At 38.0% G+C, this 72,089-nt stretch overlaps 5 pseudogenes; 3 read left to right on the top strand and 2 right to left on the bottom strand.

Annotated features, from left to right (window-relative positions):
• Positions 1-1,499, top strand: part of LOC118352778 (olfactory receptor 9K2-like) — a 1,939-nt pseudogene extending 440 nt beyond the window's left edge.
• A 10,511-nt stretch (positions 1,500-12,010) lies between these two features.
• LOC112674901 (olfactory receptor 6C4-like) lies at positions 12,011-13,034 on the top strand (annotated as a pseudogene).
• Positions 13,035-18,855: 5,821 nt separating this feature from the next.
• LOC112640659 (olfactory receptor 6C76-like) lies at positions 18,856-19,788 on the bottom strand (annotated as a pseudogene).
• A 20,746-nt stretch (positions 19,789-40,534) lies between these two features.
• Positions 40,535-51,737, top strand: LOC112679151 (olfactory receptor 6C74-like; annotated as a pseudogene).
• Positions 51,738-57,763: 6,026 nt separating this feature from the next.
• Positions 57,764-58,672, bottom strand: LOC112674894 (olfactory receptor 6C6-like; annotated as a pseudogene).
• Between the last annotated feature and the right edge of the window lie 13,417 nt (positions 58,673-72,089).

The raw sequence follows: 72,089 nt of genomic DNA, 5'->3' as shown, positions 1-72,089 counted from the left end.
TTACAACTGCTTCATTGCCATCTGCAACTCACTCCTCTACTCCATCCAGATGTCAATGTGCCTCTGCATTCAGTTGGTGGCTGGTTCTTATTTTTTTTATTTATTTTTATTTTTTATAATAAATTTATTTTTTATTGGTGTTCAATTTACCAACATACAGAATAACACCCAGTGCTCATCCCGTCAAGTGCCCCCCTCAGTGCCCGACACCCATTCACCCCCACCCCATGCCCTCCTATTTTAGTGGCTACATCAGCTCGGTTCTTCAGACGAGTATGACATTTACTTTGTCCTTTTGTGCTTCCCGAGCCATCGACCACTTTTACTGTGATGACCGTCCACTTCAAAGGATTACTTGCTCTGATCTCTACTTTCATAGGATAGTTTCCTTTCCCTTATGCAGCATTATTATTTTGCCTACCATCATTGTCATTCTCATGTCCTATATGTATATTGTGTCCACAGTTCTAAAGATAAGATCCACTGAGGGATGTAAGAAAGCCTTCTCCACTTGCAGCTCTCACCTAGGAGTCGTGAGCATCCTGTACGGTGCCATCATTTTTATGTATTTCATCCCTGACAGATTCCCTGAACTAAGTAAAGTGGCTCCTTATGTTATACGTTAGTCAATCTCATGTTGAATCCTTTCATTTACTCCCTGAGAAACAAAGATGTCAAAGAGGCTCTGAGAAAGATCCTGGGGAAAAATATTTTTATTTAATTCTATATTAACAGTGATATAACCGAAAGATCTGGATATTATGACAATTTGGGATGGCAGCAATGCAAAGAATGCATCCAATGATTTTGAAATACTTAATTTCAAAAAGTTTATTTATTGAATCCCATAGCCTTACAGCTGAAGAATACATTTGGATGATATTCGCCTGCTTGTTGATTTTGAAGTGGAATGGCTTTCTCTGTACTTCATCTTTATTGAGTAATGATCATGGTTTCTGTGTATTTCAAGTTTAGGGAAAATATATTCCAGCTTTGTTGCTGGTACTCTGAGGATGATGTTTGGTTTGTATTGTTTATCTTGAGCCAGTGACCAGTGTTATACAATATGTATATAATTGGTAGAAGTAACAAGTCTGATATGATAAGAAGAAAGAATAAAATATCAGATTTACTGAAATAATCTCTGAGTGCTGTGTGAGAGAATCAGATACTTGGCAGTGCTCACAGTCCTAAGGTGACAGTTGAGTCACTCTTAATTGTCTAGAGACTCAATGAATGACACGCATATTTCACAGTTTTCCATGGCTTAAATAATTCTTGAAAATTCTTTTTGAAAAGAAAACTGTAATGAAAATGAAACAAAAATAAGGATAATTCATTTCTATTGTTTATGTCTTAAAATTAATTCATCCAAAAAATTAATTCATCAAATTGATATTTATTGAATTTTGATGTACATTTTGCTTTATGAAGATCCCTAGGTATAATTAATTCCTGTAGTTAAACTCAAAATCAGATAAGGAGACAGTAGCTGGCTAGAGAACTAAAAATGCTATGGGAAACCCAGTAAAAAGAGACATTAATAAAATATATAAAAAGAGTGCAGTCTTTGGAGGTGAATAGTCTTTTCTTTTTCTTTTCTTTTTTTTTGATTTATTTTTTATTGGTGTTCAATTTACTAACATACAGAATAACCCCCAGTGCCCGTCACCCATTCACTCCCACCCCCCGCCCTCCTCCCCTTCCAACACCCCTAGTTCGTTTCCCAGAGTTAGCAGTCTTTACGTTCTGTCTCCCTTTCTGATACTTCCCACACATTTCTTCCCCCTTTCCTTATATTCCCTTTCACTATTATTTATATTCCCCAAATGAATGAGAACATACAATGTTTGTTATGTTTATTTGATGTTTATTCTTCTTTTACTGGATTACCTGAGGGGAGATACCACTTATTTATTATTTATTTTTGTAATGTATTATTCATCATGCTTTTTAGAATATTATTCAGTTAATTTTCTGAGTATATCTTGACAGAGTACTGCCAAATTTTAATTCTTTTCAAAGAATCGCTGTTGGCTCCACTAATATGCTCCTCTGTGCATTTCATTAATCTCTGATGTATTCTTTGTAGGTTATTTCCTTCCGTTTTCATTTGGTTTAATTTGCTAGTTTTCTTTTTAATTCTAGGGATGAATAGTTAATTCATTATTTTTTGATGTTATTAAAAATAATTCTCAATTGCACTTTAATTAGAAATTTTATGAATTACGGATTACTTTTTGACAAATCAATAGTCAGGAAGAATAATGGCTCCCCAAAGATGTCCATACTCTAATACTCAAAATCTGTGAATATGTTACCTTATATGGAAAAAAGTCACCTTGTAGGCATAAAAACGCTAGAGACTTTAAGATGGAGAGATTATTCTGAGAATCTGAGTTAGCTCAATCTAATCATGTAAATCCTTAGAAATGACTCTTGGAATTCTACTCTTGCTACTCATGATCTCAAATTCATGAGTTCAAATCCCAGGTTGGGAGGAGTTTACTTAAAAAAATAAGACATGTATGTCAACTATACTCAAATTTTTAAAAAAAGTAAAAGCTATATCCCTCACTTTAAAGCACATCAATAGTATTTTACACACCTTTGGTGTTTACATAATTTTCACATTTACACAGCACTTTCAGATGAGTTTAATTTGTGTTTGTCATCCTCTAAGAGCTTGATATTCTCTGAATTAAGTCATACATTAAAATCTGAAATTGAAATCTTTTTTAAAAGGATTTATTTAGGGATCCCTGGATGGCTCAGCGGTTTAGCGCCTGCTTTTGGCCCAGGGCACGATCCTGGAGTCCTGGGATCAAGTCCCACATGGGGCTCCCGGCATGGAGCCTGCTTCTCCCTCCTCCTGTGTCTCTGCCTCTTTCTCTCTCTCTCTATGTCTATCATAAATAAATAAATAAATCTTTAAAAAATAAATAAAAGGATTTATTTATTTATTTATTCATGAGCAACACACACAGAGAGAGGCAGAGACACAGGCAGAGGGAGAAGCAGGCTCCTTGCAGGGAGCCCCACATGGGACTTGATCCCGGGACTCCAGGATCATGCCCTGGGCTGAAGGCAGATGGTCAACTGCTCAGCCACCCATGCGTCCCTGAAATTGAAATCTATGTATCAAATCCTAGACAAAAGTAAGGTCATATTTTAACTTTATTCAAGAGGTACTAGACACTCTTTCTTGCTCACATATCTTCATTCTTCACACTTTCAAAATTAATTTCATCAAATGAGAATTACTGTGTAATCTTTTTGAAATGGGAATCTGTGTCTAACTTTCAAACTGCTACTTAGCACAGAGCCTGCTGTTTCACAGGTGAGCAAAAAAAATATATGGGAAAAAATCATTGATTTGTTTTCAGGCAAATCCAAAAATCATTGATTTGTTTTCAGGCAAGTTACTGGAAAAATTTTGGTTAAAATAGTATGATGAACTATCCACAAGATGGCAGTAATACATACTCAGGGAATGCATTGTACAATGTGACTTTAGAAATTGGTAAGAAGTTAAACTATAGTAAAATGGCATTTGGACACATACAATGAGCTTACATAGTTTATTTTACCTGAATTTTGTTTGTGTTGAGACAGTGTTACTCATTTAGGAACAGATAATTTAGAAATAATTCCATTGAAATTCACCATATGGTTGGACAAACTGATTTTCAGTTATCTAATTGAGATCTTATAAAATATATATTTTTTAATTAATTAATTTATTTATTTATTTATTTTTAAAGAGGGGCTCCTGGGCGGCTCAGTGGGTTAAGCATCCAATTCTTGACTTTGGCTCAGGTCATGATCTTAGGGTCATGCTCAGCATGGTGCCCCTCCCTTTTTCTCTCCCTCTCTGTCTCTCAAAGAAATAAATAAATCATTAACATATAATAAGATGTGGTCTCTTTATACAATGGAATATTTTTTTTTTTTTTTTTTTATATACAATGGAATATTATTCACCCATCAGAATGAATACCTACCATTTACATTGACGTGGATGGAACTGGAGGGTATTATGCTGAGTGAAGTAAGTCAATTAAAGAAAGACAACTATCATATATGGTTTCACTCATATGTGGAATATAAGAAATAGTGAAAGGGATGATAAAAGAAGCGGGGAAACTAAGTGGGAAAAATTAGAGAGGAAGACAAACCATGAGAGACTCCTAACTCTGGGAAACAAAGGGTTGCAGAAGGGGAGATAGGTGGGAGGATAGGGTAACTGAGTGGTGGGCATTAAGGAGGGCATGTGAGGGGATCCCTGGGTGGCGCAGCGGTTTGGCGCCTGCCTTTGGCCCAGGGCGCGATCCTGGAGACCCGGGATCGAATCCCACATCAGGCTCCCGGTGCATGGAGCCTGCTTCTCCCTCTGCCTATGTCTCTGCCTCTCTCTCTCTGTGACTATCATAAATAAATAAAAAATTTAAAAAAAACAAAGGTTTAAAAAAAAAAAAGAAAGTTTGCACATTAATAAAAAAAAAAAAGGAGGCCATGTGATGAGATGAGCACTGGGTGTTATACTATATTTGGCAAATTGAATTTAAATAATATTAAATTTAAAACTAAATAAGTAAATAACATTTAAAAAAAAACAAAAGCTTGATGCATGAATTTAGCAATGCACCATTTTCCACCAATTACCTTAACCAACTTATAGCTATCTCCTTTATGTGATGCATAGTTATTTATTTGGTACAGGTATGAATTAAGATAGATCAAATACAAGACAAATATCATATGATTTCAGTCATATGTGGAATTTAGGAAACAAAAAAAAATGAACATAGGGGAAGTGAAAGAACAATAAAATAAGACAAAATCAGAGAGGGAGAGAGACCAGTGTGCCCAATAGACCCACCACAAATTTTCTATTATTGAGAAATACATATTGAATTGCAGTCATTATAACGTAAAGAAAATATAAACAGTTCCATGAAAATTCTGTATTCTCCCCTATGAGATAAAAGGATTGTTTAATTAACAGAAGTTCCTTCTAATGTCCCTGGGATCATTTCCCCAAGGCCAGTCACACTTTAAATATTACCATTAAAATATATCAACCATTTAGTGCCAATGCAAAGTAGGTTAGTCTGTCTAAGGTATTTGCTTAATTCTTTTTTTTAAAGATTTTACTTATTTACTTGAGAGAGAGAGAAAGAGAAAGAGAGAGAGAAGCAGATTCCCTTTGGAACAGAGAGCCCTACATGGGGCTTCACTACAGGAAATTTGGAAGGACTTGAAACACGTGGGGGTTAAGGACCATCTTGCTTAAAGATGAAAGGGTCATCCAGGAAATTAAGGAAGAATTAAAAAGATTCATGGAAACTAATGACAATGAAGATACAACCGTTCAAAATCTTTGGGATTCAGCAAAAGCAGTCCTGAGGGGGAAATACATCGCAATACAAGCATCCATCCAAAAACTGGAAAGAACTCAAAAGCTAACCTTACACCTAAAGAAGCTAGAGAAAAAAGAGCAAATAGATCCTACACCCAGCAGAAGAAGAGACTTAATAAACATTCGAGCAGAACTCAATGAAATCGAGACCAGAAGAACTGTGGAACAGATCAACAAAACCAGGAGTTGGTTCTTTGAAAGAATTAATAAGATACATAAACCATTAGCCAGCCTTATTAACAAGAAGAGAGAGAAGACTCAAATTAATAAAATCATGAATGAGAAAGAAGAGATCACTACCAACCCACGGAAATACAAAAGATTTAAAAATATCAGAAAGGGAGACAGAACGTAAAGACTGCTAACTCTGGGAAACGAACTAGGGGTGGTAGAAGGGGAGGAGGGCGGGGGGTGGGAGTGAATGGGTGACGGGCACTGGGGGTTATTCTGTATGTTAGTAAATTGAACACCAATAAAAAATTTAAAAAAACATATTATGAACAGCTATACGCCAATAAATTAGGCAATCTAGAAGAAATGGATGCATTTCTGGAAAGCCACAAATTACCAACTGGAACAGGAAGAAATAGAACACCTGAACAGGCCAATAACCAGGGAGGAAATTGAAGCAGTCATCAAAAACCTCCCAAGACACAAAAGTCCAGGGCCAGATGGCTTCCCAGGGGAATTCTATCAAAAGTTTAAAGAAGAAACAATACCTATTCTTCTAGAGCTGTTTGGAAAGATAGAAAGAGATGCAGTACTTCCACATTCGTTCTATGAGGCCAGCATCACCTTAATTCCAAAACCAGACAAAGACCCCACCAAAAAGGAGAATTACAGACCTATATCCCTCAGGAACTTGGATGCAAACATTCTCAACAAGATACTAGCCAATAGGATCCAACAGTACATTAAGAAACTTATTCACCATGACCAAGTAGGATTTATTACAAGGACACAGGATGGTTCAACACTCATAAAACAATCAATATGATTCATCATATCAGCAAGAGAAAAACCAAGAACCATATGATCCTCTCAAAGATGGAGAGAAAGCATTTGAAAAAATACAGCATCCATTCCTGATCAAAACTCTTCAGAGTGTAGGGATAGAGGGAACATTCCTCAACATCTTAAAAGCCATCTACAAAAAGCCCACAGCAAATATCATTCTCAATGGGGAAGCACTGGGAGCCTTTCCCCTAAGATCAGGAACAAGACATGGATGCCCACTCTCACCACTGCTATTCAATATAGTACTAGAAGTCCTAGCCTCAGCAATCAGAAAACAAAAAGACATTAAAGGCATTCAAATTGGCAAAGAAAAAGTCAAACTCTCCCTCTTCGCCAATGACATGATACTCTACATAGAAAACCCAAAAGCCTCCACCCCAAGAACACTAGAACTCATACAGCAATTTGGCAGTGTGGCAGGATACAAAATCAATGCCGAGAAGTCAGTGGCATTTCTATACACTAAAAATGAGACTGAAGAAAGAGAAATTAAGGAGTCAATCCCATTTACAATTGCACCCAAAAGAATAAGATACCTAGGAATAAACCTAACCAAGGAGGTAAAGGATCTATACCCTAAAAACTATAGAACAATTTTGAAAGAAATTGAGGAAGACACAAAGAGAAGGAAAAATATTCAAGGCTCATGGATTGGCATAATTAATATTGTGAAAATGTCAATATTACCCAGGGCAATGTACACGTTTAATGCAATCCCTATCAAAATACCATGGACTTTCTTCAGAGAGTTAGAACAAATTATTTTAAGATTTGTGTGGAATCCTTTCAATTAGGGAGCCGAAGAGCTGTAAGTCGAAGTCATGTTGGGGGGCCTGAAAAGCTCCTTAAAGATAGATTATTCTTAAAGCTTTAAAAAAAAAAAAAGATTTGTGTGGAATCAGAAAAGACCCCGAATAGCCAGGGGAATTTTAAAAAAGAAAACCATATCTGGGGGCATCACAATACCAGATTTCAGGTTGTACTACAAAGCTGTGGTCATCAAGACAGTGTGGTACTGGCACAAAAACAGACACATAGATAAATAGAACAGAATAGGCAATCCAGTAGTAGACCCTCAACATTATTGAACTAATATTCAATCAAGAAGAAAGACTATCCATTGGAAGAACGACAGTCTCTTCAATAAATGGTGCTGGGAAAATTGGACATCCACATGCAGAGGAATGAAAATAGACCACTCTCTTGCACCAGACACAAAAATAAACTCAAAATGGATGAAAGATCTTAATGTGAGATAAGATTCCATCAAAATCCTAGAGGAGAACACAGGCAAAACCCCTTTTGAACTCGGCCAGAGTAACTTCTTGCAAGATACATCCACGAAGGCAAAAGAAACAAAAGAAAAATGCACTATTGGGAGTGCATCATCATTCTATTAATCAATGAATAGAATATTTTCTATTCATCAAGATAAGAAACTTTTGCACAGCAAAGGATACAGTCAACAAAACTCAAAGACAACCTACAGAATGGAAGAAGATATTTGCTAATGACATATCAGATAAAGGGCTAGTTTCCAAGATCTATAAAGAACCTTTTCAACTCAACACCAAAGGAACAAACAATCCAATCATGAAATGGGCAAAAGACATGAACAGAAATCTCACAGAGGAAAACATAGACATGGCCAACAAGCACATGAGAAAATGCTCTGCATCACTTGCCATCAGGGAAATACAAATCAAAACAACAGTGAGATCCCACCTCACACTGGTGAGAATGGGGAAAATTAACAAGGCATAAATCCACAAATGTTGGAGAGCATGCAGAGAAATTGGAACCCTCTTACACTGTTGGTGGGTATGTGAACTGGTGCTGCCACTCTGGAAATCTGTGTGGAGGTTCCTCAAAGAGTTAAAAATAGACCTGCCCAACCACCCAGCAATTGCACTGCTGGGTTTTTACACCAACGATACAGATGCAGTGAAATGTCAGGACACCTGCACCCCGATGTTTAGAGCAGCAATGTCCACAATAGCCAAACTGTTGAAGGAGCCTGGGTGTCCATCAAAGACGAATGGATAAAGAAGATTTGGTTTATGTATACAATGGAATATTACTCAGCCATTAGAAATGACAAATACCCACCATTTGCTTCAACGTGGATGGAACTGGAGGGTATTATGCTAAGTGAAATAAGTCAATCGGAGATGCACAAACAGTATATGGTCTCATTCATTTGGGGAATATAAATAATAGTGATGGGAATAGAAGGGAAGGGAGAAGAAATGCGTAGGAAACATAGAAAGGGAGACAGAACATGAAGACTCCTAACTCTGGGAAATGAACTAGGGGTGGTGGAAGGGTAAGAGGGTGGGGGGTGGGGTGAACTGGTGATGGGCACTGAGGGGTCACTTGATGGGATGAGCACTGGGTGTTCTTTTGTATGTTGGCAATTGAACACCAATAAAAAACAAATTTATTATTAAAAAAGAATATATTATGTTTAGCTATTACTAACATTACATAGTGTAATATGGAAATATGTCAGTTGTTCAAATGAAAAGAATTTTATGTTTTTTTTGAGTAGAGTAAAGCAAGATAAAGAGATATCCTTAATATCTCTGTGTCTGATGATGAAAAATATTAAAAAAAAATTAAGGGGCTTATGCAGACTCTTAGTTGGAAATTTTATTTGCATAAAAACCACAGTATTTAATAAAATAGGGGTATGAATCTAAAAAATGTCAAAAAAATATTTCACATTAAATTTTTACCAAATCTGTACAATTTTCTGGCCTCTCTATAAAAGTTATAGAGAAATAAGACCTTATTCTTTTTTTTAATTTTTATTTATTTGTGATAGTCACACAGAGAGAGAGAGAATGAGGCAGAGACACAGGCAGAGGGAGAAGCAGGCTCCATGCACCGGGAGCCCGACGTGGGATTCGATCCTGGGTCTCCAGGATCGCGCCCTGGGCCAAAGGCAGGCGCCAAACCGCTGCGCCACTCAGGGATCCCCAATAAGAGCTTATTCTAAGGGGTAACTCATTTATGTTAAAATTGGACAGATAAAATGTACATACTTGATATAACTGGAAAACAATTTGACTTTATTACCAAGTGTTATGCTGTGGTCAAGTTTAATAAAGAAGAGGAGACAAAATTATTGGTGATTGTGATTATTAGATAAAATTTATGAAAAACTGAGCTTGAGCTGACATTCAAGGAACTATAATTTGCTGATGGGACCGCATTCAGTCAGAAAGTACCATCAGTTATATTTTGAATTTTGCCAAGTACTGACCAATCCACCCATGTATCTATATTAAATGGCGATAGTGTTTATTGAGCCCCTGCCATGAGCCAGGAAAGGTAAGTAGTATGATTCCTAACATTTTATTAACTATTTCAGGGCTGAAGGGCAGGGGCTGGGGGGCTCTAGTGAACACCACAGCCTACAACACAGCCCACAACCACAGTTCACCACAGTGTAGTGAACACCACAGCCCTCCCCAGCCGGGAGGTCTGGCCACAGGTGCAGGCTCCAGCCCCACGGCCCAGGCACAGGCGCAGCCCCCAGCCTGAGGCACAGGCACAGGCACAGCCCCCAGCCCGAGGCCCGGCCACAGGTGCAGTCTGCAGCCCGCACCACCTCCTCCACGACCATGCTGCTATTTTTCAACCTCATCCTCTGGGAGCAGCTGGTATTTATGCTGTGTGGGCGCCTATGTCCTTGTCACTTGAGATGCCTGTGACCATTTCCTTGAGGACGTGCCTGCCGTCTGCACACTGAGCGCAGCTGTGAGGAGGCTGCTTTCGCCCTCGGCCTGGCTGGTGCTGCCCCCTGTCTCGGAAAGCCGCCTGCATCTGCACTCCTGCTGCCCACCCCTCCACCCCCCGGGGTGTCCGTACAGCAGCTGCAGTGGCTTTGGGACCGGCTCTCGAGCTGGACTGGGGGGTGGGGTAGCCGTGCAGCCGCTCTCAAGTGAACAGATGGCAGCACCTGCCCCCCCTCCCCGCGGAGGGCTGTAGGGATGGGGGCCGAGGGGCCGGGTCCTTCCAGCCTCGGGGTGGAGAACTTGGCCCAAAGGCTCTTGCAGGAGGAGGAAAGGAGCTACAGTTGAAGTGGACATCAGATGGTGCCCTCCTCAGTCCTTTTAGAAACTGTAGTCCAATAAGATAGCAACTGTATAGATTTGCTAAAGTAGATTTTAGGATCCTAAAAACAAGAATTAGGGAAAAATTGATCCAAATGTAGAGCTTTAGTAAGTGCACAGAATTATAATTCAAAATGAGAAAATTGAAATAAAAAATACAAAACAGCAAAAAGAAGAAAATAACCAAGTTCAGTTTTTTTTTTTTTTTTGGAAGTTCAGTTTTATTCCTGTAGTTCATACCTTGATTTTTTACTCCATTGGCCAGAAACTGAGAGTTAAGAGGTTGATTTAAGAAATCTATTTAATCATATGAAACCTGCTCTCTAAAGTTGTTTTAGGTTTGTCTACATACATATGACAGCATCCAATGACTTTTTTTGAAGGATTTTATTTACTCATGAGAGACACAGAGAGAGAGAGGTAGAGATACAGGCAGAGGGGGAAGCAGGCTCCACGTGGGGAGCCTGATGGGGGACTCGGGGTCACGCCCTGGGCCCAAGGCAGACGCTCAACCGCTGAGCCACCCAGGCGGCCTGACAACATCCAATGACTTAAAGAAAAATCAAAATACAAAGATTAAGAAGGAAAACATAAACGAATGAAAAAAATGGTGAGAATAATTTAAAATGTTCTCTTTTTTTAAATTTTTATTTATTTATGATAGTCACAGAGAGAGAGAGAGAGAGAGAGAGGCAGAGACACAGGCAGAGGGAGAAGCAGGCCCCATGCAGGGAGCCCGACGTGGGACTCAATCCCGGGTCTCCAGGACCGCGCCCTGGGCCAAAGGCAGGGGCCAAACCGCTGCGTCACCCAGGGATCCCCTAAAAATGTTCTCTTTTTAAAGATTATTTATTTATTTATTGATAGACACACACACACACACAGAGGCAGAGACACAGGCAGAGCGAGAAGCAGGCACCATGCAGAGAGCCTGACGTGGGACTAGATCCAGGGCCTCCAGGATCACGCCTTAGGCTGCAAGGCGCCACTAAACTGCTGCACCACCGGGGCTGCCCAATTGAAAATGTTCTTGAGAAGCAAGACCTCTGATAATTATAAAGTAAAATAATAAAATGCAGATGGATCTAGAGGGTATTATGCTGAACAAAATAAGTCAATCAGAGAAAGACACCATATGATATCTCTTATATGTGGAATATAAGAAATATAATATAAATATAAATATAATATAAATATAAATATAAGAAATCACAGAGGACCATAGAGTAAGGGAGGGAAAACTGAATGGGAAGTCATCAAAGAGGGAGGAAAACCATGAGACTCTTAACTATAGGAAACAAACAGCATTGCTGGAGGGAAGAAGGGTGGGGGGAATAGGGTAACTGGATGACGGGCATTAAGGAGGACACATGATGGGATGAGCACTGGGTGTCATACACAACTGATGAATTATTGAATACTACATCAGAAACGGAGTATGTACTATATGTTGGCTAATTGAATTTAGAAAAATAAGAAAATATGTTGATCACTTCATGTTATTATTATTTTCTGTCTTATTTGTCTGAAGTTAATGATGGGAAACCAGACATCAGTGATAGAATTCATTCTTCTTGGACTGACGAATGACACTGAGCTTCAAGCTGTGCTTTTCCTTTTTCTGCTGCTAACTTATGTCTTAAGCATCATGGGAAACTTGACCATCATCATTCTGGCCCTTTTGGATTATCGCCTTCAGACTCCTATGTATTTCTTTTTCCGGAATTTTTCTGTTTTGGAAGTATCTTTTACTTCTGTCTTTGTTCCCAAAATGCTAGTCAATATTGCAACTGGAGACAAGACTATCTCCTTCGCTGGTTGTTTCACTCAGAATTTTTTTGCCATCCTTCTGGGGCAACTGAATTTTATCTTTTAGCTGCCATGTCCTATGATTGCTATGTTGCCATTTGTAAACCCTTGCATTATACAACTGTAATGAGCAGGAAACTGCATTCAGCTTGTTCTGTGTTCCTGGTTCTCTGGTTTTTTGGTTGTCATTGTGCCACATACAATGACTCTCCAACTGCCTTTCTGTGTCTCCAATGTCATCAATCATTGATGCTGTGACTATCCCATACTGCTGCATCTGTCCTGTTCAGACACACAGTTCATAGAAGTGATGGAATTTATCTTTGCTGCAGTTACCCTCATCTTCACCTTGGTGCTAGTGATTCTTTCCTACACGTACATAATCAGGACAATTCTGAGAATCCCTTCTGTTCAACAAAGAAAAAAAAGCCTTTTCTACATGCTCCAGTCACATGATTGTGGTCTCACTTTCATATGGAAGTTGTATCTTTATGTACATAAATCCTTCTGTTAAGGATGCAGAAACTTTTAATAAGAGAGTGGCTGTTTTAAATACCTCAGTTGCCCCTCTGTTGAACACTTTCATCTATACCCTAAGGGAAAAGCAAGTGAAAATAGCCTTCAAAGACATGGTCAGCAAGATAATGATGTTTTCAGGAAAATGAAAGTGAGGTTCATAATAATAAAAAATAACAAATAAATGTTTGGAAAATTATAGATGTACATTATTATTACATTGAAGTGTTTGCTATTATCCATCATCAATATTCCTAACAGGACACAAAAACAGTAAAACTACTTATTTAATGAAGCTTATTTTGCCATCACTTTATTTCTTAAAATTTTACAGGCCTGTGTGTATATCTGTGTGTATCCTCAAACATTTTCATGTATCTGTACCTCACTTTTAAGGAAAGGATTTGGGAGAAAGGCAGATTGGAAATATGACTTCCAATAGTTTACTTTTTGCTACTGAGTTTTGCTTATCTTACTCACTGCCATATGGTGTTCAAATGCTGCAGTTGATAACTGAATAGTCAAATATATACCCAGAAAAAACTACTTTGGTTTGTTAATAATAGCTGAAATAATATATTAGTGAATTAATAGAAAGTTGGTTATTTTCAAATTATATTATTCAGATTTAAATTTAGTGTTTCACTTACTGAGAACTTAGTCTACTAAATATTTGAGATAAAGACAGTTCTGACAAAGGGAAAATCAATACATGTTTGTTTCCAAAATGACAGGAAATTCGTTAATAATGATTTATACACACATTAAACTCTGAGTGAATCCAGAAAAGAGGTAAAGGGATGATTTAAATTTAGGTTAATTAGCGACATATCATTATGGCAAATTCTTACAATTTAGTGATGTGCCTAATCATTGTTCTGGTTCTCTTTAACAAGCATATGAAACAAAACTATATGAACAGTATCTATGATGTTAATAATCTTGTAAGCTTAAATCATATTCTTTCTAAATTTTATACTAAACTTTACATTTTTGTAATCTGATCTCCTCAGGCAGAATGTCCATCACAAGCTGATATTTTCTGAACATTGCTTGTTCATATTAACTTCTCAGAAAGCATTGGCCCAACTCATACTATGATTTTTAAATTTTTAGATTTAAAGACGCCAAAAAATGAATTAAAGAAGCTATAAATGTTTCTACTTTAATCTTTTCAATGTACAGATGAAGAAAATTGAATCCTAAAGATATTAACAAACTTTTATTAAAGCATATAGTTAAATTTGTACTCTTGAATTCTTTACTCACCCATCATTAGATGCAGATTCTATTAAGTAGCAGAAATACTAAAACAGTGCCCTGGGAAGCCATGGGGAAAGACGATTGAAAATGTACACCTGCCATAATTTCATCAGAAAAAAACACCTAAGTACCTGAAACATGGCTGATGTTAACAGGTGAGTAAGTTAGATATTGTGTTAGTTATTTAGATTGACAGATAACTGACTCATTAGTTCACTGGATTATTTGTTTTCTCCATCATCAGTGTATGTCAATCGTAGTTATCCAAAACATTATGTCACATTATGGTGGCTGTTCAATTTCAGAAGACAGATCACATAATTATATGTAGCTGAACACTATTGACAGAGGTGACTGCTTTTCAAACAGACAAAATTCTGTTAATCACTGATTGGATTAAAACACAAAAGTAAATCAACCAACCAACCAACCAATCAAAAATCCAGGAACATTATGTTGAAGTAGTTGAAAATCTGCAGAAGATAGGAGGAAAAAAGTCAGAATGGAGGAACCTTCGGACATCCAGGAGAATAATAAGAGGGAATAATAACTGAGTCTCTTAATTCTTTTTTTTTTGTTTTTTTATAATAAATTTATTTTTTATTGTTTATTCAATTAGAATCTGAGTTAAGTTCAGGCTGAGTTGCGGGTTTTGTTGCTGTTCTATTTTCCCTTGTTTGTTTAGTTATTTTTACAATTTTGTGGAGTTAACAATTTATGCAAAATAAAGTGGATCCAATAAAGTTTAGAACTTGAGATTTGATACCTGTATATACCTGTGAAACCATTACCAAAATCAAGATAATGAACTTCAAAAGTTTCCTTAGGCACTCTGGCAATATATCCCTGGAGGCGTTGTAATGTTTCAATTGGCTAGGCTGAACTATTTCTCTAGGATGTCCCTTCCCTCTTTGTTTCCTGTTATGGTGAACCACCAGAGAGATTATTTGGGATATTTGGAGAATAGAATAAAGCAGAAGCCATTTGGTAGCTCACACAGGTTGTGTTTATCTGCTGGTTTACCTTGTTGGTAGGAGACGGGTGGGTTTATTTTGTCAGTAATTGTTCCATTTTCACCTGGATTTTTTTTCATCTTCTCCAACTCCAAATCTGGTTATCAATGTTTAGCTCTGTGGCAAAATGTCCAAGCTTTTATAGGACACCAGTAAACCTGAGCTCAGAGGCGACAACAGCTAACACATGTTTCAATTCTTCCTCATGCTATGTTAGACACTGGCTTTACATTCATCACATACATGAACTCAAAATTGAGAGTGGACCTATATGTACACAGCAAAACTTTAAAACTCCGAAAGTAACAGAGAACATCTAGATGACTTTCGGTTTAGTAATGATCTTTTAGATACAACACCATAATCCACGAAAGAAATATGGATAAGCTGGACTTCATTAAAATTAAAAACCTCTGCTCTGCAAAAGATAATGTCAAGAAAACGAGAAGACAAGGCACATACAGGGAGACAAGATTTGAGAAAACACATCTAAAAAGGATTGTCAACTCAAATACACAAAAACTTAGAATTCAACAATCTGAAAAAGAACAACAATATTAAAAAATGGGCCAAAGATCTTGACAGACACCTCACCCAAGATACTACAGAGATGGCAAATAAGCAAACAAAAAGATGATCCACATCATGTGTAATCAGGAAAATGTAAATTAAAACAATAAGGAGATACCACCACTACACACAATCCTGGAATATGATAACACCCAACGCTGATGAGGATGTGGAGAAAAATGAACTCTCATCTGTTGCTGGTAGAATGTGAGACGGTCTAGCAACTTTGGAAGACAGTTTGGCAGTTTCTTGCAAAATTAAACACATTCTTACCATAGGATCCAGCAATCACTCATCTTGGTATTTACCCAAATGAGATGAAAACATGTCCACACAAAAACCTGCACACGGATCTTTATAGCAGCTTTATTCATAATTGCCCAAACTTAGAAGCAGCTAAGATACCTGTTAGTAGGTAAATGGATAATCTATGATACTTCTAGAAAATAGAATATTATTCAGTGCTAAAAATAAATGAGCTATCAAGTCATGAAAATACACAGAGGAAACTTAAGTGCATGTCACTAAGTGAAAAAAACAATCTGAAATTTTATGATTCCAACTACATGGCATTCTGGAAAAGGAAAAACAATGAAGACAGTAAAATCAATGGTTTTCAGTGGCTGAGTGATAGGGAGTGATGAGTAGGCAGGCCACAGAGGATTTATGTCTATATATCATCAATATCTGTATTATTATAAACAACCTATATCATCTACCTAGCTATATCTTTGTATGTCTATCAATCATTATACAATTTTCCCAAATCTATAGAATGAACACTCACTGAGAGTGAACCATAATGCAAAATATGGATTTTGGGTAATTATAATGTATCAATATAGGTTCATCAGTTGTAACAAACATACCTCTTTGCTGAAGGAGGTTGTAAATAGGGAAGGCTGTGTGTGTATGAGGTCCATGGGTATATAGGAAATCTCTGTACCTTCCTTTCAATTTTGTTGTATACCTAAAAGTGCTCTAAAATTAGCACCTTAAATATTGTCCCTTTCTGAGACAGATTTCTAGGACTATCTGGCCTGATGGTATTTGCATAAACATTAAGTAAAATGTAGTAGACAAAAAAAATAGGGAGTCAAAGTTTTCTTAGTTTTCATTTTCTCTTGCTTTCTACCTGAGGACAAAGCCACCAAGGGCCAAGGGGTACACCCCTACCCACCAAGGGCCAAGGGGTAAAGAGAACATTTAGTAGATAGGACAATTAGATAGATTCACCTTAGTTATGAGTCCCACCTGAAATTCCAAGGGATGAGCTTTCATTATTATTGGTTATGGAGAATCAAATTAAGTTATTGGCATTCATATTCTTTCAGTTTATTTCTTGGCTCTACTTTTCTTTACCCAAGTTTCATAGTGAGGTAAACATGCTCTATTTAATGAACTCCTGAAAGTTCTGGGTTTATTTTTATAGCTGTAATTATAACAGAAAAGAATATTCTAACATTTACAAAATGTTTATCACATCGAGTTTTACTGAACTGACTTTAGTTTCATGCCCAACACTAATTGAGTTCTTATTTGTAGAGAGAATATGATCATTTTTAAAGCCTAGAGTAGAAGTGTAGTCTTGAACTAATCATGGAGTCCAGCCTTGATTAGCTAACAATGGTTTATAGATCCGCATATGACTTACAGAAGTCATTCTACCAAAAGAAGATAATGAAAAAAAAAGAAAAAAAGAAAAGAGAAGAAATGGAAGAAAAAAGAAAAATTTATTGAAATAGTGAAAGGTGTGTATGTGTGTATGTGAGAGAGGGAGAAAGAAAAAGTCAGAAGAGACAGCGAGAGAGAGGGAAATTATTTAGGATATACAAAAGCAATTATCTACTTCAAAACAATTTGACTCTATACCAGACCATATGGTAAAACTGTAGGAAGCATCCTCTAAGTACATAACTGCTACATTATGAAGTTTTCCAGATTTTTAAGTACCATATCACATATATAAAATGACAAAGCACTACAATAAATTACATTAGCAGGCAATGGAATCAGCATGAGAATCTCTAATTGCATCTCTACATTCAACCCCAAAACTGAATCCATCATCATTTCAGAATACACGTAGATGAGTATTTGCTACAAACTGATTGGGGATTGCTGGTACTGGATAGACATAGCCTCTGGAATCAAGCAGAAATGAATTTGAATTCTGTTTCTCTGACTAGCTATGTGATGAGAGTAACTTATCGTACCTCTCCAAAGTGCATTTTTTTACAAGATAAAATCAGAATAATTTATTCTACAAGTTTTCATTTTATTTTGTTTTTTAATCTGGAGAATACTGATTTTATACTTTCAAATTAGCCTTAAAATATCGCAAAAAAAAAACTTGTTGTTGCTATGTTATAGATGTAGAATTTAAGGAACACAGTTAGTTCCAAGATGAATAAGGAATAGCTGATAAAGCATCAAATGTGATCTCTTTCTCCAGTATGCATTTTATTCTTAATCAAAGTTACTTGATTTAGTATACATACATGAGTCAGTATTTATTTACTTATTTACTTATATGGCATAAAATGTAAAATAAAAATAGTATACCATATAATAATTTATTACACTAGCATAGTGGTTTTTTTTCAATTCTCAAGACAAAGGATGATATTGATATTTTAATCTCAACTTCCCACTTTTAAATATATTTATTTAAAACAAAAGAGAATGTGTATAAGGACATAAAAGCCAAGGAAAGGTAAAATCCCAAGGAAGATATATAATTGTTTTGAACTTATCAAGGTTTTGCAGAAAATCAAATATAAGAACAAAATATACTGCATAGATATAAAAATAATTAAGTCTCCATGAACTAATATATAAAGTTGACTAAAATAATCTTTCAAGTATTTGCTACATTTAAATTGAAGAAGCAGAGAAGAAATGAGTCAAATTTGAGAATGTTGGGATGCCTGGGTGTGTCAGTGGTTGGGCGTCTGCTTTCAGCTCAGGGCATGATCCCGGGGTCCTGGGATCTAGTTTCGAATCAGACTGCCAAAGAGGAGCCTGTTTCTCTCTCTTCCTGTGTCTCTGCCCCTCTCTCTATGTCTCTCATGAATAAATAAGAAAAATATTTTTAAAAAGTGTTTTTAAAAATTGAGAATGCTTACAATGGAACAGAAAAATAAAATGCTTGCTTCACCTGCTGTTTCCTTAGAGTATAAATAAAGGGATTCAAAAGTGGAGCAACAGAAGTATTGAGAACTGCCACTCCCTTCTTCAAGGATATCCTCTGTTTGACTGAGGGTTTAAGGTACATAAAGATGCAGCTGCCATATGAGAGGGAGATGACAATCATGTGAGAAGAACAGGTGGAGAAAGCTTTTTTCTCTGGTTGGCAGAAGGAAATTTTAAAATTGTCAGGGCAATATATGTGTATGATAGAATTACTAATGCCAAAGTGACCAGCAGAGTCACCAAAGCTAAGATGAAACTCATCATTTCCAACACATGTCTGTCCATGCAGGAGATCTGCAGGAGGGGAGCAGTGTCACAGTAGAAATGATCAATGACATTGGAATCACAGAAGTCCAGGCTTAAGCCTAAAATGAGTCCTGGGAAAGATGATGAGGAAACCAGTGATCCAAGAGCTAAGGACTAGCTGGATACAGATTTTGCTGCTCATAATGGTTGTGTAATGCAGGGGCTTGCAGATGGTGACATAATGATCGTAGGACATGACAGCCAGGAGGTAACATTCAGATGCTCCAAGAAGGAAGGCAAAGCAACTGAGTTGCACAACAGTTATAGGAAATGGTTTTGTCATCAGTTGCCATGCTTACAAGCAATTTGGGGATGCAGACTGTCGTATAAGAAATTTCTAAGAAAGAAAAATTTCAAAGAAAGAAATACATAGGGGTCTTGAGATGTGAGTCCAGCAAAGTGAAGGTAATAATAACTAAGTTGCCTGAGATTCTTAGCAAGCAGGTGAGGAGCAGGAAGACAAATAGCACAATCTTCAGTTTTGGGTCCTCCATCAATCCTGCTAAGATAAATACTGTCACAGTTGTACGGTTTTCCGTCTTGACCTCTTGATACGCTTCTGCTCTGGTAAAAATATTGAGAAAACAATACGCACAGGAACCAATAGTAAATTATGTAGATAATTATGTCAGAATATTAGTAGTTGCTATTGATTATACATACTAATAGGGCACATTTTTTAAATGATTAATGTAAGATAAACTCTAACAAAAACTAGTACTTATATTTTTTATTATTTGTATTACTTTATTTTTGAAGAAAGACAAATATTTTCTACAAATCTGATGAATAAAAAACTATCTTATAAATCATCTTTGTAGTCTGGCTTAGGTTTATGGTAATGAGGTAAAGAAATGAACAAGCATGTGAAAAAATTATTTCTACTTTTCTCAGTATAGAAGCGCTAAGATGTCACAGTACTACTCAGCCTGATGACTGTATAAATATCATTGCCTCAAGGAACTGACCATGAGTGCAACAGAGAAACAAGGTGATATATAAATACTTATGATGGTTGAAAATAGAAATGAAGCTTAGATTTAAGTTTAATTCTGGAAGTAATTCCGGGTAACAATGGTAGCTCTTCCCTGGTTTGGCCTGTGCTGCCTCTACTTAGATAATGAACACTCTTTCTTGGTCCTGATTTTTTTTATTCCTATAAATCAGTGTTTTGTCCCTATTCCATCTCTTCATTTCTTCACTTTTACAGCCTCCTATGCCAATATTAAACTTATCTGATTGCATAGTAAAACGGACTTGAATAGAATTAAACAAATTCAGTGTTTCTTCTGGTTATAGTTCTGAAAACAGGAAGAGAATAAGAATAATGAAGAGAAATGCAAAATAAAGTGAATAAGTGTTCAAAGAGAAGGGAAATAGAGAAGAAAATGTAAAAAAGAGAAGGAAGACAAAAGAAGTAGAAAAGAGGTAAGACAGTAAGGGAAGACCATAAAGAGAAAAACTTACCATTAAGATTGGATTTTTCTTCAGATGTGACAGTGACTGGTATTTAGCTCTGGGCCTCTTACCCGATAGATAGAAATGAGTTACAGCAAAGCTGTAATTTACCTCCACCAAGGGGAATACAGAGAAGAATCTCTGGCAAATTTTACTCAGATAAAGTGTTTTTAGACACTTGCAAGTAATGCTGACTGCCCCCAAATAATGTGGTATGTCCACAGATAAGCCCCTGACAATGGAGTTGACTATGTGGTTGAATATTACATGAGCTCTCATTAAGCTAAATGTCATGAAAACTCCTAGGTATAAACTTCATCCCTTGAGGCCAACTTTCTTGTTTGATGACTTCATTATCAGTTACACTTCTCTAAGGAGTTCATCATCAATATGAATCACTTATTAAACAATTTTTTTTAGTTTCACTGGTAGAATTTAGTGTATTCATGTGTTGCATACAGTACCTGATGCTCATTAACATCAAGTGCCCTCCTTAGTGCCCGTCCTGCACCCATCTTCCCTCCTGAAATCCTCAGTTTGCTCCCTGTAGTTAAAAGTTTCTTATGGTTTGCATCTCTTTAAGTTTTTATCTTATTTTATTTTTCCCTCTACTCCCCTATGTTCATTTGATTTGTTCCTTAAATTCTACATGAGTGAAATCATATGATAATTGTCTTTCTCTGACAGACTTATTTCATTTAGCATAATGCCCTCTAGTTCCATCCACATCATTGCAAATGGCAAGATGTCATTATTACTGTTATTTTTAAAATAAATTTATTTTTTATTGGTCTTCGATTTTCCAACATACAGAATAACACCCAGGGCTTATCCCGTCAAGTGCCCCTGTCAGTTCCCGACACCCATTCAACCCCACCCCCTGACCTCCTCCCCTTCGACCACCTGTAGTTCATTTCCCAGAGTTAGGAGTCTTTATGTTCTGTCTCCTTTTCTGATATTTCCTACCCATTTCTTCTCCCTTCCCTTCTATTCCCTTTCACTATTATTTATATTCCCCCAATGAATAAAAACATATAATGTTTGTCCTTCTCTGATTGACCTATTTCACTCAGCATAATACCCTCCAGTTCCATACACGTTGAAGCAAATGGTGGGTATTTGTTGTTTCTAATGGCTGAGTAATATTCCATTGTATACATAAACCACATCTTCTTTATCCATTCATCTTTCAATAGACACCAGGGTCCTTCCACAGTTTGGCTATTGTGGACATTGCTGCTAGAAACATTGGGGTGCAGGTGTCCTGGCGTTTCATTGCATCTGTATCTTTGGGGTAAATCCTTAGAAGTGCAATTGCTGGGTCATAGAGTAGATCTATTTTTAACTCTTTGAGGAACATCCACACAGTTTTCCAGAGTGGCTTCACCAGTTCACATTCCCACCAACAGTGCAAGAGGGTTCCCCTTTCTCCACATCCTCTTCAACATTTGTGGATTCCTGCTTTGTTAATTTTCCTGATTCTCACTGGTGTGAGGTGGTATCTCATTGTGGTTTTGAATTGTATTTTCTGATGGCAAGTGATGCAGAGCATTTTCTCATGTGAATGTTGGCCATGTCTCTGTCTTCCTCTGTGAGATTTCTGTTCATGTCTTTTGCCCATTTCATGATTGGATTGTTTGTTTCTTTGGTGTTGAGTTTAATAACCTCTTTATAGATCTTGGAAACTAGCCCTTTATCTGATACGTCATTCACAAATATCTTCTCCCAATCTGTAGGTTGTCTTTCAGTTTTGTTGACAGTATCCTTTGCTGTGCAAAAGCTTCTAATCTTGATGAAATCCAAATAGTTCATTTTTGCTTTTGTTTCTTTTGCCTTCATGGATGTTATCTTGTAAGAAGTTACTGTGGTCGGGTTCAAAAAGGGCTTTGCCTGTGTTCTTCTCTAGGATTTTGATGGAATCTTGTCTCACATTTAGATCTTTCATCCATTTTGAGTTTATCTTTGTGTATGGTGCAAGAGAGTGGTCTAATTTCATTCTTCTGCATGTGGATGTACAATTTTCCCAGCAACATTTGCTGAAGAGTCTGCCTTTCTTCCAGTGGATAGTCTTTCCTCCTTTGTCGAATGTTAGTTGACCATAATGTTGAGGGTCCACTTCTGGATTCTCTATTCTGTTCCATTGATCTATGTGTCTGTTTTTGTGCCAGTACCACACTGTCTTGATGACCACAGCTTTGTAGTACAACCTGAAATCTGGCGTTGTGATGCCCCCAGCTATGTTGTTCTTTTTTAAAATTCCCCTGGCTACTCGGGGTTTTTTCTGATTCCACACAAATCTTAAAATAATTTGTTCCAACTCCCTGAAGAAAATCCATGGTGTTTTGATAGGTATTGCATTAAATGTGTAAATTGCCCTGGGTAACACTGACATTTTCACAATATTTCTGCCAATCCATGAGCATGGAATATTTTTCCATCTCTTCGTGTCTTCCTCAATTTCCTTCAGAAGTGTTCTATGGTTTTTAGGGTATAGATCCTTTCCTTCTTTGGTTAGGTTTATTCCTAGGTACTTTATGCTTTTGGGTGCAATTGAAAATGGGATTGACTCATTAATTTCTCTTTATTCAGTCTCATTTTTAGTGTATAGAAATGCCACTGATTTGTGGGCATTGATTTTGTATCCTGCCATGCTACCGAATTGCTGTATGAGTTCTAGCAATCTTGGGGTGGAGACTTTTGGGTTTTCTATGTAGAGTATCATGTCATCAAAGAAGAGGGGGAATTTGACTTCTTCTTTGCAAATTTGAGTGCCCTTAATGTCTTCATGGTTTTTAGGGTATAGATCCTTTCCTTCTTTGGTTAGGTTGATTCCTAGGTATCTTATGCTTTTGGGTGCAATTGAAAATGGGATTGACTCATTAATTTCTCTTTATTCAATCTCATTTTTAGTGTATAGAAATTTGAGTCTTCTCTCTCTTCTTGTTAATAAGGCTGGCTAATGGTTATCTATCATTTAAATTCTTTCAAAGAACCAACTCCTGGTTTTGTTGATCTGTTCCACAGTTCTTCTGGTTTCGATTTTGTTGAGTTCTGCTCGAATCTTAATTAACTCTCTTCTTCTGCTGGGTGTAGGATCTATCTGCTGTTTTTTCTCTCGCTCCTTTATGTGTAAGGTTAGCTTTTGTATTTGAGTTCTTTCCAGTTTTTGAATGGATGCTTGTATTGCGATGTATTTCCCCCTCAGGACTGCTTTTGCTGAATCCCAAAGATTTTGAACGGTTGTATCTTCATTGTCATTAGTTTCCATGAATCTTTTTAATTCTTCATTAATTTCCTGGTTGACCCTTTCGTCTTTTAGCAGAATGGTCCTTAACCTCCACGTGTTTGAGGTCCTTCCAAACTTCTTGTTGTGATTTAGTTCTAATTTCAAGGCATTAAGGTCTGAGAATATGCAGGGGACAATCCCAATCTTTTGGTATTGGTTCAGACCTGAGTTGTATTGGGAAAAGGAGAAAAAGAGAGAGAAATCAGGAAAGAAAAGAGAAAAAGAAAAAAGCAAAAAGGAAGAAAAAAGAATAAAGAGAAGAAAAAGAGAAAGAAAAAGAAATAAAGGAAAAAAAGGGTGGGGGAAGCAAACAGAGATCAAAAAGCAAAAAAAAAAATACACGGGGGAGTATCTTCTGATTCTGTATACTTAAATTCCCTTGATTCCCCTGGAACTTTCTGTCTAGCTGGTCTTCTGGGTGAGGGGCATGTTGTGCTGATTTTCAGGTGTTAGCACTTGGGGGAGCTGCTCTGCCCCCTGCCTGGTGCAGGGCTCAGTGGGGGTTGTTTACCCCATGAGGCCCCTGGAGGAATAACCCCAGCGGCGCAGCCACCTCTGGAGCCCTGGATTCAGCCCCCGCAGTAACTACGGTGCTCTCTGTCCGCAGAGGCCTGGAGGCTCCGGTGTGGGGCCGCTGATCTGCTCAGCTCGGGGCAGGAGCGTCCTTGCTGTCCTGGGCCCTCCTGGCCTCTGCCTGTACCAGGGGGAGGCCGGATCCTGGGCTGTGTCCTGGCGCCCTGTGCCCCGGGGCCTGCACTGTTGGCTCGCACTCCCGGCCGCGCAGCCCCCTCCGTGGTGCCACTGCCCGAGCCCCTCCGAGCTGCTCCCGGAGCCGCGCAGACCCCTCTGCACGGGACCTCTTCCTCTCCCGGAGCCGCCTCCGAGGTGCTCCCGGGGCCGCGCAGCCCCCTCCGTGCAGAGCCATGCCGGAGCCCCTCTGAGCTCCTCCGGTTCCAGCCGTGCGCGCTGCAGCCCTTAGGGAGCTCGGTGCACTCTCTTGGGCGCACAGGTGTCTGTTAGTGTCCCAGGGAGACTGAAGGCATCCCCGCCCTCCTGGGGTCCTGCTCTAACTCCCTGCGGGTGCCTTTCCGTCCGGGAAGGTCGGTGCAGCTCCTGCTTCTCCGGGACGGAGCTCTCCTGTCCTGGGGGCACTCGCCCAGCCCTTAGCCCAGCTCCTCACGGGGCCCCTCCCTCCTTGGAGGCCTTTTGTTTCTTTATTTCTTTTTCCCCCGACTTCCTACCTTGATAGAAGCACTAACTCCTCTCACTGTAGCATTCCAGCGGTTCTCTCTTTAAATCTCAGGCCAAATTCATAGATTTTCAGGATGATTTGAGGGTTATCTAGGTAATTTGGTGGGGACAGGTGATTTGGGGACCCTACTCTTCAGCCATCTTGCTCCTCCTCTGGTTTCTTCTTTAAACATTTGATACAATTCCCCTGGGAAGCCATTCCTCCCTGGAATTTTGAGTCTTGGGAGGTTTTTGATGACTCCTTCAATTTCCTCGCTGGTTAACGGCCTGTTCAGGGTTTGTATTTCTTCCTGTTCCAGTTTTGGTAGCTTATGGCTTTCCAGGAATGCGACCATTTCTTCTAGTTTGCCTAATTTATTGGCGTATAGCTGTTCATAATATGTTTTTAAAATCGTTTGCATTTCCATGGTGTTGGTAATGATCTCTCCTTTCTCATTCATGATTTTATTAATTTGAGTCTTCTCTCTCTTCTTTTTAATAAGGCTGGCTAATGGTTTATCTATCTTATTAATTCTTCCAAAGAACCAACTCCTGGTTCTGTTGATCCGTTCCACAGTTCTTCTGGTCGCTATTTCTTTGAGTTCTGCTCTAATCTTAATTAACTCTCTTCTTCTGTTGGGTGTAGGATCTATTTGCTGTTTTTTCTCTAGCTCCTTTAGGCGTAAGGTAAGCTTTTGTGTTTCAGTTCTTTCCAGTTTTTGAATGGATGCTTGTATTGCGATGTATTTCCCCCTCACGACTGCTTTTGCTGCATCCCAAAGATTTTGAACTGTTGTATATTCATTCTCATTAGTTTCCATGAATCTTTTAAATTCTTCTCTAATTTCCTGTTTGACCATTTCATCTTTTAGCAGGATGGTCCTTGACCTCCACGTCTTTGAAGTCCTTCCAAACTTCTTGTTATGATTCAGTTCTAATTTCAAGGGATTATAGTCTGAGTATATGCAGGGGATGATCCCAATCTTTTGGTATCATTTCAGACCCGATTTGTGACCCACGATGTGGTCTATTCTGGAGAAAGTTCTATGTGCACTTGAGAAGAATGTGTATTCCATTGAGTTTGGATGTAAAGTTCTGTAGATATCTGAGAAATCCATCTGGTCCAGTGTATCATTTAAAGCTCTAGTTTCTTTGGTGACGTTGTGTTTAGAAGACCTATCGAGTGTAGAAAGTGCCAGATTGAAGTCACCAAGTATAAGTGTATTATTATCTATGTATGTCTTAACTTTGGTTATTAAATGATTGATATATTTTGCAGCTCTCACATTCCGGGTATATACATTGAGGATTGTTAATTCCCCTTGTTGGATAGATCCCTTAAGTATGATATAGTGTCTGTCTTCATCTCTCACTACAGTCTTCAGGGTAAATTTTACTTGATCTGATATAAGTATGGCTACCCTTGCTTTGTTTTCAGGACCCTTTGAATGGTAAATGGTTCTCCAACCTTTTATTTTCAGGCTGTAGGTGTCCTTCTGTCTAAAATGTGTCTCTTGTAGACAGCAAATAGATGGGTCCTGCTTTTTTATCCAGTCTGACACCCTGTGCCTTTTGATGGGGTCATTAAGCCCCTTCACGCTCAGAGTTACTATTGAAAGTTATGAGTTTAGTGTCATCATAATATCTATTCAGTCCTTGTTTTTGTGGATTATTCCACTGGACTTCTTCTTAAAGGAGAATTTTAAGAGTCCCCCTTAAAATTTCTTGCAGAGCTGGTTTGGAGGTCACATATTCTTTCAGTTCCTGCCTGTCTTGGAAGCTCTTTATCTCTCCTTCCATTTTGAATGAGAGCCTTGCTGGATAAAGTATTCTTGGTTGCATGTTTTTATCATTGAGGACCCTGAATATATCCTGCCAGCCCTTTCTGGCCTGCCAGGTCTCTGTGGAGAGGTCTGCTGTTACCCTAATACTCCTCCCCTTAAAAGTCAGGGATTTCTTGTCTCTTGCTGCTTTAAGGATCTTCTCTTTATCTTTCAAATTTTCATGCTTAACTTTAAATGTGGAGGTGTTGAACGTTTTTTTATTCATTTTAGGGTGGGATCTCTCTATTTCCTGGATCTGAATGCCTGTTTCCCTTCCCAGACCAGGAAAGTTTTCAGCTATGATTTGCTCAAATACATATTCTGGACTTCTGTCTCTTTTGGTTCCCCCAGGAACCCCAATTAAATGTAGGTTTTTCTTCTTCAGGCTGTCACTTATTTCCCTTAATCTATCCTCATGGTCTTTTAATTGTTTGTCTCTTTTTTCCTCAGTTTCCCTCTTTGCCATCAACTTGTCTTCTATGTCACTCACTCATTCTTCCACCTCGTTAACCCTCATCGTTAGGACTTCTAGTTTGTTTTTTGTTTTTTTGTTTTTTTTAATTTTTTAAAATTTTTATTTATTTATGATAGTCCCAGAGAGAGAAAGAGAGAGAGGCAGAGACATAGGCAGAGGGAGAAGCAGGCTCCATGCACCGGGAGCCCGATGTGGGATTCGTTCCCGAGTCTCCAGGATCGCGCCCTGGGCCAAAGGCAGGCGCCAAACCGCTGTACCACCCAGGGATCCCAGGACTTCTAGTTTGGATTGCATCTCATTCAATTGATTTTTAATTTCTGCCTGATTAGCTCTAAATTCTGCAGTCATGAAGTCTCTTGAGTCCTTTATACTTTTTTCTAGAGCCACCAGTAGCTTTATACTAGTGCTTCTGAATTGGCTTTCTGACATTGAATTGTAATCCAAATTTTGTAACTCTATTAGAGAGAGGACTGTTTCTGATTCTTTCTTTTGAGGTGAGGTTTTCCTTCTTCATTTTGCTCAGTGCAGAGTGGCGAAAAGTAAGTTGTATTGGGAAAAAGAGAAAAAGAGAGGAGAGAAAGAAGGAAAGAAAAGAGAAAAAGAAAAAAGAAAAAAGGAAGAGAAAAGAAAAAAAGAAAAAAGAGAAAAGAAAGAGAAAGAAAAAGAAAAAGAAAGAAACAAAAAAGGGTGGGGGAAGCAAACAGCAATCGAAACGGAAACAGCAACAACAACAACACGGGGGAGTATCTTCTGATTTTGTATACTTTAAGTCTCTTGACTTCTGTCTAGCTGGTCTTCTGAGGGAGGGGCCTGTTGTGCTGATTTTCAGGTGTTAGCACTTGAGGGAGCTCCTCTGCCCCCTGCCTGGTGCAGGACTCAGTGGGGGTTGTTTATCCTGTGAGGCCCCAGGTGGAACAACCACGGTGGTGGCGGCCAGACCTGGAGCCCTGGATTCAGCTCCTGCAGTAACTACAGAGCTCTCCGTCAGCAGGGGCCTGGATGCTCCGGGGGTGGGGCCGCTGATCTGCTCAGCTCGGGGAGGAGTGTCCTTGCTCTCCTGGGCCCTCCTGGCCTCTACCTGCCTCGGGCGGCGGGGGAGGTCGGATCCAGGGCTGTGTCCCCGGCGCCCTGTGCTCCCTGGCCTGCTCTTTTGGATTCGGGCTCCCGGCCGGGCAGCCCCCGCTCCTCAGAGCCTCCGCTGGAGCCCATCCGAGCTGCTCCCGGATCAAGCTGAGCTGCTCCCAGGTCAAGCAGTGTGCGTGCTGCAGCCCTTAGGGAGCTCTGCACACTCTCCTGGGCACTCAGGTGTCTGTTAGTGTCCCAGGGAGCCTGAGGGCATCCCCACCCTCCTGGGGTCTTGCTCCAACTCCCTGTGAGCAACTTTCTGTCCAGAAAGATTGGTGAAGCTCCTGCTTCCCTGGGAGGGGGCTTTCCTGTCCTGGTGGCACTTGCCCCAGCATTAGCCCGGCTCCTCGCTTGGCCCCTGCCCCTTGTATGCCTTTTGTTTCTTTATTTCTGCCTCCCCCCCCCCGCCCCGCCCCGTCTTCCAACCTTGATAGAAGCGTGAACTCTTCTCACTGTAGCATTCCAGGTGTTCTCTCTTTAAATCTCAGGCCAAATTCATAGATTTTCAGGATGATTTGAAGGTTATCTAGGTAATTTGGTGGGGGCAGGTGACTTGGGGACCCCACTCTTCCACCTTCTTGCCCCAAGATTTCATTATTTTTGATGGCTAGGTAATATTCCATTGTATATACATACCACATATGTTTATCCTCTCATCCCTCAATGGACATCTGGGCTCTACAGTTTGGCTATTATGGATATTGCTGCTATAAACATATAAACATGGGGGGCAAGTTTTTTCTTCCTTTGGATAAATACCTAGTAGTGCAATTGCTGGGTCATAGAGTAGTTCTATTCTTAACTTTTTGAGACACCTCCATGCTGTTTTCCAAAAAGGCTATACCAGTTTGCATTCCCAGTTGTTTTATAGGTCCATGGAGAACGCATTGTTATACTCCAAGGAGTCAAGGAAGTATATGTCAATATCCCTGCCTATTGTGGCTTACCAATGTATTGAGGTGACAAAATCTGTGCTTGTATACAGCAATGTACAATGTGCATAAACTGAATGGTAAATGAGATTCACTCTTACTATGGGGCTTATAGATGGAAGGAGATTAATAAGAACAAATGTTTTTGTTTTTGTTTTTGTTTTTTTAAAAAAAGATGGATCCAAAGCTAAGCATTGAAAATAGCTTAGGAAGCAGAGTAAGGCATTTTAGGTAGGGTACACTGTGAAAAGGTGTTTAAGAATTAAAATTCATAAATTAACAAAAATTTATCAGAGAGAATATAATAACAGTTTTCTCCAGGGAATATTGAAGGCTCTAGAGATCCTGGTTATTAGTGCCAAAGTATAATAGCATCTTCCTCATAATAACACACATTCTCCCAAACCTAAGGAACAATTCCTGAGGTAACTAATTGTATTACAATGGCTACAGTCAATTTGAGTCAAAAACAGATCCATCACTCCCACAAGAAATAATTTTATCAAACCAGACCTAGTTTTACTCCTGCTCCCCAGTTCCCTAGATATACTGGAACGGTGTGCTATAATTTTTAGCAAGCCTATTACTTTTATTTATGTTTACATTAAAAACTGAAAGAAAATTTTCCCTAACTATAAAATCATGAACACTTTTAGTCAAAAATTGTGTCATTTAACAAATCAATTTCAGATCCTCTACAATTAAAATGAATTAGAATAAAAAATTATTAATATAAATTAAGTACTCAGAGTTTTAGATTTGTTTTCAGTATGTGAATTATAAATCAGTCTACAAAACACTAAAACGTACAAACTGTTATTCTTAAAGCCATAGAAACAGAATTATTCAGGCAAAGGTTTTCGTTTGGTGATGTTCATACTTTTTATATTCCCATCGCAGGATAAGGCACTTAGGTTTACTTTTTTTCCTTCTTCCCAGACATCACACTGAAATGTGTAATTCTTAAAATAAGTTTTAACACTTACAGACATTTCATGATTACCTATTAAGCTAATACAATACGGTACTAAAATTAAACAACTATTTATCCTATCAAATGATTATGGTTTATTCCCAGGGAATGCTGTAAACTGTGTGCATATTTCTCCAAGGAATTCAGATTCAGAAGCAATATTTCCCTGAGAATCTTTGGCTTGTTTACTACACAAGAGATGCCAAAATATACAGACTCCTTCCTATCTCCTTCAACTATGTTTTCAGGAGATGCTGTACAAAATATACTATAGTAAAGCACCATGTACCCCCTTTACCTTCATTAATTTATTAATCCATTTATTCCTTCCTAAAATACCTATTCATTTTGTGTTTGAAATGTAACAAGCACTTCTGTATATCTAGGGCATATGTCCTGAGAGCTCCCCTACCCCTTCTTCCCTGTGAGAACCTGGCAACAAGTCTATGAAATCTATGAAGGGAGCTCTTACAGATACCTCATCTTTCAGCATGATAAAATGCCTATACACATCATCATCAAACTGATAAACATCAAAGAAATGAGAAAATCTTAAGTGTACCTAGAGAAAGAGGCTACATTACATGCCATGAATATTAGAGAACAATGGCTCAAACAATTTCTAACTTCTTTTCAGAAGCTATGGAGGCCAGAAAACAAGGGAATCTTTAGAGTGCTGAAAAAAAGCTAATTTAGAATTCTATACAGTGAAACTATACTTCAAACATGAAATGGAAATAATATGGTCTCATTCACTTGAGGAATATAAATAATAGTGAAAGGGAATAGAAGGGAAGGGAGAAGAAACGGGTAGGAAATATCAGAAAGGGAGACAGAACATGAGGACTCCTAACTCTGGGAAACAAACTAGGGTGGTGGAAGGGGAAGAGGGCGGGGAGTAGGGGTGAATGGGTGACGGACACTGAGGGGCACACTTGACGGGATGAGCACTGGGTGTTATTCTGTATGTTGGCAAATTGAACACCAATAAAAAGTAAATTTATTATTAAAAAATAAATAAAAAATAAAAACAAAAAAATAATACATTGAAGGGTCTGGGGGAAAGAAAGGAAAATAGGTAAGTAAAGAATGAAATAAAGGGAGAAAGAGAGGGGAAATCTTGGTTGTATTGTAATTACTTATAACCACTGGAGATATCTGTATATTTTTAGCAGCTGAACTGGACTATATGAAATGTTATGTTTACAATGCAATGTAAGATATGACATGATATTCTTCTTAAGGAAAATACGGTCATGATATCATCACACATTAGAAAAAATTGGTGATAGACATTTAAGCTGATAAACATGAGGATGTAGGCATGGTATGGAAAAAGATGGAAAATAAGAAAAAAATGAAAAAGTTAACACAATTCTGAATTTTAAGAGGCTAAGCAAAACACAAGAGAATAAGAGAAAAGAGGGAGGAAAGGACTAAGAGGGAAGAGGCCACCATGGCAACAGAGCAGCACAATGACATGGAAACAGATTACCAGGTACGAGTAGATAACATTTTTTAAATGTCTCGTTTTCTAGAACTCTCCTGCAAAAACTAAATAAAGCATGCTATATAATATAGTCATCACGCATGAGGATATACTTCCTATCTGCTTGGGTCCATAGCAGTGAAAAGAGAACAACACGTGAGTGAGACAAAAGTAAACGCCAAGTCTTCAGGAAAAAGGGAAAAGCAGACCTACAGGTGGTCATGAGGATTTCAATCTTGAAGAGTTTTCAGAAGTTTGGTGAAAGCACTGAATCCCTGCTTGTATGGGTGTCAGATGTTTAGGTCAAGTTCATGTTTTTTAAAAGGCCAAGAGTCCTCAGCTGAAATCTGACTTGCAGAATACTATCGTAAGGAGCAATAAACAGAAAGGAGATGCATTTAACAAAAGAATGAGTCACTTGATTGTGTAAGATAATTTAATGTAAACTAACTAGACTGTAAAAAATTGCAACTATAGAAGATGTAAGTCAAAATATTATGACAATTTTTCTATTTCTTTGTTTCTATTTTTTTTAAAGATTTTATTTATTTATTCACAAGAACACAGAGAGAGAGGCAGAGACACAGGCAGAGGGAGAAGCAGGCTCCATGCAGAGTATCTTTAAATAAAGGGATAGCCCTGCTCAGTACCTCTGTTGCCCCCGTGTTGAATCCCTTCATATATACACTGAGAAACAAACAAATGAAAGACACTTTTATGCACATGACCAAAAAGATGGAGATTTTCTCAGTGAAGTGAACCATTTTAGTGATATTACTGAGATCATGAGTAAAATAAAGCAAGAAATGTGGGGGGATCCCTGGGTGGCGCAGCGGTTTGGCGCCTGCCTTTGGCCCAGGGCGCGATCCTGGAGACCCGGGATCGAATCCCATTTCGGGCTCCCGGTGCATGGAGCCTGCTTCTCCCTCTGCCTGTGTCTCTGCCTCTCTCTCTCTCTGTGACTATCATGAATAAATAAATAAAATCTTTAAAAAAAAAAAAGAAATGTGGGGTGCTTCAATGCTTGTATTCAAAATAATATTGACTATTTTTCCTGACATAATTTTCATGTGGCCTGACTAATCTCCAAAGCCTCTTTCTCTCCCCTATCTGTCCCTTATTTGGGCCAAAATCATTTGTGTCTTTATTTGGTGTTTTATCTATTTCCTCTTAAAATTCTCTCAGAGGAAGACAAAGTTAGACTTTAATTTTTCCATGTTCCTTTCCACTGTTGTGGAATTCAGAGATTCAATTTTACACATATTCTATATAGAGTTAATGCACCACCTAGATTTTTAAAACTTAGCTGAAAACTCATATTTCTAGGAACCCACAAACTGTCACTGACTCAAGGCAAAATAAAAAATGGGAATAGACCTATAACTATGAGGGAAATTGAATCACTATGTCCTTAAATAATACGGAATTTTTTTTGTTTCTGTAAATAGAGATCATGGCAATCATTTCAAACAATCAGTTTCTAAATTTCTTTACCTTGTTATTATTATTCTTTATCACACATTCTACCAGTAAAAAAACAAAACTCAAACAAAACACTTCAATTTCATACTATATGTATATTTGTTCATAAATTATATATTTACTATAGTATAGAATATTTAAACATGTTAATAGAAAATGAGCAAGGAGATTAGGCAAAAGAATCAATATATTTTATAGTATAACTGTGATATAAATTAATTTTAATGTTAATGGTACAACTATTAGATTCAATTTGTTAAAACATATATTATTATATTTGCAAATATCAGCTTAATTTTGTGATAAATTATGTGAAAGTCTTATTCTAAGCCTATTTGATCTTTATACTTGGAAGGGCCTTCATAGATCAAAATGGACACTTCACAATGCATGCCAGTCACATCAGAAGAAGTGAAAATGACAATAATTTTTCTTCTGTCCTATTTGAATTTTTGCTATTAAATTACTACATTTCTGTCTTCTCTAATGTAAATCTGCTGCCTAAATTTTTATTTCTATATAAATATTTTTAAAGTGGATAGAAAGTCTTTATTTGGAATATTTTAATAGAGATTAAAATATTTCCAGGTTTTCCAAATGGGTGGATGAGGATTTTCATACTCAATGAACTTATGTAATCTTCATCTAACAATAACCATGGCAATAATTTCAAGCAAACAATTTCTAAATTTCTTCAGCTTAACACATTTCTTTTTGAAAACTTGCTACTTTTTTTATATACTATTAAAATTCCATGCATTTTGGGACAGAGTGGGGGGAAATGTCTTGATGAAAGCATACTATTGATGAGTTTTGTTATCATAGAAAAGAGAAATTTGGAATCTGTCTACTTGTAATGTATATTTAATATGTATTTAAAAATGTGTATTAAAAAATACTTTGTGTGAGAAATTCTGATTCTCTGATATGTTTTTTGAAACTATACCATTAAATGCTTCCTCCATTGCCCTATCATTCCTACTTCCTCTTCTGACCCTTTGAATCTAAAAACCATCCCTAGAGATAAGGCTGTACAAAAACAGCCTGTGGGCTTGTCCTGAAGGTTGTGGTTTGCTTGTCAATGGCCTAAATTATATCAAAAGTCCAGAGATGACCCTAAAGCCAGGATGAAGGTCTGCTATCTTGTCTACTTTACTATATTAAGGTGATGCAATCTACCTGTTATGTTCTAGTAGTCCATAAAAATAGGTTCAGAATTCAGTAACTTAGTATTTAGTCCAAGACTGTTTTGGATTTAAACTAACAAATGGGCCATAATTTAAAACACAGTTGCAATTGGTGTTACCAACTAATTCGGTATATGAATCTACTGTTATGCTTTAAGATTCATCTGGGGTAGGGCAGGTAAATATTTTAATTAAATGGCTATGTGGAATGGATCAGCATTCCTACATCATTTTTAAAAGTATTTGATGGTAGTACCAAATACTGCAGTTTTGCCGAGGAAAGATGCTTTGATGTATTATTTGTTAATGAGGGTGAACTCCATAGTTTTCTACTTGGCTCTGAGCATATCTGTGTTAATATATTTAGGATGACTTTTCAGATGCAGTAGAATCACTATAAATATCCCACTTTCATTTCAGACCAGCAATTACGATTCCTTTCAATGTTGTTCATACCTCCTTGTGAATCAATACCCTGTACAAATAATTTTCTTCTGGATCTTCAACAGTTACACAGTTAAGGGATATATAAGTGGATTGCATATTATAAAACTGTTCCAAGTTTTGTCATTTTACATCTTTGGATTTATTTTTCTAATATTTCAAATTTAATCAGGATAAATCATTCACAAATCCAAGTTGCTATGTAATTGAACAAAAAATTATAGCCATCATCAGAAGTTTGAATTCCATTAAATCCACAACCTCTACTCAGGCCTCACTCTGACCTGTGATGTGCTGGTAAGCTAGCTATCTGAAAGTAACAGCCTAGTTTAAAAAAAAAAGAAGAAGAAAAAGAAAGAAGAAAGAAAGAAGGAAAGGAAGAAAGAAAGAAAAGAAAGAAAGAAAGAAAGAAGAAAAGAAAAGAAAGAAAAGAAAAGAAAATCACAATCATTGACAATAACAGTGTATGTTCTCATTCATTTGGGGAATATAAATAATAGTGAAAGGGAATATAAGGGAAGGGAGAAGAAATGTGTGGGAAATATCAGAAAGGGAGACAGAACATAAAGACTCCTAACTCTGGGAAACGAACTAGGGGTGGTGGAAGGGGAGGAGGGCGGGGGGTGGGGGTGAATGGGTGACGGGCACTGAGGGGGGCACTTGACAGGATGAGCACTGGGTGTTATTCTGTATGTCGGTAAATTGAACACCAATAAAAATAAATTTATTAAAAAAATCATTGAAAATATATCAATAAGTTCACCCTTATGTAGAATTATATTTACTTTCCCCTGGTATGTCACCCTTAGAATCTACTCTCACATATATTTTCCCAGACTTTTGTCAATTTTAGTTGATAAATTATTGCTATGTTCTTAATATGTACCCCCAATTATATATTGAAATCCTAACCCCCAAAGATGATGCTATTAGGAGATAGGGCTGTTCTAGAACAGACAAATTTATAGGGAAAGTAAACATGTTAGAGATTGCCAGGACTTGGGAGCTGGAGAGTTGAACAGTTGAGGCACAGTTTTTTATTAGAGTAGGAAAGCGATTGCATATGACACTACAGTGGTCATGATTATATCACACTACAGTTGCCAAAACAAGTAGAAAGAACATTACAACACAAAGAATAACTCTAATGTGTGCAAATTTAAAAAAATAGATCCAGGATCTTAAAATACTAATGCAGAAGTATTTAATAGTATTATGAATGTATGAAACAACCTCACTGAATGGAGAAGGGGAAGAAAAGATGCTAACCTATGTGTAGAAATGAGTGAATTAGTAAGACTCAAGTCAAAATTCCCGTATTCTGGTTGATGAAGTTGCTTCCTATAATACATTTCTATTGTAATGTAATAATTGAGTCATTGGCAGATGGTAGGAGCCATTGTTTCACTGCTGGAGTGATACATATGAGCAAGAGGACAAATGTAGAATGATTCATGTGATATTGGGTTAAAGTGGACTATATTAGTATGAATTCATGAGTAGCTTAACATAGATACAGAAGGATAAGTATGCAAACACATATTTGTGTGTATAGATCTGGTTAGGTATAAACATATATTCCCTTGCTCGTCACCTGAGAGTATCCAGAACAGACAAATTCCAATAAAGTGAGATTCTAGAAGTTGCTTGACAAGTACTTCTCAAAACTGTCTTGGTTATCAAAATAAGAAATGTCTAAGAAACTGTCATAGTCTATAGGAACCTAAGGGTACTAGTCCAATAAATTTAATGATATCACCCAAAACGTTGTTATCTTATTGCTTTAACAAACTCAAATTAGTTTGGTTGATACACATTCTAGGTGGTAACATGGCCACAAGGAGTCTAATAGATTTAAGCTTAATTCTGGATAAGTTTTATAAAAATGTCTTTGTCCCTCATGCACCTGACCCTTCTAGATGAAAGGTCTGAGTATCAGTAGGGGATAACTGGAAACCAGTGAAATTACAGCCCTGGAATAGACTACTCAGATTTTGTGGAAGTGGAGACAGAGAAAAACCCAGCATCAGGCAGGAGGACACCTTAGACCTCAGAAGACTGTTAATGATCTTTGTCATTAAGAACTGTTCCTAGAGCCTACCTGCAGAAGACAAATACTCCAGTGCGAAAGCCTTAAAAATACTTGCCTGTCAGGTAAGCCATCCTCCACCAGATGTTTCTGTGAAGGTAACAGAGACAATAGGGGACCATTCTAGCACTCCCTTGTCACTTCTCTCACCTTCTTTCACCCTCAGGCAAAATACTTCTTTTTAAATTTTATTTTAATTCCAATAAAATTAACATTTCAATATCCACTTCAGATGTACAACATAGTGAACAACAATTGTATACATTACTCAGTCGTCATCATATTAGGTGTGTTATTAATCCCCTTCATCTATTTTACCCATCACTCCACCTGCCTTCCCTCTAGTAACCATTTGTTTGTTCTCAATAGTTAAGAATCTTCTTTTGGTTTGTCTTTTTTCTTTGTTTGTTTTGTTTCTTAAATTCCATTTATGAGTGAAATCCTATGGTATTTGTCTTTCTGTGACTTATTTCACTTAGAATTATATCCTTTAGATTCATCCATGTTTTTGCAAATGACAAGATTTCATTCTTTTTTATGGCTGAGTACTATTCAATTCTCTCTCTATATATGTATATATGTATATATAATATACATAATAAGTATAATATTATGTATTACACACATACAATATTATATACATATTATTATACATAATAATGTACATAAAATATTACTATATTACATAATAATGCATAATATCACATAATATTAATATACATAATATGCATGATATATATTGTTTTACATTATATTTATATTTTATATTTTATGTAAGTATAATATTATAATTGAAGATAGATATCATATTTTTATCCTTTCATCAGTCAGTAGTTGTTTCAACAATTGGACTATCATAAAAAGTGCTGCAGTAAACATAGGGGTTCAAATATCCTTTGAAATTAGTGTTTTCATATTCTTTGGGTAAATACCCAGTAGTGGAATTGCTGGATCATATGGTAGTTCTATTTTTAATTTTTTGAAGAACCTCCACAGTGTTTTCCACAGTGGCTGCACCAGTTTGCATTCCCACCAAGAGTGTACAAGGTTTCCTTTGTCTCCACGTCTTCACCAATATGTGTTCTTTCTTAGGTTTTTTACTTTAGTCAGGCAAAACACTTCCAAATATCTTCCTCACTCCTATTTTAAGTCATATACTGGAGCAGACAAATGTCACATGGTTGATGGCTTGAACAAAAAAAGACAGACTGGATTAAATATACCTGCAGTCCCTCCAAGAACAAGTTATTGAATTGGGAGGCCACAGTCTTCATAACCAGCTGAAAGCTATGTTGGAGGCACTGCTAGCTTGTAATATAAATGAGGCATGTTTAACTTGGCTGCCAACCTCCAAAATTGTAAATTCTTTCTAAAAGACATCGGGTACTCTTGGGTTTCTACTTGTGTGAGGCTGGTCATTTGTTTGCATCGTTTTGGAGAACACTGTCAAGTGCATCTTGGGAGTGATAAAAGAGATCAGCAGATTAATCAGAGAGGTCAACAGAGGAGCATACCTTGGTGAATTTGCAGCAGAAGCTGAGGTTTAGAAATGAGGGGTGGATTTGGTGGGAGGACATTCTGAAACATTTCCACATATTTTGATAGTTTTTGTTCTGGACTCTCTATTCAAGAATGTTTGTAACAGATTTAGGAGATTATTCCCCCTTAGCAGAATATTAAAGATACTGTCTTCTAGTAGGGCAAAATCAGGCATATTTTTCTCTTTAAAAGACTGATAATTGCTCGCTTAGAGGATCCTCAGGCTTAGATGTAGGTGGCTTGTGTAAACCACAATATTCGTTAGGGTCCTTCCCTGCAGAGAATTTAGGGGTAAAAGGAGCTGATGAGAACATGAAACTCCTGCTTCCTGCTATATAATAAATAATAAAGTTTTCTGTCATTGACTCAGTAGGATAAATCTGTCAGTATCTATGAAATGATGGTGGGTCAACCTGTTAGACTCAAGATAAAAGTTCAGACCCTACTAAGGTTTTGATTAATACCATGGATTTGGTAGAGTATGAGAAAGACAAATATCACAGCACTTTAAACAATAGTGACTTTATTTTTATCTTGTTTAAATGTTAAGGCTGGTATGTTGAAGCTCCTCCATGAAGTCACTGTGTTTCTAAGTGGGTAGGACCTGCAATTGTGTCAGGAACCTGGTGTGCTCTCTCTTGTTGAGTAGTCAGTGTATTCCTAGTATCATTACCCATACTCATGGCTCCAAATGGCTTGCCATCCCATGTGCTGATATCATCACAACAACGAGAGAAGGTAGAGAGGAAGAAGAGGGCAAACCCTTTTTATCAAAGGATAATACTTGGAAATTGCACAACATCTCCTCTTAGATCCTTTGCTCATAATTTAGTCACATGGTCACAAGTTGCAAGGAAGGTTAGCTTACATAGATAAATATTCCATTAATACAGAGGAAGTGGAGAATGCTTGAGTGTCATGAAATATCAGCTTAAGATCTACTAGGTCATTTTGTAAAGACTATTTGGAGGAAAGACTGAATTCAGAATAGAAAAAAAGTAGTACATAGGATATAAAATGTCAGATATTTCAAGTACAATTGACAGGCTATGACAGGCTAACAAATTCTCCAACTAATATTGTCACTTGTTATTACCAATTAAAATAATCTTTTCTTTTTCAACTTCCAATTTTTTGTATTTCTCTGTACTTGGGATATCAAAATACATCTGTGTGGAAAGCCAAACACAGGTTAAGGAAATCTATACTGAAAGCTTTGGAGACACAATTAAAAGTAGTTTTGAAAAATATATATATAAATTTCTTCTATTAGTGCCTGGGGAGAACTCATGTATAATGCATAAATTTATGACCCTTTGGGAATTGTGTTCTTGGATCTCATATCCTCTGGGAACTCTTCCTAATCTTTAGATATTTTCCTTCAGGGCACAGAAAGCATAAATATTCAATGGGATTAAGTATTGATGAATTTTATACAGCACTGTGAATAATACTAAGAAAAACATTAAATATTTAAAAAGGTAAATTGTAGTAATGGGGAAATTTAATATACTAGTCTAAAAATCCGGGGAAAAAAGCCCTAAAACCATTTATAAAGTTGCTGTGAGTAGATAAGAAAAACAATCATAGATTGTGGGGTAGAGGGATTCATTCAGAGAGGATCTGTCTGAATGCTAGTGTTGTCTGTTCAGCATGATAATAAAAGAGTTAAATATTGAAATAGAGCTACTTTGAATAAATTTGTTTAACATCTTGAAGAAAAAAGTGTGATGTTTAAGTGTTTGGTAGACTGATTTAGGACTCAAAACGATGAAAGTAATTGGTATGTCTCAAACTTAAAGGCCATATTTGGGCAGCCCAGGTGGCGCAGCTCTTTAGCGCTGCTTGCAGCTTAGGGTATGATCCTGGAGACCCAGGATTGAGTCCTACGTTGGGTTCCCTGCATGGAGCCTGCTTCTCCCTCTGCCTGTGTCTCTCCCTCTATCACTCATGAAAAAATAAATTTAGAAATTAAAAAAAAATAAAGGCCATATTTCCATTAGATATATTTTAACCCATTTTCTCCTATTTTTACAATTATGGTTTTAACCTTATTTTTTTAACCTTCAAATTTTGATTTAAGGGAAATCAAGAAAACAGAATACAATGCAAATTTAGTATTGAAAAATTACCTTTTAAAAGTTTCACTAGTATTCACAAGATCTAACCTAGGCCTAACTTCTAATGATTTTGTAACATGACCTTGCTAATGTTTGTACAATGCATGTTGGGGGGATGGTTGGTGTGTGTATCTGTGGAAGGTGGACAAAGAAATAATCTGACAAAGTAAAAGTATGATGTAGGTGTTTTAGATATAAGCATTCCTACAGTTTTTGCCCTTGGAGTAATTTTTGTAGATGTATAAAAATGTGTGATTCATCGTTTCACAATGACGTGAATGTAAAAGAAATGTGAAGGAAAAACAGCAGTCCTCTCTTTTATTCACTCAATTAGTAACATGACTTTGACAACAGATCTTATTTTTTATCTTAGAATCCTCCTATAAATGCCTCTAGGTATAACTAGTAACAAAGTTTATTTGTACTTGTATGTTTATTTTTACTTATATGTCTTTTAAATAATAATGTATGTTTTTGAAATAGGAAGTAATTATATTTATATTCTCAGAGAAGAAAACATAGTCTTATCTGGGGCCCATTATTAAATTTTAATCATTTTATGTATTTGATATGAAGATACTGAGGAAAGAAATCTCCCTTAGAATCAATTTTTTTAAAAGCACTATAAACTGACCTATAATCATTAGTAGAAATTGTACTTTTCAGAGGACAACTAAGAAAAAAAAAACACTCTTTCAAACTGATCTCTAATTTGATAGCTGTGCAAACCAAAATAATCTGATTATCTCATTTCATATATCCCATGTATTGCAATAACTATACTTATGTATAGTTTATATTTATTTAATTATGTGTTAGCTTGGGCAGCCCGAGTGGCTCAGTGTTTTAGCACTGCTTTCAGCCCAGGGAGTGATCCTGGAGACCCAGTATCCAGTCCCACATCGGGCTCCCTGCGTGGAGCCTGCTTCTCCCTCTGTCTGTATCTCTGCCTCTCTGTGTGTCTCTCATGAATAAATAAATAAAATATTTAAAAAATATGTGTTAGCCAAATATTTGAATATTCTTATGATAGGGAAAATACATGTCTTCTAAAATTTTGTCTGTGACTCACTCTTTTTGAAATTTACCACATACCTCTTCATCTCTTTTAAGTCATGCTGATCACAAATTGTTCCTCTTTTCTTTATTTTAGACAAAGAATAAAATAGTAAGTGTAAAGCATGGAAGCAGATAGAGAGAAATTTTATGGTAAACATTTTCTTGTAGTTTTTTGTTTACTATACTGACTAATTTACATACTTTAATTTTTTTTAATTTATTTTTATTGGTGTTCAATTTACTAACATACAGAATAACCCCCAGTGCCCGTCACCCATTCACTCCCACCCCCCGCCCTCCTCCCCTTCTACCACCCCTAGTTCGTTTCCCAGAGTTAGCAGCCTTTACGTTCTGACTCCCTTTCTGATATTTCCCACACATTTCTTCTCCCTTCCCTTATATTCCCTTTCACTATTATTTATATTCCCCAAATGAATGAGAACATATAATGTTTGTCCTTCTCCGACTGGCTTACTTCACTCAGCATAATACCCTCCAGTTCCATCCACGTTGAAGCAAATGGTGGGTATTTGTCATTTCTAATAGCTGAGTAATATTCCATTGTATACATAAACCACATCTTCTTTATCTATTCATCTTTCGTTGGACACCGAGGCTCCTTCCACAGTTTGGCTATCATGGCCATTGCTGCTATAAACATCGGGGTGCAGGTGTCCCGGCGTTTCATTGCATTTGTATCTTTGGGGTAAATCCCCAACAGTGCAATTGCTGGGTCGTAGGGCAGGTCTATTTTTAACTGTTTGAGGAACCTCCACACAGTTTTCCAGAGTGGCTGCACCAGTTCACATTCCCACCAACAGTGTATGAGGGTTCCCTTTTCTCCACATCCTCTCCAACATTTGTTGTTTCCTGCCTTGTTAATTTTCCCCATTCTCACTGGTGTGAGGTGGGATCTCATTGTGGTTTTGATTTGTATTTCCCTGATGGCAAGTGATGCAGAGCATTTTCTCATGTGAATGTTGGCCATGTCTATGTCTTCCTCTGTGAGATTTCTGTTCATGTCTTTTGCCCATTTCATGATTGGATTGTTTGTTTCTTTGGTGTTGAGTTTAATAAGTTCTTTATAGATCTTGGAAACTAGCCCTTTATCTGATATGTCATTTGCAAATATCTTCTCCCATTCTGTAGGTTGTCTTTGAGTTTTGTTGACTGTATCCTTTGCTGTGCAAAAGCTTCTTATCTTGATGAAGTCCCAATAGTTCATTTTTGCTTTTGTTTCTTTTGCCTTCGTGGATGTATCTTGCAAGAAGTTACTGTGGCCGAGTTCAAAAAGGGTGTTGCCTGTGTTCTTCTCTAGGATTTGGATGGAATCTTGTCTCACATTTAGATCTTTCATCCTTTTTGAATTTATCTTTGTGTATGGTGAAAGAGAGTGGTCTAGTTTCATTCTTCTGCATGTGGATGTCCAATTTTCCCAGCACATTTATTGAAGAGACTGTCTTTCTTCCAATGGATAGTCTTTCCTCCTTTATCGAATATTAGTTGCCCATAAAGTTCAGGGTCCACTTCTGGATTCTCTATTCTGTTCCACTGATCTATGTGTCTGTCTTTGTGCCAGTACCACACTGTCTTGATGACCACAGCTTTGTAGTACAACCTGAAATCTGGCATTGTGATGCCCCCAGTTATGGTTTTCTTTTTTAAAATTCCCCTGGCTATTCGGGGTCTTTTCTGATTCCACACAAATCTTAAAATAATTTGTTCTAACTCTCTGAAGAAAGTCCATGGTATTTTGATAGGGATTGCATTAAACGTGTATATTGCCCTGGGTAACATTTACATTTTCACAATATTAATTCTGCCAATCCATGAGCATGGAATATTTTTCCATCTCTTTGTGTCTTCCTCAATTTCTTTCAGAAGTGTTCTATAGTTTTGAGGGTGTAGATCCTTTACCTCTTTGGTTAGGTTTATTCCTAGGCATCTTATGCTTTTGGGTTCAATTGTAAATGGGATTGACTCCTTAATTTCTCTTTCTTCAGTCTCATTGTTAGTGTATAGAAATGCCACTGACTTCTGGGCATTGATTTTGTATCCTGCCATGCTACCGAATTGCTGTATGAGTTCTAGTGATCTTGGGGTGGAGACTTTTGGGTTTTCTATGTAGAGTATCATGTCATCGGCGAAGAGGGAGAGTTTGACTTCTTCTTTGCCAATTTGAATGCCTTTAATGTCTTTTTGTTGTCTGATTGCTGAGGCTAGGACTTCCAGTACTATGTTGAACAGGCAGTGGTGAGAGTGGACATCCCTGTCTTGTTCCTGATCTTAGGGGAAAGGCTCCCAGTGCTTCCCCATTGAGAATGATATTTGCTGTGGGCTTTTCATAGATGGCTTTTAAGATGTCGAGGAATGTTCCCTCTATCCCTACACTCTGAAGAGTTTTGATCAGGAATGGATGCTGTATTTTGTCAAATGCTTTCTCTGCATCTAATGAGAGGATCATATGGTTCTTGGTTTTTCTCTTGCTGATATGATGAATCACATTGATTGTTTTATGGGTGTTGAACCAGCCTTGTGTCCCAGGGATAAATCCTACTTGGTCATGGTGAATAATTTTTTTAATGTACTGTTGGATCCTATTGGCCAGTATCTTGTTGAGAATTTTTGCATCCATGTTCATCAGGGATATTGGTCTGTAATTCTCCTTTTTGGTGGGGTCTTTGTCTGGTTTTGGAATTAAGGTGATGCTGGCCTCATAGAACGAATTTGGAAGTACTCCATCTCTTTCTATCTTTCCAAACAGCTTTAGGAGAATAGGTATGGTTTCTTCTTTAAATGTTTGATAAAATTCCCCTGGGAAGCCATCTGGCCCTGGACTCTTGTGTCTTGGGAGGTTTTTGATGACTGCTTCAATTTCCTCCCTGGTTATTGGCCTGTTAAGGTTTTCTATTTCTTCCTGTTCCAGTTTTGGTAGTTTGTGGCTTTCCAGGAATGCGTCCATTTCTTCTAGATTGCCTAATTTATTGGCATATAGCTGTTCATAATATGTTTTTAAAATCGTTTGTATTTCCTTGGTGTTGGTAGTGATCTCTCCTTTCTCATTCATGATTTTATTGAGTCTTCTCTCTCTTCTTTTTAATAAGGCTGGCTAATGGTTTATCTATCTTATTAATTCTTTCAAAGAACCAACTCCTGGTTCTGTTGATCTGTTCCACAGTTCTTCTGGTCTCGATTTCGTTGAGTTCTGCTCGAATCTTTATTAACTCCCTTCTTCTCTTGGGTGTAGGATCTATTTGCTGTTTTTTCTCTAGCTCCTTTATGTGTAAGGTTAGCTTTTGTATTTGAGTTCTTTCCAGTTTTTGAATGGATGCTTGTATTGCGATGTATTTCCCCCTTAGGACTGCTTTTGCTGCATCCCAAAGATTTTGAACGGTTGTATCTTCATTCTCATTAGTTTCCATGAATCTTTTTAATTCTTCCTTAATTTCCTGGTTGACCCTTTTATTTTTTAGCAGGATGGTCCTTAACCTCCACGTGTTTGAGGTCCTTCCAAACTTCTTGTTGTGATTTAGTTCTAATTTCAAGGCATTATGGTCTGAGAATATGCAGGGGACAATGCCAATCTTTTGGTATCGGTTCAGACCCGATTTGTGACCCAATATGTGGTCTATTCTGGAGAAAGTTCCATGTGCGCTTGAGAAGAATGTGTATTCAGTTGAGTTTCGATGTAAAGTTCTATAGATATCTGTGAAATCCATCTGGTCCAGTGTGTCATTTAAAGCTCTCGTTTCTTTGGAGATGTTGTGCTTAGAAGACCTATCGAGGGTAGAAAGAGCTATATTGAAGTCACCAAGTATAAGTGTATTATTATCTAAGTTATTTCTTCACTTTGGTTAATAATTGATTGATATATTTGTCAGCTCCCACATTCGGGGCATATATATTGAGGATTGTTAAGTCCTCTTGTTGAATAGATCCTTTAAGTATGATATAGTGTCCCTCTTCATCTCTCACTACAGTCTTTGGGGTAAATTTTAGTTTATCTGATATAAGGATGGCTACCCCTGCTTTCTTTTGAGGACCATTCGAATGGTAAATGGTTCTCCAACCTTTTATTTTCAGGCTGTAGGTGCCCTTCTGTCTAAAATGAGTCTCTTGTAGATAGCAAATAGATAGGTCCTGTTTTTTTATCCAGTCTGAAACCCTGCGCCTTTTAATGGGGTCATTAAGCCCGTTCACGTTCAGAGTTACTATTTAGAGATATGAGTTTAGTGTCATCATGATATCTATTCAGTCCTTGTTTTTGTGGATTGTTCCACTGAACTTCTTCTTAAAGGGGAATTTTAAGAGTCCCCCTTAAAATTTCTTGCAGAGCTGGTTTGGAGGTCACATATTCTTTTAGTTGCTGCCTGTCTTGGAAGCTCTTTATCTCTCCTTCCATTTTGAATTAGAGCCTTGCTGGATAAAGCATTCTTGGTTGCATGTTCTTCTCATGGAGGACCCTGAATATATCCTGCCAGCCCTTTCTGGCCTGCCAGGTTTCTGTGGAGAGGTCTGCTGTTACCCTAATACTCCTCCCCATAAAAGTCAAGGATTTCTTGTCTCTTGCTGCTTTAAGGATCTTCTCTTTATCTTTGGAATTTGCAAGCCTCACTGTTAAATGTCGAGGTGTTGAACGGTTTTTATTGATTTTAGGGGGGGATCTCTCTATTTCCTGGATCTGAATGCCTGTTTCCCTTCCCAGATTAGGAAAGTTTTCAGCTAGAATTTGTTCAAATACATATTCTGGCCCTCTGTCCCTTTCGGCGCCGTCGGGAACCCCAATTAAACGTAGGTTTTTCTTTCTCAGGCTGTCGTTTATTTCCCTTAATCTATCCTCATGGTCTTTTAATTGTTTGTCTCTTTTTTCCTCAGTTTCCCTCTTTGCTATCAACTTGTCTTCTATGTCACTCACTCGTTCTTCCACCTCGTTAACCCTCGTCGTTAGGACTTCTAGTTTGGATTGCATCTCATTCAATTGATTTTTAATTTCTGCCTGTTTAGCTCTAAATTCTGCAGTCATGAAGTCTCTTGAGTCCTTTATACTTTTTTCTAGAGCCACCAGTAGCTGTATAATAGTGCGTCTGAATCGGCTTTCTGACATTGAATTGTAATCCAGATTTTGTAACTCTGTTGGAGAGAGGACTGTTTCTGATTCTTTCTTTTGAGGTGAGGTTTTCCTTCTAGTCATTTTGCTCAGTGCAGAGTGGCCAAAAGCAAGTTGTATTGGGAAAAAGAGAAAAAGAGAGGAGAGAAAGAAGGAAAGAAAAGAGAAAAAGAAAAAAAGGGAAGAAAAAAACGAAAAAAAAAAAAAGAAGAAGAAAAAGAGAAAGAAAAAGAAAGGAGAAAAAAAGGGGGTGGGGGAAGGAAACAAATCAAAAAGCAAAACAAAACAAAACAAACAAACAAAAAGAACCACGGGGGAGTATCCTCTGATTCTGTGTACTTTAAGTCCCTTGGCTTCTCCTGGAAGTTGTCCGTCTAGCTGGTGTTCTGGGGGAGGGGCCTGTTGTGCTGATTTTCAGGTGTTAGCAGTTGGGGGAGCTGCTGTGCCCCTGCCTGGTGCAGGGCTCAGTGGGGGTTGTTTACCCCGTGAGGCCGCAGGAGGAACAGCCCCAGTGGCGGGGCCAGCTCTGGAAATCTGGATTCAGCTCCGGCAGGAACTCCATCTGCAGGGCCTGGAGGCTCTGGGGCGGGGCCGCTGATCTGCTCAGCTGGGGCAGGAGCGTCCTTGCTGTCCCGGGGGGAGGCGGGATCCTGGGCTGTGTCCCGGCGCCCTGCTCAGGAGCCTGGGCTGTTGGATTCGCGCTCCCGGGCCGCGCAACCCCCTCCGCGGAGATGCCGCCGGAGCCCCTCCGAGCTGCTCCTAGAACCGCGCATCCCCCTCCGCACGGAGCCTCTTCCTCTGCCCGAGCCCCTCCGAGCTGCTCCGGGTCCGCAGTGCGCTGCAGCCCTTAGGGAGCTCGGCGCACTCTCCTGGGCGCGCAGTTGCTCTGTTACTGTCCCAGGGAGCCTGAGGGCATCCTCGCCCTCCTGGGTCCTGCTCCAAGTCCCTGCGAGCCCCTTTCCACCCGGGAAGGTCGGTGCAGCTCCTGCTCCTCCGGGACGGGGCTCTCCTGACCTGGGGACACTCGCCCCGGCCTCAGCCCGGCTCCTCGCGGGCCCCTCCCCCATGGAGGCCTTTGTTTCTTTATTTCTTTTTCCCCGTCTTCCTACCTTGATAGATGCGCGAACTCTTCTCACTGTAGCATTCCAGCTGGTCTCTCTTTATTTTTTATTTTTTTTTTAATTTTTATTTATTTATGATAGAGAGAGAGAGAGAGAGAGAGAGAGAGGCAGAGACATAGGCAGAGGGGGAAGCAGGCTCCATGCACCGGGAGCCCGATGTGGGATTTGATCCCGGGTCTCCAGGATCGCGCCCTGGGCCAAAGGCAGGCGCCAAACCTCTGCGCCACCCAGGGATCCCTGGTCTCTCTTTAAATCTCAGGCCGAATTGATAGATTTTCAGGATAATTTGAAGGTTTTCTAGGTAATTTGGTGGAGACAGGTGATTTGGAGACCCTACTCTTCCGCCATCTTGCTCCTCCCCCCTTTACATACTTTAATTTAAGATTATTACTAATTTTGAAGCTTTAGTCTTCTTTTAATCTTTACTTAATAATTTGCTTCTTTCAACTTTTTCCCTAAGCTTACTATCCTCTTTTTTTTCATCTACTTATTTATTTGATAGAAAGAGACAGAGAGCAGAGGGAAGGGAAGAGGGAGAGGGAGAGAAGCAGACTCCATGCTGAGCACAGAGTCAGACTCGAGACTTGATCCCAGGGTCCTGAGATCATGACCTGAGCCAAAATCAATAGACTGCGCTTATTTGGCTCGGCCACTCAGGCACCCTTCACTATCCTATTTCTAAAAACCCCTTCATGCTTCTCTAGGTTTCCATAAAGCTTTGTCTATATATTTTTCCCCTACTCATATGAACAAATATTTATATCTCCTTCTGTATTCATTACTCTCATTTAATTTTTTTTCAGAATCATAACCTTTAAAGTAAAACTGCACTTTCTTATTATACACACCAACATGCTGATTTTGTTTGGAAATACATTGTGTAAGAGTGGAGATGATAACAACATTGATGGGATGGAAATACTATGAAGGCCAGAAAACAAAATTAGTCATGATATTTCATATTCACTTCTCTGAAACTGTATCTCATTAGCCATGAAAGAAATGACAGAAAAATCAGGCATTTGAATATAATTAGTTAAGTAAAATGATAAAGTTGTATTAACACTGTTTATTGATTATTGGGAGGTATGTTTGTGTATATTTTATGAAAATCATTTCCTGATGAACTTTAATGACAATAATCATATTGGTTCTAGAATGCAAACCTCTTAATTGAATAAGAAATGATATCCATCTCAACTCCTGCACAAAATCAAGAGAAAAGAAGAATTTTTCCATGCTTTGAAAGTCTAATTTCCCTCTGATATTTCCTCTTATAAAAAACAATCAACAATTGCTATCATCACATAGATTATTCTCTAGTAGAACTGCAAATTAAAGATGAAATTCTCTGTACAGATACTCTGGAAATGCAAACTATTGTTTGTCCCGGCATATCCATCTTTCAAAACATGAATAAGCATTATGTTATTCTATTTGAAACATCATTTTGCTAACTTTACCTTAAACACTTAAATCACTGTCATTTTTCCATTGGGGTCATCAATTTCTCTCTTTCTTTTTCTTTCCTATTTAGACCTGGGAAAGTAGAGGACAGTAGTGGGATACCACACGCAAGGGATAGTGTTTATCCTGGCAGGTCTGACTGATGATACACAATTGAAAGTTGTGTTGTCTTCCTGCTTCTCACTTACTTGATGAGCAACTTAACCATCAGCACACTCACCCTGGTGGATACTCATCTCAAGACCCCCATGTATTTTTTCCTTCTCATAAATTTCCTATACTATTACATGCATCCCTAAACTGTAGATCATTTCTACTGTGACACAACCCCCTTGCTGCAGATTCATGAGAGACACACAAAGAGAGAGAGAGAGAGAGAGAGAGGCAGAGACACAGGCAGAGGAAGAAGCAGGCACCATGCAGGGAGCCCCACATGGGACTTGATCCTGGGTCTTCAGGATCACGCCCTGGGCCAAAGTTGGTGCTAAGCCGCTGAGCCACCTGGGCTGCCCAAAAACCATTTCCTTTAATTGCTTGCAGCTCAATTGTTTTTTACCTTCCTTCTTGGTGCATCTGAACTTTGTTTGCTGGCAGCTATGTCCTATGACCACTATGTTGCCATTTGTAAGCACCTGCATTACACAACCATCATGAGCAGTAAGATCTGCACACAAGTTGTCTTCTGTTGTCGGTTTGCTGGGTCTTTTGTCATCTTTCCACCTCTCCTCTTAGACTTAAATCTTGGCTTCTATGCCTTCAACATTGTTGATCATTTCTACTGTGCCACAACCCCCCTGCTGCAGATCTCCTGCTTAGACACACAGCTCTTAGAGACAATGGGATACATCTCTGCTTTGGTGACACTCACAGTCACATTGGTAATGGTGATAATATCATATACCTACATTGTATTAAGAATTCTAAAAATCTTTCAGTCAATCAGAGGAAAAAGGCTTTTTCAACATGTTCTTCTCACATGACTGTGATATCCCTTTCTTATGGCAGCTGCATCTTCATGTATGTTAAGCCATCAGTCCAAACAAAGAACATCTTATTCCAAGGGAATTGCAGTGCTCAACACGTCTGTTGCTCTACTTTTGAATCCTTTCATCTACACTTTGTGGAACAAGCAAGTAAAAACAGCCTTCATGAACATGGTACACAAAATTGTTTCTTTCTCAAACAAATGAGTATCCTATTATATAATATATATTGGAAATGGGCAAAGAAGTTTCAAATAGTGCCAGCATATTCAATAGTAGCTTTTCAATACACAGATTCCTCTTCTTTTTTCAGTTTATCCCTATAATATCTTAATCTCATTCAAGCTTTATTCACAAACACTTTGTTCCACAGAAGTTAATGTTCCCTATATTCTTTATTAGATATATACTTTTTCACATCTTATTTCCTTTTTCCTCTAGATAAAGGAATGAAATTGAACTACATTTTTCTTAAATTTTTAAAAGACTTCCATTCATTTGTTTGACAGAGAGAGAGAGAGTCAGAGAACACAAGAAGGGGGAATGACTAGAAGCAGAGGAAGAAACAAGGTTCCCGCTGAGCTTGGAGCCCAATGCAGGGCTGGATCCCAGGACCCTGGGATCATGACCTGACTGAAGGCAGACGCTTAACTGACTAAGCCACCCGAGGCTCCAGAGCTACGTTTTTCAACATGTCTCCTTTGTCTTTAATTTGTAATTAGTCAAGACTATAAAATGTTGTTTAATTTGAATTATACTTAATATAACACACTATTCCAAGGTTACTACCATCTTTATTTGTAATCAGGTATATTTTTTTAAATACTGAGTTCATTTACTTACTCATTTTATTTACTTAAAATTAATTTTCATTTATATTTCTATAATATAGTTTAGTAATAATGATTTGTTTAAAGTAATTAATTTAAAATTTTAACAGATATTAGCCATCATTAGTGATGCTCATCTTTGAAATTGTTTGTCTATTAAAAATGTGATTGTTTTGCTAAAGTATGTTCTATATGAACCAGTTATTTATAAGAAAACATTTTTGAATAACACTATCCTAAGTAGTAGAATAAAATACAGGCAAGATGAGGATTACAATAATATATAGTCAACTGCACTATATTACATGTTTGGGTACAACTTGTAGAATGAACTGCATCTTAAAAGAGGTTTGAGTCACAAATGTGATTTCAAGCATGTTGAAATACAAATATATGTATATAAAGCACATATATATGTAAAACACGCAAATATATACATCTATCTGTCATCTATCTATCTATCTATCTATCTATCTATCTATCTATACAAAACATATTGAGACAGTCTAACTCAGTTGACCCTTGAACAACATAGTGATTGGAGCACTGCCTCCCTGGAAAGTAAAATCCATGTATAACATTTTACTCTCTAAAATCTTATCTGCTGAAAGACTACTATTAATAGAAAGGCTTACTGGTAACATAGTCTATTAACACATATTTTGTATGCTATATGAATTATATAATATATAATTCTTACAATTCTTACAATAAAATAAGCTGGAGTAAATAAGATGTTAATAAGAAGAAATACATTTATAGTACTGTATGTATTTATAAAAAAATCCACATATAAGTGAAACAGTGCAGGTCAAACTTGTGTTGTTCAATAGTCACCTGTACAAGTATAACTTAAACTAAGGCTTTCTCAATATTCTGATTATTCTGATCCTACTAATGAGCCAAACAATGAGTTTACTTAAAACAAGTCCAAGTAAAAGCACTAATTTTTGTTGAGATATTCTGATAAAGCTTCTCATTTTTAAATGTCTGTCACTTACAAGTTTGTTACCACAGATTATCTAAACCTTAATAAGGGTCTAGCACTTCTAAACTAAGATATTCCTATTCAAACTTCTTCCCACTCCCAACTAGATTCAGCTGCACCACCTGCCTTTTCGTTGTTTGTCTATGACATATCACCTTCTATTATGTCCACTAGAACTGGTACATTTGACCTCCAAAACCTGCCTCCCTAGAGAGTTTATTACTGTTGGCTTTTGTTTTTGTTTTTTTGCTTCTGTTTTTGTTAGATTTTTAAAAATATCTTTTTGTTGGAGTTCAATTTGCCAACATATAGCATAACACACAGTGCTCATCCCACCAAGTGCCCCCCTCAGTGCCCATCACCCAGTCACCCCATCACCCCACTCACCTCCCCTTCCACTACCCCGTGTTCATTTCCCAGAGTTAGGATTCTCTCATGTTCTGTCTCCCTCTCTGATATTTCCAACTCATTTTCTCTCCTTTCCCTTTATTCCCTTTCACTAATTTTTATATTTCCCAAATGAATGAGACCATATAATGTTTGTCCTTTTCCGATTGACCTATTTCACTCAGCATAATACCCTCCAGGTCCATCCCATCAAAGCAAATGGTGGGTATTTGCCATTTCTAATGGCTGAGTAATATTCCATTGGATACATAGACCACATCTTCTTTATCCATTCATCTTTCGGTGGACTCTGAGGCTCCTTCCACAATTTGGCTATTGTGGACGTTGCTGCTATAAACATTGGGGGGCAGGTGTCCTGGCCTTTCACTGCATCTGTATCTTTGAGGTAAATCCCCAGCAGTGCAATTGCTGGGTCGTAGGGCAGATCTATTTTTAACTCTTTGAGGAACCTCCATACAGTTTTCCAGAGTGACCGCACCAGTTCACATTCCCATCAATAGTGCAGGAGGGTTCCCCTTTCTCCACATCCTCTCCAACATTTGTGGTTTCCTGCCTTGTTAATTTTCCCCATTCTCACTGGTGTGAGGTGGGATATGATTGTGGTTTGCGTTTGTATTTCCCTGATGGCCAGTGATGCGGAGCCTTTTCTCATGTGCTTGTTGGCCATGTCTATGTCTTCCTCTGTGAGATTTCTGTTCATGCCTTTTGCCCATTTCATGATTGGATTGTTTTTTTTGCTGTTGAGGTTATTAAGTTCTTTGTAGATCTTGGATACTAGCCCTTTATCTAATAGGTGATTTGCAAATATCTTCTCCCATCCAATCCCATCCAGGTTGATTGTTGACTGTTTCTTTTGCTGTGCAGAAGCTTTTTATCTTGATGAAGTCCCCTTAATTCATTTTTGCTTTTGTTTCCCTTGTCTTAATATATTTATCTTGCAAGAAGTTGCTGTGGCCAAGTTCAAAAGGGGTGTTGCCTGTATGCTTCTCTAGGATTTTGATGGATTCTTGTGTCACGTTTACATCTTTCATCCATTTTGAGTGTATCTTTGTGGTGTAAGAGAATGGTCTACTTTCATTCTTCTGCATGTGGATGCCCAATTTTCCCAGCACCGTTTATTGAAGAGACTGTCCTTTTTCCAGGAGATAGTCTTTGCTGCTTTGTTGAATATTATGACCATAAAGTTGAGTGTCCACTTCTGGATTCTCTATTCTGTTCCATTGATCTATGTGTCTGTTTTTGTGCCAGTACCACAATGTCTTGATGACCACAGCTTTGTAGTACAGCCTGAAATCTGGCATTGTGATGCCTCCAGCTCTGGTTTTCTTTTTTAATATTCCCTTGGCTATTTGGGGTCTTTTCTGATTCCACACAAATATTAAGATTATTTGTTTCAACTCTCTGAAGAAAGTACATGGTATTTGGATAGGGATTACATTGAATGTGAAAATTGCCCTGGGTAGCATAGACATTTTCACAATATTAATTCTTCCAATCCATGAGCATGGAATATTTTTCCATCTCTTTGTGTTTTCCTCAAATTCTTTCAGAAGTGTTCTGTAGTTTTTAGGGTATAGATCCTTTACCTCCTTGGTTAGTTTATTACTAAGTATCTTATGCTTTTGGGTGCAATTGTAAATGGGATTTACCCCTTAATTTCTCTTTCTTCAGTCTCATTGTTGGTGTATAGAAATGCCATTGATTTCTGGGCACTGATTTTGTATCCTGCCACACTGCCGAATTGCTGTATGAGTTCTAGTGATCTTGGGGTGGAGTCTTTTGGGTTTTCTATGTACAGTATCATATCATCTGCAAGGAGGGAGAGTTTAGCTTCTTCTTTGTCACTTTGTTTTTTTATAAATTTATTTTTTATTAGTGTTCAATTTGCCAACATATGGAATAACACCCGTTGCTCATCCCGTCAAGTGCCCACCTCAGTGCCTGTCACCCATTCACCTCCACGCACCACCCACCTCCCCTTCCACCACCCCTAGTTCATTTCCTAGATTTAGGAGTCTTTCATGTTCTGTCTTCCTTTCTGATATTTCCCACTCATTTTTTCTCCTTTCCCCTTTATTCCCTTTCACTATTTTATACTGGCTTGAGTGCAATTGAATTTTTTCTTGTGGTTCCTCAAGCGAATATTTATCTTTCGACTAGTACTTCACAGACTCTTTGCAGATGTCCTTAAGGATTTCTGTAGTTATGCATTAACTATATGAATAATGCGACCCTTATTAGTGAATATAAGGGTTCAGATAAGTTTACTCTTTTAATCTAAGCAATAAACGTGTTTTCCAAGGACTCGAAATTCCCAATTATGAAGCTTTCAGAAGAAATGGAAATTAGAATTATGAGATTAAGGTATTGGAAAAATGTTTTTAATAGTTTTAGAAGATTCTCAGAATCATTGATTGAAAGTAATAGTAATCACATTTTTAGTAATAAATTTAAAAAATTGCTTGTAAATTTGTAAGACAAATGAGAATTCCCTTTTGACCAAAATTTCTATAAAAATACCAAAGTCAGGTTTTTTGTTTGTCAAATTCTAAAAACAGTGGCAAGCAATTGAGGTCAGATGCATTTACATAGGGTTTCTAAACAGATTGAAGTATTAATCTAATTGCCACGAACAAAAAGAAATGAGGTAGATGAAAGATATGGTTCTATCACTTCCCTAAACCAAAATTAAGGGGGGAATATCTACACAGGAAATAAATCTTTCCTGGCTGGAAGTTTGCTGATTTTTTTTAATATGGGGGCTTACACTATTGTTGCCCAAGGAAAAGAATCTGTGCATTTTTTCTTCAGGTCAGAATTACTTAACATAATTTTGCTAGGTAGAAAACAAACTGGAATTGAGAGAAAGATTTTGGCAAATAAACCTTATATCAGGTAATGATTTGACACTATGCTGCTATGGAAAACATTGCATTTATTTTATAATTTTAGAAAACAGATTAGTAACATAGAGTATATTGGTTATATTCTAGACATAGGAATGAAAGAAGTAGGAATAATATAATCTACATTTGTAAGACTACCAAGGTGAGTCTTACACAAAACCTTTCAACATTACTAAAATACTAAGTTTGAGTCCAAAATACAGTTGTGGTATACAGATCCCTTCAATTTCTCTAGGCTTGTTTTCTCTATCTGTATAACAGCATATGAAGTACTAATTGAACCACATTTCTGAGCATTCAAAATAAGTGATAGCTTTTACTGAGTGCTAAACAGTTTTAATAGCATATATTTAATGAACTATGAGATGTGGATTAAATTTCTCCTACTTTAGGGGTCCCCAGATGCTCAACTGTTAAGCATCCAACTCTTGATTTTGGCTCAGATCCTGATCTCAGTGTCCTGAGATCAAGCCCCTCATGGGCTCCAGGCTCAGTAAGGAGTCCACTTCCCTTTCCCCCTGCTCACCCCTACCTCCCTCCCATACACTTTCTCTAAAATAAATGAAATAAAAACTTTAAAAGAATTTTTCTCCTACTTTATATATGGAAAATCTGAGGCACAAAAATTGTATATATTCTGTGCAGTCCGTTTTGTATTTGTAAGAAAACCTTTAGTGGATTGAGGCTGAATATCTCGAAAACCCTTTTTAAAACATTAGATATATGAATTCTCCAAATGTATGTCATTATCTAACACCTCTGTGCTATTTGCATACATTTATAACTCAGTCTTCTTTCCTTATATATATTTTTAGCCTTAATATAATTATTACCTTCTTCTAAAAGTCCTCCCAGAACTCCAAAATTACTTAGAAGCTATACGGTATGCCCTATCATATTTTAATATCCCTTTATGACAACACTAATTATACACTATATATCAATCTTAGAGTTAGGTGTTTGTCTCCTTACTTAGGGACAATCTTCTCAAGCATAAGGATTGAGAACCTTGCAACATCTGAAATAAGAGAGATAAACAATATATGTTTAATCAATTAACAAATTACATATAGCGAATTATACTTATAAAAAGGCATATTTTATTTAAAGTCATGGTTTCTAGTAGCTAATATACAATAAAAATGCTATTTACATTGAACACCAATACAAAATAAATTTATTATTTAAAAAATGCTATTTAAAGCTTGCATTACTGACTTGAGAGGGTAAGTTATTGTAGCAGGGTGTTTTCATTAGGAAGAATAAAATGTGAGGGTGAGACTGAGCTGCAGGATTCTTCAAGAGAATGTCCTATATGAGATAAGTAATGAAATAGAAAAACATGATCAGGGCAGCCCCGGTGGCGCAGCGGTTTAGCGCCGCCTGCAGCCCGGGGCGTGATCCTGGAGACCCGGGATCGAGTCCCACATTGGGCTCCCTGCATGGAGCCTGCTTCTCCCTCTGCCTGTGTCTCTGCCTCTCTCTCTAGCTGTGTCTCTATGAATAAATAAATAAAATCTTAAAAAAAAAAAGAAAAACATGATCAGAAGAAATGAATACGGGCACCTGGTGGCTCAGTTCGTTGACTGTCTGCCTTTGGCCCAGGTCATGATCCCAGAGTCCTGGGATCAAGCCCAGCATGGGACTCCTTGCTCAGCAGGGAGCCTGCTTCTCCCTCTCCCTCTGGCCCCCACGGTGTTCCTGCTATCTCAAATAAATAAAATCTTTTAAAAAACCGAAATGAATGAAAGATTTTTTGTTTTTATGGCAATGTTGTGATTTGTAGCAATTATTACAATTGTTTTTTTGAAAAACACAACCTTTTTTGTAACATATCCCAAAAGATTTCTTTTTTTTTAATAAAATAATTTTTATTGGTGTTCAGTTTACTAACATACAGAATAACACCCAGTGCTCATCCTGTCAAGTGTCCCCCTCAGTGCCCGACACCCACTCACCCCCACCCCCCTCCCTCCTCCCCTTCCACCACCCCTAGTTCGTTTCCCAGAGTTAGGAGCAAAAGATTTCGTTCACCTGCTGGTTCCTTAGGATATAAATGAAGGGATTTAGTAAAGGGGCAATTGAGGTATACAGCAAAGCTACATCTTTGGATACAGTCACCCTTTCTTTGGCAGATGGCTTAATATACATAAAGATGTAGCTCCCATATGTCATGGAGACAACAATCATATGGGAAGTACAGGTGGAAAAAGCTTTGGTCCTTTGCTGTGCAGAAGGGAATTTCATAATGGTCTTCATGATGCAAGTGTAGGAGAGATCCACTAACACCAATGTGACCACAAGTGTCACCACAGCGAAGATGAAAGACATCAATTCTAGGACATAAAATTGTGTGTGTGTCTGTGCAGGATATCTGCAGGATGGGGGAAACATAAAGTGATCAATCGTTTTGGAAGCACAGAAATCCAGCTTGAGTCCCATGAGCAATGGTGGAAAGATGATTAGGAATCCAGTCAGCCAAGAAGAAAGTACAAGCCAATAGCACACTCTGCTGTTCATAATGATTGGGTAATGCAAGGGTTTACAGATGGCCACATAGCGGTCATAGGACATAGCAGCCAGAAGGTAAAACTCTGCAACTCCCAGTAAAAGAATAAAAAATAATTGAGCCACACAGTTATTATATGAAACGTTTTGTTCTTTAGTCACTATGGTTTTCAAGTATCTGGGAATACATACCGTTGTGAATATGATTTCTAAAAATGAGAAATTACAGAGAAAGAAATACATTGGCATCTTGAGGTGAGGATCCAGCAGAGTGAGTAGGATAATGGTTAAGTTCCCCATCAGGCTCAATGTGTAATTAAGAAATAAAAACACAAAAATCACAACTTGCAATTGTGGGTCATCCGTCAGTCTTATGAGAATAAACTCTATTTCTGTTGAATGGTTTCTCATCTCTCTTTTATAAGCCTTATCAAATATACATAAGAAAAGAGGACAAAGTCAAACACATACATGAATATAATATACTGTTGTGTAATGTAAATTAACCTATATATACACACATTAACATATATATATAACTATATAAAACCTAAATATATATAAATAGGCCTAAATGTATATAAATTGAATATATAGAAATTAACCTAAATACATATACACTAAATGAATAGGTGCAGCCTGGGTGCCTCAGAGGTTTAGCGCCGCCTCCGGCCCAGAGTGTGATCCTGGGGTCCCAGGATCGAGTCCCACATTGGGCTCCCTGCATGGAGCCTGCTTCTCCCTCTGCCTATGTCTCTGCCCACCCCCTCTCTGTGTGTGTGTGTGTCTCTCATGAATAAAATAAAATCTAAAAAAATCCTAAATGAATATATATACTAATTACATATTTTAACTAAATATATATATTAACCTAAATATTTATATATAAGTGGAAAAGGACATATATTCTCTAATTTATCTATTTGTAAATTATTTTTCCATTTGAAATTTACAATGATACAGAATTACATGCTAAAGATAATTCTAAATTCTTTCCTATCCATTTGTTCTCTTTATTGTAATATTTCTCACAATTTTTTCTCTTTAACTTGAATATTTTCTTTGGCTAATATGCATTTTTACTCATTCTTCCTGAGTCAACTCAACTCTACATGCATAATTTAAATAAAAGAATATGAATCATTTTTAGTGTAGTTTCCCATCATTTTTATTCCACCTGAGCAAAAGACACAAAGTTGTTCTGTGTTTTAGAAATTGTATCCGAGTGATTTTCAAAACCAGGATTTACAGTTATATATAATTCCTATGATAGTCAATGACTAAGCAGGATTGACTTCCATTAATTAGATAAAGTGAATCTTTTTCTGTACTAAGAATACACAATTATTATCAACTTTCTTGACTGGCTATGCTATGGCATTCAAATGGTTGGTTGTCTTTTAGGAAATATAATAAGTACAACAAAGGAAAACATGACAAAAGCAAACAACATAGTTTAATAAAAATATTCTGTATTTTTTCAATTAACCTTTTTGAGGTGTATTCCTAATGTATCTACATAATTTGGGTCACTGCTTTTTAATATTCCCCAATATTTTTGTAAAACTATTGATTACTTCAGAAATTATTGTAGGAAAGTAAAATCTGCTACCCCAAAATGTGTCTCTTTGACATGACGATTAATTTAAGCTGATTATTTTTTTTTTCATTTATTTATGATAGTCACACAGAGAGAGAGAGAGGGGCAGAGACACAGGCAGAGGGAGAAGCAGGCTCCATGCACCGGGAGCCCGATGTGGGATTCGATCCCGGGTCTCCAGGATCGCGCCCTGGGCCAAAGGCTAGCGCTAAACCGCTGCGCCACCCAGGGATCCCTAAGCTGATTATTTTTAAGAAATGGAGGTCTCAGAATGTTTTCCTTTTTACCTCCTCAAATGTCTACAAGAATTTAGATAAAAGATTTGCTTCAAAAAGGGAGATATTACCACAAATAATTATGGTTGTTTGTATGCTAATATGAATTGGCAAGATCTAAAATGTGGTCTAGAGGGAGGACCGTAGCAAAGTCTGGTTCTTAAAATTCTTCTTTATGTTCATTCTTTCTGTGTGGCCCAGCAAAAATTTGTTTCCCAAACACTTACACTTTTTTATTTTCCTTTGAAATCTCTTCCTTGTCTTTGAAGTCCCAGACCCCTACATCCTTTGTAGCTCAAAATGATAGCCTCAAATGCCTGACCGCCCATAATTCTCATAATCTTACAAAACTCCCTTCCCATATATATGCTATTGATATTTTCCTGTTAATGTCTCATGTCAATTTAATTCTTAAACCAGCAAAAAGAATCTGAATAGTAGAGTAAAAAGTTTCCTCCCAAACATTATATTACTGTCTGTCCTTTCTAAGTGTAAAAATTCTATTTATTTCCATGTTATAGTGTTCCATTTTATGTGAAACATTCTAGTCTATTTCATTATATTCATTACCTGCAAACTTTTAAAGGAAATAAATTATTAAAGCACTCTGTTATTTTTATTCTTTTGCTTTTGTCTTATTAATATTGCTATCTGTTTCTTATTTTTTTTGTTGGGAGAAGAACAAAACTAAGATGCTCCATGCTTACTGTTGTTTTCTGAAACAGATTTTAGGGAATAGCTTAAATTGTATTAATGGCAATTGAAGACGCAGTCTTCAGCTGAGTGGTCACAAACTTTTTTTTTATAAAAATGTATATTTATGTTCTTCTTAAAACTCCCAACTTTGCTCTATTTCTGACTTGAAAACATATGCTTTAGGAGTTACTCATACAATTTTGGTTACTGCGTGGATCTATCAGACTGTTCTAGAACTATGTTATTCCATTTGAGAGAACAGTTGCTCAGCATTTTTTCCATATCACTTAACAAAGGGCAATACTTAATTCATACAGAGAATCAGAGAAAAATGAAATTTAGATGCAACTGTATATGAATAAAACAGATTACAATATCTGTTAATACACAGCCAACAAATGACTGTACCATTAAAAACATTTATAGACCTTAAAAATTGAGAACTCAAATTCAACTCCCTGAATTGGACTTGTGCCTTTGATATAACTTCTGATTTTGAAATCAAGTTAAAATTATAGTTGCCTTACCTCCTTGAACCTATTGTATCTAGTGTTCCCTTAAGTGTGCATGGCAGAGATGTGTGTTGACATAATTAATTATGATTTTAGTCTTTTATCATATTTTATTTTCTGAGCTGGATACTTCCCATGAATGATTTTTGTAGGAAGGACCATGTATATACAGTCCTTCTGTAAAGAATTTCCAAATTCCCTCAGATTCATACTCACTTTGAAGTTCAGAACGCAAGTATTAATAATTTTAATGGACATCCATCTTCTACTCCAGATAAGTTGCATTTTGTGAAAGCTTGTTGTTATAATTGCTGACATTCAAAACCTCAAAATGAGTAGTTATACTTTAAAATAAAATGAAATACGGCAACTGAAAAAGACTTGGGGCATCATCTGATGAAAGATAAGCAGCTGTTCCAAGAGAAATTCCATATTGGTCCCTGTACACTTATGAAATGCTGCAGTTTTATCACTTTCTACTTACTACAGTCCCAGAGGTTCTACTGAAATAAAACAAAGGAAAAGAAAACTTAATCTTTGGGGATCAAAGGTCCAAAAGTACTAATGACTGGCAATAAAAGACACCACTGTAATCCACTTTAAATAAAAGCTGAAGTAAAAGTATCCCAGAGGAGTATCATAAGTGACTTAGAATAACTGATGAACTATTTAACAGGATCATCATCAGTTCACTGTCCTGGGGCAACACTGAAAAATCCCAAACTGGTTTATACAAGCCCAAGACACTACCTTGCTTCCAATTAGCAAAGAAGCAATTTCAGACATTAATGTAAACCATCTTACACTCTGACAACTGATAGTGAGTTATATTTACAAGTAACAAGCATAATATTTTATCAGATTAATAAGTTGAGGCTTCAGATGTATGTCTGATGAAATTATTTTGATCCTTCAAGTAAACTGATTTTACCTGTAAAATGCATTTTTTGTTAATACCCAAAACTAGAAATGACCCAATATCCAACATCTTGTAAGTAGTTTAACAAATTAAGACATATGTATATACTGCAATGAATTAGATATAAAAAAAAATGATTGAGGGGATCCATGGGTGGCTCAGCAATTTAGTCCCTGCCTTCAGTCCGGGGCATGATCCTGGAGTCCTGGGATCGAGTCCCACATCGGGCACCCTGCATTGGGTCTGCTTCTCCCTCTGCCTGTGTCTCTGCCTCTCTCTCTCTCTCTCTCTCTGTGTGTGTGTGTCTCTCATGAATAAATAAAACAATTTTTAAAAATGATTGAATCTTAGAAATATGCTAAGTGAAAGAAGCCAAATGCAATATCTATATACTCTATGATTCTATTTCTATAATTCAGAGAAACACTGAACTATAAGGGTAGAAACCTGATCAAAATTTTAGAGGCTAATAGTGAGAAGTGAATGACCATAAAAGTGTCATGAGAAAACATTTTACAAAGAATATGTTTTATATCTTGATTGCAGTGGTGGTTGCATGACTATATATTTTCCAGAGTTCATCAAAATATATACCCACAAAAGGTGATCATTTTTTTACTAAAGTTTTTTTTTATTGGTGTTCAATTTACCAACATACAGAATAACACCCAGTGATCATCCCATCAAGTGCCCCTCTCAGTGCCCATCACCCATTCACCCCCACCCCCCGTCCTCCTCCCCTTCCACCACCTCTAGTTCATTTCCCAGAGTTAGCAGTCTTTATCTTCTGTCTCCCTTTCTGATATTTCCCACACATTTCTTCTCCCTTCCCTTATATTCCCTTTCACTAACATTTATTCCCCAAATGAATGAGAACATACAATGTTTGTCCTTCTCCGATTGACATACTTCACTCAGCATGATACCCTTCGTTCGATCCACGTTGAAGCAAATGGTGGGTATTTGTCGTTTCTAATGGCTGAGTAATATTCCATTGTATACATAAACCACATCGTCTTTATCCATTCATCGTTCGATGGACACTGAGGCTCCTTCCTTCCACAGTTTGTTTATTGTGGACATTGCTGCTATAAACATTGGGGAGCAGGTGACCTGGCGTTTCATTGCATCTGTATCATTGGGGGAAATCCCCAACAGTGCAATTGCTGGGTCGTAGGACAGATCTATTTTTAACTCTTTGAGGAATCTCCACACAGTTTTCCAGAGTGGCTGAACCAGTTCACATTCCCAAAAACAGTGTTAGAGGGTTCCCTTTTCTCTGCATCCTCTCCAACATTTGTGGTTTCCTGCCTTGTTAATTTTCCCCATTCTCATTGGTGTGAGGTGGTGTGTCACTGTGGTTTTGATTTGTATTTCCCTGATGGCAAGTGATGCAGAGCATTTTCTCATGTGCATCTTGGCCATGTCTATGTCTTCCACTGTGAGATTTCTCTTGATGTCTTTTGCCCATTTCATGATTGGATTGTTTGTTTCTTTGGTGTTGAGTTTAATAACCTCTTTATAGATCTTGGAAACTAGCCCTTTATCTGATACGTCATTTGCAAATATCTTCTCCCATTCTGTAGGTTGTCTTTTAGTTTTGTTGACTGTATCCTTTGCTGTGCAAAAGCTTCTTATCTTGATGAACTCCCAATAGTTCATTTTTGCTTTTGTTTCTTTTGCCTTTGTGGATGTATCTTGCAAGATGTTACTGTGGCTGAGTTCAAAAAGGGTGTTGCCTGTGTTCTCTAGGATTTTGATGGAATCTTGTCTCACATTTAGATCTTTCATCCATTTTGAGTTTATCGTTGTGTATGGTGAAAGAGAGTGGTCTAGTTTCATTTTTCTGCATGTGGATGTCCAATTTTCCCAGCACCATTTATTGAAGAGACTGTCTTTCTTCCAGTGGAGAGTCTTTCCTCCTCTATCGAATATTAGTTGACCATAAAGTTCAGGGTCCACTCCTGGATTCTCTATTCTGTTCCATTGATCTATGTGTCTGTCTTTGTGCCAGTACCACACTGTCTTGATGACCACAGCTTTGTAGTACAACCTGAAATCTGGCATTGTGATGCCCCCAGATATGGTTTTCTTTTTTTAAATTCCCCTGGCTATTCCGGGTCTTTTCTGATTCCACACAAATCTTAAAATAATTTGTTCTAACTCTCTGAAGAAAGTCCATGATATTTTAACAGGTATTGCATTAAACGTGTAAATTGCACTGGGTAACATTTACATTTTCACAATATTAATTCTGCCAATCCATGAGCATGGAATATTTTTCCATCTCTTTGTGTCTTCCTCAATTTCTTTCAAAATTGTTCTATAGTTTTTAGGGTATAGATCCTTCACCTCTTTGGTGAGGTTTATTCCTAGGTATCTTATGCTTTTGGGCGAAATTGTAAATGGGATTGACTCCTTAATTTCTCTTTCTTCAATCTCATTGTTAGTGTATAGAAATGCCATTGATTTCTGGGCATTGATTTTGTATCCTGCCATGCTACCAAATTGCTGTATGAGTTCTAGTGTTCTTGGGGTGGAGGCTTTTAGGTTTTCTATGTAGAGTATCATGTCATTGGTGAAGAGGGAGAGTTTGACTTCTTTGCCAATTTGAATACCTTTATTGTCTTTTTGTTTTCTGATTGCTGAAGCTAGGACTTCCAATACTATGTTGAATAGCAGTGGTGAGAGTGGACATCCCTGTCTTGTTCCTGATTTTAGGGGAAAGGCTCCCAGTGCCTCCCCATTGAGAATTATGTTTGCTGTGGGCTTTTTGTAGATGGCTTTTGAGATGTTGAGGAATGTTCCCTCTATCCCTACACTCTGAAGAGTTTGGATCAGGAATGTATGCTGTATTTTGTCAAATGCTTTCTCTGCATCTAATGAGAGGATCATATGGTTCTTGGTTTTTCTCTTGCTGATATGATGAATCACATTAATTATTTTATGAGTGTTGAAACAGCCTTGTGTCCTAGGGATATCCTTCTTGGTCATGGTGAATAATTTTCTTAATGTACTGTTGGATCCTATTGGCTAGTATCTTGTTGAGAATTTTTGCATCCCTGTTCATCAGGGATATTGGTCTGTACTCTCCTTTTTGGTGGGGTCTTTGTCTGGTTTTGGAATTAAGGTGATGCAGCCCTCATAGAACGAATTTGGAAGTACTCCATCTCTTTCTATCTTTCCAAACAGCTGTAGTAGAATAGGTATTGTTTCTTCTTTAAACGTTTCATAGAATTCCTCTGAGAAGCCATCTGGCCCTTGGCTTTTGTGTCTTGGGAGGTTTTTGATGACTGCTTCAATTTCCTCCTTGGTTATTTGCCTGTTCAGGTTTTCTGTTTCTTCCTGTTCCAGTTTTGGTACATTGTGGCTCTCCAGGAATGCGTCCATTTCTTCTAGATTGCCTAATTTATTGGCATATAGCTGTTCATAATATGTTTTTAAAATCGTTTGTATTTCCTTGGTGTTGGTACTGATCTTTCCTTTCTCATTCATGATTTTATTAATTTGAGTCTCCTCTCTCTTCTTTTTAATAAGGTTGGCTAATGGTTTATGTATCTTATTAATTATTTCAAAGAACCATATCCTGGCTCTGTTGATCTGTTCCACAGTTCTTCTGGTCTCGATTTCGTTGAGTTTTGCTTGAATTTTAATTAACTCTCTTCTTCTACTGGGCGTAGGGTCCATCTGCTGTTTTTTCTCTAGCTCCTTTATGTGTAAGGTTAACTTTTGTATTTGAGTTCTTTCCAGTTTTTGAATGGATGCTTGTATTGCGATGTATTTCCCCCTCAGGACTGCTTTTGCTGAATCCCAAAGATTTTGAACGGTTGTATCTTCATTCCCATTCATTTCCATGAATCTTTTTAATTCTTCCTTAATTTCCTGGTTGACCCTTTCATCTTTTAGCAGGATGGTCCTTAACCTCCACGTGTTTGAGGTCCTTCCAAACTTCTTGTTGTGATTTAGTTCTAATTTCAAGGCATTATGGTCTGAGAATATGCAGGGGACGATCCCAATCTTTTGGTATCGGTTCAGACCCGATTTGTGACCCAGTATGTGGTCTATTCTGGAGAAAGTTCCATGTGCACTTGAGAAGAATGTGTATTCAGTTGAGTTTGTATGTAAAGTTCTGTAGATATCTGTGAAATCCATCTGGTCCAGTGTATCATTTAAATCTCTTGTTTCTTTAGAGATGCTGTGTTAAGAAGAGCTATCGAGTATAGAAAGAGCTAGATTGAAGTCACCAAATATAAGTGTATTATTATCTAAGTATTTCTTCACTATGGTTATTAATTGATTGATATATTTGTCAGTTCCCACATTCGGGGCATATATATTGTTAAGTCCTCTTGTTGGATAGATCTTTTTTTTTAATTTTTTTAAAATTTTTATTTATTTATGATAGTCACAGAGAGAGAGAGAGAGGCAGAGACATAGGCAGAGGGAGAAGCAGGCTCCATGCACCGGGAGCCCGACGTGGGATTCGATCCCGGGTCTCCAGGATCGCGCCCAGGGCCAAAGGCCCGTGCCAAACTGCTGTGCCACCCAGGGATCCCGATAGATCTTTAAATTATGATATACTGTCCCTCTTCATCTCTCACTACAGTCTTCGGGGTAAATTTTAGTTTATCTGATATAAGGATGGCTACCCCTGCTTTCTTTTGACGACCATTTGAATGGTAAATGGTTCTCCAACCTTTTATTTTCAGGCTGTAGGTGTCCTTCTGTCTAAAATGAGTCTCTTCTAGGCAGCAAATAGATGGGCCCTGTTTTTTTATCCAGTCTGAAACCCTGCGCCTTTTGATGGGGTCATTAAGCCCATTCACGTTCAGAGTTACTATTGAAAGGTATGAGTTTAGTGGCATCATGATATCTATTCAGTCCTTGTTTTTGTGGATTGTTCCACTGAACTTCTTCTTAAAGGAGAATTTTAAGAGTCCCTGTTAAAATTTCTTGCAAAGCTCGTTTGGAGGTCACATATTCTTTCAGTTCCTGCCTGTCTTGGAAGCTCTTTATCTCTCCTTCCATTGTTAATGAGAGCCTTGCTGCATAAAGTATTCTTGGTTGCATGTTCTTCTCATTTATGACCCTGAATATATGCTGCCAGCCCTTTCTGGCCTGCCAGGTTTCTGTGGAGAGGTCTGCTGTTACCGTAATACTCCTCCCCATAAAAGTCAGGGATTTCTTGTCTCTTGCTGCTTTAAGGATCTTCTCTTTATCTTTGGAATTTGCAAGCTTGCCTATTAAATGTCGAGTTGTTGAACGGTTTTTATTGATTTTAGGGGGATCTCTCTATTTCATGAATCTGAATGCCTGTTTCCCTTCCCAGATTAGGAAGGTTTTCAGCTATGATTTGTTCAAATGCATATTCTGGCCCTCTGTCCCTTTTGGTGCCCTCAGAAATCCCAATTAAACGTAGATTTTTCTTCCTCAGGCTGTCGTTTATTTCCCTTAATCTATCATAATGGTCTTTTAATTGTTTGTCTCTTTTTTTCTCAGTTTCTCTCTTTGCCATCAACTTGTCTATGTCACTCACTCGTTCTTCCACCTCGTTAACCCTCGTCATTAGGACTTCTAGTTTGGATTGCATCTCATTCAATTGATTTTTAATTTCTGCCTGATTAGATCTAAATTCTGCAGTAATGAAGTCTCTTGAGTCCTTTATGCTTTTTTCTAGAGCCACCAGTAGCTTTATACTAGTGCTTCTGAATTGGCTTTCTGACATTGAATTGTAATCCAAATTTTGTATCTCTGTGTGAGAGAGGACTGTTTCTGATTCTTTCTTTTGAGGTGAGGTTTTCCTTCTAGTCATTTTGTTCAGTGCAGAGTGGCCAAAAACAAGTTGTATTGGGAAAAGGAGAAAAAGAGAGGAGAGAAAGAAGGAAAGAAAAGAGAAAAAGAAAAAAAAGGAAGAAAAAGGAAAAAAAGAGAAGAAAAAGAGAAAGAAATAGAAAGTAAGGGAAAAAAAGGGGGTGGGGGAAGCAAACAAATCAAAAAGCAAAAAGGAAAAAAAAGAACAAAAAACACGGGGGAGTATCTTCTGATTCTGTATACTTTAAGTCCCTTGACTTCCCCTGGAACCTGTCCATCTAGTTGGTCTTCTGGGGGAGGGGCCTGTTGTGCTGATTTTCAGGTGTTAGCACTTGGGGGAGCTGTTCATCCCCCTGCCTGGTGCAGGGCTCAGTGGGGTTGTTTTCCCCGTGAGGCCCCAGGAGGAACAACCACAGTGGTGCCGGCCAGCTCTGGAGCCCTGGATTCAGCTCCCACAGTAACTATGGAGCTCTCTGTCTGCAGGGGTCTGGATGTTCCTGGGGCGGGGCCACAGATCTGCTCAGCTCGGGGCAGGAGCCTCCTTGCTGTCCTGGGCCCTCCCGGCCTCTGCCTGTCCTGGGGGTAGGCCGGATCCTGGGCTGTCCCTGTGCCCAGTGCTCCCGGGCCTGCGCTGTTGGATTCGCAATCCCGGTGGCGCAGCCGCCTCTCCTCGGAGCATCCGCCTGAGCCCCTCCGAGCTGCTCCCGGGGCTGTGCAGCCGCCTCTGCACGGAGCCTCTTCCTCTGCCCGAGCCCCTCCGAGCTGCTCCCGGGTCCAGCCGTGCACGCGCTGCAGCCCTTTAGGGAGCTCGGCGCGCCTCTCTGGGGCGCAGTTGCTCTGTTACTGTCCCAGGGAGCCTGAGGGCATCCTCGCCCTCCTGGGGTCCTGCTCTAACTCCCTGCGAGCCCCTTTCCACCCGGGAAGATTGGTGAAGCTCCTGCTTCTCAGGAACGGGGCTCTCCTGTCCTGGGGATCTCGTCCCAGCCTTAGCCCTGCTCCTTGTGGGGCCCCTCCCCCTTGGATGACTTCTGTTTCTTTACTTCTTTTTTCCCCCGTCTTCCTACCTTGATAGAAGTGCGAACTCTTCTCACTGTAGCGTTCCAGCTGTTCTCTCTTTACATCTCAGGCGGAATTCGAAGATTTTCAGGATGATTTGAAGATTATCTAGGTAATTTGGTGGGGACAGGTGATTTGGAGACCCTCCTCTTCCGCCATCTTGCCCGTCCTCTCCAAGGTCATCTTTTTTGTAGTTAAAGTCTATCTCAATAATCTAGCAAATATATTTCGATGTGACCCACTTTTTTTTTTACTAGATTACTATTTAGATTATTTAGATGTGTACTGTCCGATATGACAGCCATTAGCCACATATGGATACATGCATTTAAATTTAAAGTGATAGGGGATCCCTGGGTGGCGCAGTGGTTTGACGCCTGCCTTTGGCCTGGGGTGTGATCCTGGAGACTCGGGATCGAATCCCACATCGGGCTCCCGGTGTGGAGCCTGCTTCTCCCTCTGCCTGTGTCTCTGCCTCTTTCTCTCTTTCTCTGTGACTATCATAAATAAATAAAAATTAAAAATAAAATAAAATAAATTTAAAGTCATAAATATTAAATTTAAAATTAAATATTTAGTTCCTCAATTGGGGGTCAAGGGATGGGGGACTGCTACTGTGCTAAGATCTAAAATCACCAAAATCAACAGTAATTTATCATCTCAGCCTTTCTCTGTGAGTTACATGCCTTCATTAGACTCTAAAGTTCTAAACTGATTCCATCAAACAGATTCTCCCAATGCAAACGATGCCCAGGTAGGGAGCAAGATTCTGGGTGCTTCCTATTTAACCATCTTCTTAAAGTTCCCTCAAGGATCCACTCATTTTCATGACATTGAAAATGACATGTCATTTTTATGACAAGGTTGTAAACTCCAAGTAAATAACATACTTGACTGGAACATATTCATATTTAAAGTCAATATATTCCTCTTTTTTCGACATTGATCAGTGTATCAGGTATCAGGCTTTAAATAACCATTCTTTAATAATTTTGAATACAATATATTTTGATGTAAGTTTTCAAATTTTGCAGATAAACTCCAATATTGATTTCTTTTATTAAAAAGTAATAAACTGGGGATCCCTGGGTGGCGCAGAGGTTTAGCGCCTGCCTTTGGCCCAGGGCGCGATCCTGGAGACCCGGGATCGAATCCCACGTCAGGATCCCGGTGCATGGAGCCTGCTTCTCCCTCTGCCTCTATCTCTGCCTCTCTCTCTCTCTCACTGTGTGCCTATCATAAATTAAAAAAAAAAGTAATAAACTATGTCCTTAACATACTGATTTGGTTTGGTGTGGTTTTTGTTTTGTTTTGGTTTGGTTTTGTTTTGGTTTTGGTTTTATCTTCTTTTTCTCTAATTCATGAGCTACAGATACACTTAGAAAGGAATTCCCTCTAATCTTGTGACAACTTACTGACTTTTCTCATAGTGATACATTTGTCAAATTTCACATAATCTATTTAGAATTTGTGAAACTGTAATAAATAAATGCCACAAATAGCTGTTAGTTTTCTTAGTTTTCTTTTTTATTGGAGTTTGATTTGCCAACATATAGCATAACAGCCAGTGATCATCCTGCCAAGTGCCCCCCTTAGTGCCCATCACCCAGTCACCCCCTCCCCCCACCCACCTCCCCTTCCATCACCCCTTGTTCGTTTCCCAGAGTTAGGAGTCTCTCATGTTCGGTCTCCCTTTCTGATATTTCCCCACTCATTGTTCTCCTTTCCCCTTTATTCCCTTTCACTATTTTTTATATTCCCTAAATTAATGAGACCATATAATGTTTGTCCTTCTCTGACTGACTTACTTCACTCAGCATAATAGCCTCCATCCAGTTCCATCCACATCGAAGCAAACAGTGGGTATTTGTCATTTCTTTTTTTTTAAATAAATTTATTTCTTATTGGTGTTCAATTTGCCAACATACAGAATAACACCCAGTGCTCATCCTGTCAAGTGCCCACCTCAGTGCCTGCCACCCCGTCACCTCCACCCCCCGCCCACCTCCGCTTCCACCACCCCTAGTTCTTTTCTCAGAGTTAGGAGTCTTTCATGTTCTGTCTCCCTTTCTGAAATCTCCCACTTATTTTTTCTCCTTTCCCCTTTATTCCCTTTCACTATGTTTTATATTCCTCAAATGAATGAGACCATATAATGTTTGTCCTCCTCTGATTGACTTATTTCACTCAGCATAAAAACCTCCAGTTCCATCCACGTTGAAGCAAATGGTGGGTATTTGTTGTTTCTAATGGCTGAGTAATATTCCATTGTATACATAAACCACATTTTCTTTATGCATTCATCTTTCGATGGACACCGAGGCTCCTTCCACAGTTTGGCTCTTGTGCACATTGCTGCTATAAACATCGGGGTGCAGGTGTCCCGGCGTTTCATTGCACCTGTAACTTTGGGGTGAATCCCCAGCAATGCAATTGCTGGGTCCTAGGGCAGATCTATTTTTAACTCTTTGAGGAACCTCCACACAGTTTTCCAGAGCGGCTGCACCAGTTCACAATCTCACCAACAGTGCAAGAAGGTTCCCCTTTCTCCGCATCCTCTCCAACATTTGTGGCTTCCTGTCTTGTTATTTTTCCCCATTCTCACTGGTGTGAGGTGGGATCTCATTGTGGTTTTGATTTGTATTTCACTGATGGCAGATGATATGGAGCATTTTCTCATGTGCGTGTTGGCCATGTCTATGTCTTCCTCTGTGAGATTTCTCTTCATGTCTTTTGCCCATTTCACGATTGTATGGTTTGTTTCATTGCTGTTGAGTTGAATAAGTTCTTTACAGATCTTGGATACTAGCCCTTTATCTGATAGGTCATTTGCAAATATCTTCTTCCATTCTGTAGGTTGTCTTTTAGTTTTGTTGACTGTTTCTTTTGCTGTGCAGAAGCTTCTTATTTTGATGAAGTCCCAATAATTCATTTTGCTTTTAGTTTACAAGAGAATATG

This window comes from Canis lupus, chromosome 10 (genome assembly GCF_003254725.2).
Source record: "Canis lupus dingo isolate Sandy chromosome 10, ASM325472v2, whole genome shotgun sequence".
NCBI lineage: Eukaryota > Metazoa > Chordata > Mammalia > Carnivora > Canidae > Canis > Canis lupus.
Note: the sequence above shows the minus strand (reverse complement) of the source record. Positions and strands in the feature narration are given on the sequence as shown.